The sequence below is a fragment of the Mustelus asterias genome, chromosome 2, assembly GCF_964213995.1.
Source record: "Mustelus asterias chromosome 2, sMusAst1.hap1.1, whole genome shotgun sequence".
Classification (NCBI taxonomy): Eukaryota; Metazoa; Chordata; class Chondrichthyes; order Carcharhiniformes; family Triakidae; genus Mustelus; species Mustelus asterias.
Genome location: NC_135802.1, coordinates 154444435 through 154516523, shown reverse-complemented (window position 1 = coordinate 154516523; position 72089 = coordinate 154444435). Strand labels below are relative to the sequence as shown.

General features: G+C 47.4%; 1 protein-coding gene across 1 annotated transcript; it reads left to right on the top strand.

The window, feature by feature from the left end:
* Positions 1–16794: 16794 nt before the first annotated feature.
* Positions 16795–68052, top strand: pxdc1b (PX domain containing 1b). The gene is made up of 5 exons (XM_078199008.1): positions 16795–17613; positions 39464–39555; positions 44752–44869; positions 51454–51565; positions 66944–68052. Exons 1-5 carry the CDS (start codon positions 17364–17366, stop codon positions 67056–67058), a joined length of 687 nt encoding a protein of 228 aa, XP_078055134.1. The 5' UTR covers positions 16795–17363; the 3' UTR covers positions 67059–68052.
* The last annotated feature ends 4037 nt before the right edge of the window (positions 68053–72089 follow it).

Genomic DNA, 72089 nt, shown 5'->3' with positions numbered 1-72089 from the left:
TTCCGGAGATTGGAGAGAGTCATCGTTTTATTGGGGGACATCAAGATTTTCTGAATATCATAGTTTCCAGATCTCTCACAGACATTCACTGACACCACATTCACAGTCATCAATATTACAAACTTCCTACTTGATGCCATTTCAATTCATTTTAAATGATGATGCTGAAAGGTCGCAGTTGGAATCAGTGAAGGGCAATTTTATAAAGCATTTGCTGGTGTTTTGTGTGCCAGGAATGTAGAATTGGTCCAGTGATTGGATTGAACCAATTTCGTGGAATGTGTTGAAAAGAGACTACTAGCTATGAATTATTGAAGTTTGTTCAATCCTCTCTCTTCCCTGGTTTCGATGGACTGGGGTAACCACACGCTACTCTCTATGTTCCTCTAATCAGCAAATGGTCCCACAGATCTCACCTGACATCAGGAATATCTAAACAAAATTCCAATGGACTGACATTGCCGGTGTCATTTCTGATTCAGCATGCTCCCTGTTTCTTTATCATTCCCAACAGAATTGCTGAACAGGTGGAATTATGACGTACCCAACCCTGCCACTGAAACCAACAAAATAGGGTGACTGAGACTGAATGTTCACTCTGACATGGTTAGTCCACTGCACTCAGATTTGTACACACACACACGCACACACACGCATACTCACACACACATGCACAGACACACACACACACACAAACACACATGAACACACACACACACACACACACACATGGAATCACACACACACACACATGGGCACACACATACACACACACATACAGACACATACATGCATGCACACACACACGCACACACACACAGACGCACATAGACATGGACACACCCAGACACAGACACACACAGACAGACAGACATGGACACACACACACACAAACACACACAGACATGGACACACACACATACACAGACAAGGACACACACACACAAACACACACACAGGCATGGACACAAACCCCCCCCCCCCCCCCCCCCACACACACACACACACACACACATTGACACACACACACGGACACATGGACACACACACATACACAGACACGTACACGCATACACACATGGACACACACACACATACACACACACACATACACGCACGCACACACACACACATACACATGGACACACACACACACAGACACACATACAGACATACACACACACAGATGGACACACACACACAGATGGACACACACATACATACACACATGGGCACACGCACACACACACATACATGCATGGACATATACGTACATACACACACGCACACACACACGGACGCACATAGACATGGACACACCCACACATAGACACAGACACACATACACAGACAGACATGGACACACACACACACCCACAGACATGGACACACACACATACACACACACACGGACACACACACACATTTTTGCACACGCACACACACACACACACACGGATGCACACACACACACACACACACACATAGACAGACAGACACACACACAAATGGACACACACACATACACGCACACACACACAGACACACACACGGACACACATGCACGTGGACACACACACAGACATGGACACACACACACACAAACACACACACAGACATGGACACAGACTCCACACACACACACATACATATGTGCACAGACATGGACACACAGGCACACATAGACATGCACAGACATTAACACACAGGCACACATACATGGACACACATATACACGGACACATGGACACAAAGCACACACACAGACATCGATACAAACACACACATGCACACACAGACATGGACAGACATTAACACACAGACACACATACACAGACACACATATACACGCGCACACACATATACTCCAGCACACATACATAGACACACAAAGATACACACAGAGACACACACATACAAATGCAGACACATACACATATACATATACATACACAGACGGACTCACACACAGGCAGAAACTTACACATACACACACCATACACAGTCATATATAGACACACACATGTGCACACACACAAACATGCATACACATATACACACAAACACATTTAAACGCACACAATGACAACTCCCATAGACGGACAAGACAGACCCACACCCATAAACACAAACATTATGACTGAACTTGATCCTGATTTTTCCTTCTGGATGGTTCTGAGGTTGATTATGGATCAACTGTTGGTTTTGGATAAGATTAGGGAACTCACTACAGACGCAGCATTAAACAACAGCAACAACTTACTGTCTATTTATATCTTTGACCTGGGGAGACATGCCAAGGCTTTGCACAAGAATGTAATTAACAAAAATTGACACTGAGCCAATAGGATGGGTGGTTTAATTGGGGAGATTTGAACATGTGGATGAGAAATATGGATGTTAGTGGATGGCGAACCAGGTCTCACCGTCAGTAGGGTAGGGAACACAGGGACTGACGGATGATCAGTTTGGTGACGGTTAGGATTTGGTCAGCAGTGGTTTGGATGAGCTCGGATTTATGGAAAGTGGGAGCTGGGTTGAGAGAAAACATGGATGAGAGTTTCAGCGTCTGATCAGTGGTTACAGTGATGGCTGTGAGCAATGTTTATGGATATAGGGTCAAAAGTATAATTCAAACTCAAACGGTAAAGTTAAAGTAAACTTTATTTATTAGTGTCACAAGTAGGCTTACATTAACACTGCAATGACGTTACTGTGAAAATCACCTAGTTGCCACACTCCGGCACCTGTTCGGGTACACCTGAGGGAGAATTTAGCACGGCCAATGCACCTAACCCGCACGTCTTTCAGACTGTGGGAGGAAACCGGAGCACCCGGGGGAAACCCACGCAGATACGGGGAGAATGTGCAGACTCTGCACAGACAGTCACCCAAGCTGGGAATCGAACCCGGGTCCCTGACGCTGTGAGGCAGCAGCGCTAACCACTGTGCCACCGGGAATCGAACCCGGGTCCCTGACGCTGTGAGGCAGCAGCGCTAACTACTGTGCCACCGTGCTGCCAAGGTTTCAGAAAAGGCTGGTTCATCCTGAAACAGAAACAGGGTTTGTGGCTGACGCCTGGGACAATGGTGTTGGTCTTCTCACACTGATTACCTTCCTGGCTCACTCCCATATCGGAGTGCATTACCAACTACTCTGTTTGGAAGGAAGGTCGGCTCTTTCTATATTTTTCTCAATTAAGTAATCATAGGGCCCGATTTTACCATTAAGTTGCGTCCATTTTCGGGCGCAAAAACGAGGTAAAGTCGGGCGTGAAGCGAGCAGCGTGATCGGTGCCCGCCTCCGCGCCTGTTCCCCCTTTACCAAGGGCCGAAAATGGCCACCATCGGGACCGCGCCCAAAACAGATGCCACAGCCATTTAAATGCATTTGCATGCATTTAAATTGACTTAATGGGCTGGACGCCCAAACTTATCCTTTACCATGCATTCGCCCATCCAGATTCAATGCGAAACAGGCATGGTCCGCAAAGGTCTGATTCAGGCGCTCCAGCTTCTCAGGAGGTAAGTTCAGAACTTCCGGCAGCTCTCTGACTCAGATCGGGGTGGCGGGGGGGGTGTCCGCTGTCACTCTTCATGCGATCAGTGGGGGGAGGGGGGAAGAGGGGCAGGGGGCTGCGATTGGTCTGGATGGTGGGGGGGATAGGGGGATAAGGGGGTCAGTTATGTTGTGGGGGTGGGGATAATGTCTGTGAGGGCCAGGGGGAGGCATTATCCGGCCCGGGAGTGATGTAGCAGGGAAGCAGCATTCTATTGTTTCTCTGTACATGCGCAGTTGGAGGTGCCAATCGGAGCTGCAGGATTCCGGGCGCGATAAGCCCCGCCCACAGGCTTCTGCAGCGTGATTCGGAATCGCTGATATTTGTTCAGGCAGAGTGCGTATGGGGGCGTCTGAGAATGGGTCTAAAAGTCGGATCTGAAACACTCCCAATTTCAAGTCCGTCCAGCACTTAGAATCAAAATGGTAAAATAGGGCCCATAGAGTTGAGTATCCAAGTGTAATGTGGCCTGTGCAGATGTGTTCCTAACTGCCACATTAACAGGAGGAGAACTCCCATAGGAATTTGTTTATTGTAAGAAATATAAGGGCAAATGTAAGTGATACCCTACGTCCCCTCCTGCATGGTCCCTGGTTGCCGCATATCTCTCTCACATTAACCCCCTCTCCCACTCCCTGATGCTGCTAATACTTTGTTTATGCACAGCCGAGCTCACACTCTCCTCGTTCGACGTGCTTCCAAAGATGCTTCAGTGAGACACCAGAAGTACCAAATGAGAGAGGTTCAGCTTGCTGAAACTCTGCAGTGCAGAATAATAGGATTTTAATTGGATTTGAGTTGAGTACTGAACCACATCTACTTTGTTCCCTGTTCCGAGCCCGGGGTCGATTTCTATTCCCACTGACCTAAAGAGCAAATGGCACAACTCACAATACCTTACAAGCACTCTACAGAACGTTCAGCATTCTCTCAGGTTGTATCACAGCTTGGTATGGCTCCTGCTCTGCCCAAGACTGCAAGAAATAACAAAAGGCCATGAATGTAGCCCAATCCATCACGCAAACCAGCCTCCCATCCATTGACTCTGTCTACACTTCCTGTTGCCTCGGCAGCATGCACCCTGGACATTCTCTCTTCCACCTTCTTCCGTCAGGAAAAAGATACAAAAGTCTGGGGACACACACTGACTCAAGAACAGCTTCTTCCCTGCTGCTGTCAGACCTTTGAATGGACCTACCTCACACTAATTTGATCTTTCTCTACACCCTAGCTATGACTGTAACACTACATTCTGCACTCTCTGCTTTCCTTCTCTATGGACAATATGCTTTGTCTGTATAGCGCACAAGAAACAATACTTTTCACTGTATACTAATACATGTGACAATAATGAATCAAATCAAATCAAATCAGATTCACAGAGCAAAAATGATATGAGGAAAATATTGCAGACGCTGGACATCTGAAATAAAAACAGAAAGTGCTGGAAATACTCAGTGCAGAGTTTGCACGTTCTCTCTGTGTCTGCGTGGCTTTCCTCCGGGTGCTCCGGTTTCCTTCCACAGTCCGAAGGATGTGTTGGTTAGGTGCATTGACCATGCTAAATTCTCCCTCAGTGTACCCAAACAGGCGCCAGAGTGTGGCAACTAGGGGATTTTCACAGTAACTTCACTGCAGTGTTAATGTAAGCCTACTTGTGACATTAATAAATAAACTAAACTAGGTCTGGCAGCATCTGTGGAGAGAGAAACAAAATTAATGGGGAAAAATTATCTGGCCTCATCTGGGGCTGAGATTCTCCAGTCCCGCTGCAGATTTGGCTGAGTGCCAAATTCTCCATTCTCGCTGGCAGTGAGGACGGGATGTGAATGGCCGGAGAATTCCAGCCAACGTTTCGAATCGTATATGGCTCTTCTTCGTAAGTGGCAAATAGGAGCTGAACAAGTGAGAGTGGGGAATCATTCGCTTCGAATTTAATCAGGATTTTGTTTCACGATTGAAAGATCGGGAGTTGTGGAGGAGCGAAGAGATTTGTGTCCATGTACACAAGTCATCAAAAGCCTGATCGACACGGGTCTTCGAAATATAAAAGTGAGAAAGTAATGCATCAGTTACACGGGGACCGTCTGAAATCCTGCATTCTGTTTCTGGAACTATGACCGGGATCCTCCGGTCTCGCACGCCCTGCCACCGCCGCTAGCGAGAACGGAAAATTTGACACTCAGCCGAATCTCCATTTGCTGCAGCGGGACTGGAAAATCCCAGCCGCAGGACGACGTCGGAGAATTCCAGCCTATGTCCCAGGGGGAAAAAAAATTGGCTTTGGAGAGAGTAAAACCAAAAATGACCAGAATTGGGCGGGGGAGGATGGAATAATGGGGGCAAGTTGGCTTGTGCTTCCTGAAACTTGGAAGGGTGTTGTGGGGGTGTAGTTGATGCCAAAACATTGAATGTATTCAAGAAGCGACTGGATATAGCACTTGGGGTGAATGGGATCAAAGGTTATGGGGAAAAAGCAGAATTAAGCTATTGAGTTGGACGATCAGCCATGATCGTGATGAATGGCGGAGCAGGCTTGAAGGGCCGAATGGCCTCTATCTGCTCCTACCTTTTATGTTTCTACGTAGGGGATAGTGATGGGAGTGGGTGGGGGGTCGAGTGATTTAATCACAGTGTTTAAAATGGAAAGTTCCCAGAGGGGAAATAGAGAGAAATGATTTCCTCTAGTATAAGTCAGTATCATTTTAAAACTGGAACTCAGGTCATTTAAGACTGAAATCAGGAAGTGCTTTTTCACACAAAACGTCAGCGAAATCTGGAAGGTGGAAACATGCAGCTGGGGAAAGGGTGAGCCATAATCCGTTGCAACAGGTCCACAGCAGACACCATCTCCCTGGCCCTGCACTCAACCCTGGAACACCTAGATAACAAGGACACCCATGTCAGACTCCTGTTTATTGACTGCAGCTCAGCCTTCAACACCATTATTTCTATGAAACTCATCTCCAAACTCCGTGGCCTGGGCCTCGGCACCTCCCTCTGCGACTGGATCCTGAACTTCCTAACCCACAGACCACAATCAGTAAGGACAGGCAACAACACCTCCTTCGCGATCATCCTCAACACCAGTGCCCCACAAGGCTGTGTTCTCAGCCCCCTACTATACTCCTTATACACCTATGACTGTGTGGCCAAATTCCCCTCCAACTCGATTTTCAAGTTTGCTGACGACACCACCGTAGTGGGCCGGATCTCAAACACTGACGAGACAGAGTACAGGAATGAGATAGAGAATCTGGTGAACTGGTGCGGCAACAATAATCTCTCCCTCAATGTCAAAAAAAAAGGAGATTGTCATTGACTTCAGGAAGCGTAGTGGAGGATATGTCCCTGTCTACATCAATGGGGATGAAGTAGAAATAGTTGAAAGCTTCAAGTTTTTAGGTGTCCAGATCACCAACAACCTGTCCTGTTCCCCCCATGCCGACACTATAGTTAAGAAAGCCCACCAACGCCTCTACTTTCTCAGAAGGCTAAGGAAATTTGGCATGTCAGCTACGACTCTCACCAACTTTTACAGATGCACCATAGAAAGCATCCTTTCTGGTTGTATCACAGCTTGGTATGGCTCCTGCTCTGCCCAAGACCGCAAGGAACTACAAAATGTCATGAATGTAGCCGAATCCATCACACAAACCAGCTTCCCATCCATTGACTCTGTCTACACTTCCCACTGCCTCAGCAAAGCAGCCAGCATAATCAAGGACCCCAAGCACCCCGGACATTCTCTCTTCCACCTTCTTCTGTCGGGAAAAAGATATAAAAGTCTGAGGTCACGTACCAACCGACTCAAGAACAGCTTCTTCCTGTCATCCTGCCATCAGACTTTTGAATGGACTTAGCTCGTATTAAGTTGATCTTCCTCTACACCCTAGCTATGACTGTAACACTACATTCTGCACTCTCTCCTTCCCTTCTCTATGAACGGTATGCTTTGTCTGTACAGCGCGCGAGAAACAATACTTTTCACTGCATACTAATAAATGTGACAATAATAAATCAAATCAAATCAAATCAAAAATCAAATATTCCAATAAAATGGATCTCAACCTTAAGATCCAGAGGGAATTTATTTGAAGATAAATAGTTTGCTAACCTATGCCCATGATGTAAATGCACAGAAGACTAAAGTGTTCCATTCAACTCGACCCGCTGAATGGCTGAAATCTGGTTCTACCCACTTCCCTGATAATTGTCCAAAATGACACACATGAAAGATTGGGTAAAAGCTCTTTATGTCAAAGCATGTGCACACATACCCCATGTTATTCAAGTGGAGTGTGTGTGTTTGAGTCTTGCGAGTCGTACTGTAAAATCTAATGAGGAAAGTGTTTTCCTTTATGGTTCGAAACTCATTCCTGAGGCAGTGAATTGGTTTAAGCCGGTGTTCAAATAAAAATCTCCCAGATTGTTAGCTGAGTCAAACAAGGTGATCGTGAATAATCGCCCCAATCTTTTCAAAGTTCTGACCTCACTCAAATGCAATCTTTTTGAGGATGGAGATTTTGCATATCTGTCCCTTCGATCTAAATGATCAGAAGACTGAAGTGTTTCATCTTCAGATGAATATTTAGTCTGTGTGGTTCGTGTTGAAGATGCACATTTCTTCATCCAGCTAGCTTCTAATCAGGCTCAGAGACTGGTGTTATTCAATGTTGTTTTCAAAAATGCACGCGTCACTGTGCCAACTTCACAAAGTTAGAGGATAAACACAGATGAAGATGGCCATTCGGTCCATCTTAATTCACTTGTTCAAATGGCTCACTTCAGCCTGTATGGGTCAAATTAAATTTCCTGCACCAAATTCAACCCATAACCCCCTCATCTTGTCATCAAGGCTTATGTTAAAGTAATAGAATGGGTGGCACGGTGGCACTGCTGCCTCACAGCGCCAGGGACCTGGGTTCAACTCCCGGCTTGGGCCACTGTCTGTGTGGAGTTTGCACGTTCTCTGTGTGGGTTTCCTCCGGGTTCCCCGGTTTCCTCCCACAGTCCAAAAGCTGTGCTGGTTATAGCATTGGCCATGCTAAATTCTCCGTCAATGTACCTGAACAGGTGCCAGAGTGTGGCAACTAGAGGATTTTCACAGTAACTTCATTGCAGTGTTAATGTAAACCTACTTGTGACAAATAAATTAATTTTACGTGTATACTTTTATCAAAACGAATTACAAGTTTGAAATTTTTTAAGTTTATTTATTAGTGTCACAAGTAAGCTTACATTAACACTGCAATGAAGTTACTGTGAAAATCCCCTGGTCGCCACACTCCGGGTGCCTGTTCGGGTACACTGAGGGAGAATTTAGCATGGCCAATGCACCTAACCAGCACGTCTTTCGGACTGTGGGAGGAAACCGGAGCACCCGAAGGAAACCCATGTAGACATGGGGAGACTCACGTTCAGACAGTGACCCAAGCCGGGAATCGAACCCGGATTCCTGGTGCTGTGAGGCAGCGGTGCTAACCACTGTGCCAATATCTCTAAATTGAAAAGAAAAAGCTGTCTTAATTTTTCCTTCCAGGGTCAACCTTGTGTCCATTTTCTTTGGAAAAGCAGTCAGTAGATTCATGATGCATTCATTTTGAAGGGTTCTAGATCTTGAAAACGTTGTTCTCGCCAAGGGAAGGTCTTTATGAATCTTTCTTCCTCAGGAATTTGCTGTGACTGGTGATAAACTCAGCCCTTCCAATGGCCCTTCCTCCTCCCAAGTATCTGCAGTGTACTTGGTTCTTGCAAGAATGGTGGGGGAGAAAAAAAACAAGTGAACCCAAAGTGAGCATGAGCGATCTATTAAATGGTGAGAAATGTAACAGTTAAACGCTTTTCTTTCCATTCATTCGTGAGATGTGAGTGTTGTTGACAATGGCCGATTCCTAGCAGTCTTTGAGAAGGTGTTGGTGAGCCACCTTCCATTGTTGTACATTATTGGTGTTCAGGAGGGAGTTCCAGGATTTTGAACCAGTGACAGTGAAGGAATGACGATACAGTTCCCGGACAGGATGGTGGGAGGCTTGGAGGGGAACTTGCAGGTGTCCCGTGGAAACGAAGAAAATAGGAGTGGGAGACAGGCCATTCAGTCCTTCAAGACTGCTCCGCCATTCAATATGATCATGGCTGATCCTCTATCTCAATACAATACTCCAGCACTCTCCCCACAACTCTTGACACCTTTAAAGTCTAGAAATCTATTTCCTTCTTAAATATAATGTGGAGATGCCGGCGTTGGACTGGGGTGGACACAGTAAGAATCACACACCAGGTTAAAGTGCAACCATTTCCAAATAAACCTGTTGGACTTTAACCTGGTGTTGCAAGACTTCTTTAAATATATTCAGTGACTTGGCCACCACAGGCTTCTGTGATGGAGAATTCCACAGGTTCACCAACTTCTGAGTGAAGAAATTTCTCCTCATCTCAGTCCTAAATGGCCAACCTCGTATCCTGAGACTGTGACCCCTTGTTCTAGAACCGCCCCCCACCCTCCAGCCAGAAACAACATCCCCACATTCTGCCTGTCCAGCCCAGTCAGAATCTTATACACTTCATTCTCCTGAATTCCAGCGAATACAGGCTCAGTCGACCTAATCTCTCCATATCCGACAATCCTTTTAGGAGGAGGACCTTCTGGCGAGGTTGCTTCTGGACCTGGCCAAGTTGGCCATTAACAGGTTCAGGCAGTGGGCGGTCGCGGGGGTCAAATGACCGGTCTGTCTGTCCCTCTACTGCGGCAATAGTAATAGCCGCATGGTCTTGGAGAGAGAGCACACAGTGTCCACCAGGACATTTCAGGCCTTCAGTGACCAGTGGGCACTGTGGGAGCCGGGGTGCATCATCACCCCCGGGAATGATACTTTGGTTTAGTTAATTAAGTTTCCTTTTGACATCTTGTTTTCGTTACAGTGCCTCACCAGGGGCTCTCATCCAATCTCATTTTTGATTTTTATTTAAATTATTGATTTTTAAAATTCAATTGTCTGTGTGGAGTTTGCACGTTCTCCCCGTGTCTGTATGGGTTTCCTCCGGGTGCTCTAGTTTCCTCCCACACTCCAAAGATGTGCGAGTTAGGTCGATTGGCCATGCTAAATTGCCTCTTAATGTCAGGGGGATTAGCAGGGTAAATAAGTGGGGTTACGGGGATAGGGCCTGGGTGGGATTGTGGTCGGTACAGACTCGATGGACTGAATGGCCTCTTTCTGCACTATAGGGATTCTATGATTCTATGAACCAGAAGAGAATGAAGAGAGACTTCCAGGACAATGTGCGTCTCTTAGGGAGGTGGTCGACATAAGTAACTTTGTATTCTGTAAGTAAATCTTGCATTATGTAAAGCGATTGGTATCTGATGTCCTACCTCGTTATCTGACTTGTGAATGAGTTAACACAGGAAGTAATTTAAATGTCAAAGTATTGCATTATGTGATGTCACAGGCCCAGACAGAAACAGAGCCTGACATGTTTTTGATTTGATTTGATTTATTATTGCCACATGTATTAGTATACAATAAAAAGTGTTGTTTCTTGCGTGCTATACAGACAAAGCATACCGTTCACAGAGAAGGAAAGGAGGGGTGCAGAGTGTAATGTTATAGTCACAAGTACAGTCACAAGTACAGTTGCACAGTGGTTAGCATTGCTGCCTCACATCCCAGGGACCCGGGTTCGATTCCCGGCTTGGGTCACTGTAAGGAGTCTGCATGTTCTCCCCGTGTCTGCGTGGGTTTCCTCTGGGGGCTCCAGTTTCCTCCTACACTCCAAAGATGTGCGGGTTAGGTGGATTTGCCATGCTAAATTGCCCCGTAGTGTCGGGGGATTAGCGGGGTAAATACGTGGGGTTGTGGGGATAGGGCCTGGGTGGGATTGCTGTCAGTGCAGACTTGATGGACCGAATGGCCTCCTTCTTTATCATAGAGATTCTATGATTCTAAGTAGGGTGTCGAGAAAGATTAACTTAATGCGAGATAGATCCATTCAAAAGTCTGATAGCACCCGGGAAGAAACTGTTCTTGAGTGGGTCGGTACGTGACCTCAGACTTTTGTATCTTTTTCCCGACGGAAGAAGGTGGAAGAGAGAATGTGCGGGATGCATGGGGTCCTTGATTATGCTGGCTGCTTTCCCGAGGCAGCGGGAAGTGTAGATGGAGTCAATGCATGTGTTTTGTACATAAACTACACAAGCATCCCATCACAGGAAATCACCCATTCCTTCATTCCTGAAGGACTATCTCACTGCTGATCGTAGCTTCAGCACATACCTCTCTCCTGTGGCTGAAAGAGGGAATTTCTGGTCTTGTAACAAGTCAGGAACTTCCGCCCACTCCACACAATCTTAGCCCAGAGTGAAGCAAGATTGCTGGGGTCGGAGGTGGAACTGGCAGAGAGATCAGAGAGGAAGTGTATGCAGCTACAGGAGAAGGAGGGCGGGGAAGGAGACCTGTGTCATCTGGATGTGCAAGAGGTCGTAAAGTGCCCCTGTGAATCTGAAACAAAAACAGAAAATGCTGCAAAATCTCAGCAAGTCTGATAGCATCTGTGGAAAGAGAATAGAACCAACATTCGAGTCTGGATGACCCTTTGAAACACTGGCTCTGTTCTCTCTCCACAGGCTATGAGAGATGACTGATTTGATTTGATTTATTATTGCCACATGTATTGGGATACAGTGAAAAGTATTGTTTCTTGCACATCATGCAGACAAAACATACCGTTCATAGAGTCCATAGGGGAGAAGGAAAGGAAAGGGTGCAGAATGTAGTGTTACAGTTACAGATAGGGTGAAGAGGAAGATCAGCTCAGTATAAGGTAGGTCCATTCAAAAGTCTGATGACAGCAGGGAAGAAACTGTTCTTGAGTTGGTTGGTGCGTGATCTCAGACTTTTGTATCTTTATCCCAATGGAAGAAGGTGGAAGAGAGTATATCTGGGGTGGAAGATTTTATTATTTTATTTATTATTAGTGTCACAAGCAGGCTTACATTAACACTGCAATGAAGTTACTGTGAAAATCCTCCAGTTGCCACACTCCGGCGCCTGTTCAGGTACACTGAGGGAGAATTTAGCATGGTCAATGCACCCTAACCAGCACAGCTTTCAGACTGTGGGAGGAAACCGGAGCACCCGAAGGAAAGCCACAGCGACACGGGGAGAATGTGTGGACTCTGCACAGACAGGGACCCAGGCTGAGAATTGAACCCGGTCCCTAGCGCTGTGAGACAGCAGTACTAACCACTGTGCCACCCTGAGTTTGTCTGGGGTGCGTGGGGTCCTTGATTATGGAGTGGGGAGAGCGTGAAGTGTAAATCAAGGGCTTGGATGGGGTAAGCGCCTCTGAGAAAGCTATGTGGGGTAGGGGGTGATGGTAGGTGGTTGGAGGGTTGGTGAGCCTCCGTAAACAGGACAGTAGCTGTTCAAGTAGCTTTTTGGGAAGTCAGTGATATTTCTCGTTAATTGAGTAATAGATCCAAAAGTCAGTTCCTTTTTCTATCACCTTTAATTTTAAAATCTGTCCATTGTGCCGATATGAAGTAATAAAACGAATTCAAATCCACCAATTTTACAGTAAATAAACTTAATTTTATGGAGTCCATGTCTCTGAATCCCTGTCCATCCCAGAACTTCATGTAGCAGCGAGTGGGGAGGAAGGGTTTAGAAGGAAGGCGCATGGTTCCATATTTGTGATTTATGACATTGTGAGTGCAATTTCAAACCAATCTCTCTTTGATCCCATTGGACACTGCAATCAGCAATCATAAGAAATACAATTAGTCCGGCTGCACGGTGGCACAGTGGTTAGCGCTGCTGTCTCACAGCACCAGGGATCCGGGTTCGATTCCCGGCTTGGGTCACTGTCTGTGTGGAGTCTTCACGTTCTCCCTGTGTCTGCGTGGGTTTCCTCGGGTGCTCCGGTTTCCTCCCACAGTCTGAAAGATGTGCTGGTTAGGTGCATTGCCCATGCTAAATTCTCCCTCAGTGTACCCGAACAGGCGTTGAGTGCGTGGCGATTAGGAGATTTTCACAGTGACTTCATTGCAGTGTTAATGTAAGCCTACTTGTGACTAATAAATAAACTTTAACTTTAAAGTTTAATGGGAGAGGTTGTCCACTGAAATGGCTGGGAAGGGAGGTTAAAGGAAAGCAGCTTAATAATGAACACTCCTTCCACAATGTTCCAGCTGCTGTAGTCCTTACTGGCAAATAAGATTTGCAAGCTCTGTCTTACCTGGCAGATTGTTATCTGCGCTGTTCTGGTCATTTGATGGGACGCTGTTTAAGTTTAGCTTGGATTCTGAAGATAATTAGCTTGTTTACAATGTTTTAGGTGCTCATATTTTTAATTAGTGGAGGCTGTGAATATCACATCTATCTAGGCTCCCCCCGTGGCCTGTTTCATCTTTTTTTATAGAATAGAAACCCTACAGTACAGAAAGAGGCCATTCGGCCCATCGAGTCTGCACCGACCACAATCCCACCCAGGCCCTACCCCCATATCCCTACATATTTTACCCGCTAATCCCTCTAATCTACTCATCCCAGGACACTAAGGGGCAATTTTAGCATGGCCAATCAACCTAACCCGCACATCTTTGGACTATGGGAGGAAACCGGAGCACCCGGAGGAAACCCACGCAGACACGAGGAGAATGTGCAAACTCCACACAGACAGTGACCCAAGCCGGGAATCGAACCCAGGTCCATGGAGCTGTGAAGCAGCAGTGCTAACCACTGTGCTACCGTGCCGCCTATTTGAAACAGAGGTTATAATGCCCTCACTGATAACTACACACTCCATCATAGCCTGATTGATATTGGGCAACTGGAAATACACTCACGCAGACTGACCAGAGTTCAATATTCATGTACGTATACAGTTAACTATCTGTACTCGTGTACAAACACACATTGCTCTGCCCAAGACCACAAGAAACTACAAAAGGTCGTGAATGTATCCCAATCTATCATGCAAACCAGCCTCCCATCCATTGACTCTGTCGACAGTTCTCACTGCCTCGGAAAAGCAGCCAGCATAATTAAGGACCCCACGCACCCCGGAAATTCTCTCTTCCACCTTCTTCCATCGGGAAAAAGATTAAAAATTTGAGGTCACGTACCAACCAACTCAAGAACAGCTTCTTCCCTGCTGCTGTCAGACTTTTGAATGGACTTACCTCTCATTAAGTTGATCTTTCTCTACACCCTAGCTATGACTGTAATACTACATTCTGCACTCTCTCCTTTCCTTCTCTATGAACGGTATGTTTTGTCTGTATAGCGCGCAAGAAACAATAATTTTCACTTTATGTTAATACATGTGACAATAATAAATCAAATCAAACATAATTAGTGTTCTGTACCCGTGTAAAAACACACATAGTGTTCTGTACCTGTGTAAAAACATACCCGGGGGGTGCGGTTCACCTCACTGGACCACTGTGGGAATCCGCATGCTTGGGTTTGCTTACAGAACTCTCCCCCCACTCTTCAATTCACCCCAGAGTTCTGACTTCATATTTTACAACTATTGAAAATCAATTTCCTTCTCTCCGTGTCACAGTGGAAGATGACCCCACAACTCACTAAAGTTTGCTGAAACTAGCGCTAACCTTGCCCACGGCGGCAGACGTTGATACAAAACGCCATTGTCATGACAAATTATGGTGTATTGTAACTAAACCAGAAAATGTTGCAAAGTTTCAACATGTCTGACAGCATCTGTGGAGAGAGAAACAGATTGCTAATGTTACGATTTTATTGATTTGATTTGATTTATTATTCTCACATGTATTGGGTTACAGTGAAAAGTATTGTTTCTTGCGCTATACAGACAAAGCATACCGTTCATAGAGTACATAGGGGACAAAGAAAGGAAAGAGTGCAGCACGTAGTGTTACAGTCATTGCTAGGGTGTAGAGAAAGATCAGTTTAATATGAGATAGGTCTTTTCAAAAGTCTGATGGCAGCAGGGAAGAAGCTGTTCTTTAGTCGGTTGGTACGTGACCTCAGACTTTTGTATCTTTTTCCTGACAGAAGAAGGTGGAAGAGAGAATGTCCAGGGTGCTGTGGGGCCCTTGATTATGCTGGCTGCTTTTCTGAGGCAGCGGGAAGTGTAGACAGAGTCAGTGGATGAGAGGCTGGTTTGCGTGATGGACTGGGCTTTGTAGTTTCTTGGGGTCTTGTTCAGAGCAGGTGCCATCCCAAGCACACCTGGAAAGGATGCTTTGTCTGGGTGGCCATTGGTCAGAGCTGAAGACAGTGTAATGGCACGACATTGTCTTTCAGAGTTTGATTCCAGTGATCTCCAGTGTGTAATGCGAATTCCTCTAAACTGGAATTCTGTCATTTATACCAACGGCATTCAACTAAACACCTGTGTCCAGGTGTGCGTTTTAAATGGGTTCCTTGCAAAGCTGTGTTGGTCCTTGAAAATACAATTCATCAATGACTTCTATTTGGGACGGGGTTGGGGCACAATACGGATTTTGGATGTCAGTGCTATTTTTATATTATTTAGTGTCACAGGTAGGCTTACATTAACACAACAATGAAGTTACTGTGAAAATTCCCAAGTATGTTTACAGTGGTCCACGTGCACTTTCTGGAAATAGGATTCCGGTTTGACAGATAATTCTCTGGGGATCATAGAAATCATAGAAACCCTACAGTGCAGAAGGAGGCCATTCGGCCCATCGAGTCTGCACCGACCACAATCCCACCCAGGCCCTACCCCCACATATTTACCCGACTCTAAGGGGCAATTTTTAACCTGGCCAATCAACCTAACCCACACATCTTTGGACTGTGGGAGGAAACCGGAGCACCCGGAGGAAACCCACGCAGACACGAGGAGAATGTGCAAACTCCACACAGACAGTGACCCGAGCCGGGAATCGAACCCGGGACCCTGGAGCTGTGAAGCAGCAGTGCTAACCACTGTGCTACCGTGCCGCCCTGGATGTATTACGTAGGGTTAGAGAGTGTGTGTTACCCTGGTAACTTGTTATAAACAACTGACAATTCATTGATTTTTGGGATTTCCCCCTCTTCCCCAGTTGAAATGAATGTTGGGACAATTAACAGAATGAACATTTGGGTGTGTTTTTATGCCCACCCCCTCCCTGGGGGAGCTAACAGCAGCCTGGATTCATTGGCAGGGGTGTATTTATGGTGGGGTTAGTGTGTTTTATGCATTGGTTCCAGTTCAGCAGCTGAACAGGCGCATCATTCAGAGAGGGAGAGAGAGAGAGTGCTGGCTGGCTGGCTGGTTGGGTGGGAGGGAGACATTCCAGGGAATGATGTCAAGGATCCTGCGGAAGGGAATCTACTTCCCTGCAAGGACGTGTCCGAGGAAAAGTTGAGGCACTTGGGTTGTGGCCGGGAGTGAGATCAGAGAGAAAGAAGTGGGGGGTGGGGTAGGGGGTGGGAGCTGGACATGATTTCCAAATGACAGCAGCACCTTGTGACAGTGGGGCAGTGCTGAGAGAACAGGGCTAAGGTGCAGAGAGGCGCTCGGAGCAGGAGTCCCAGATTCACATAACTAACACTGAAGTGAAGGACTGTGAGAGAGACAGAGAGAGGAAGAGAGAGAGCACAGCCTGAGAGCAGCAGTCTGGAGTACTGAGCAAGATCCAGTTGTGGTGTTACAACCTTTCCACTGAAGTCAGCCTGGGCTGGAGGACAGGAGCTGTGTTTTATTCTGCTACCACCCCTCTGACCACCCCCACCTCTCCCCTCTCTCTCTTCAAGAGAAGTTGCCCCCTCTCTTTACCCAAACATGCTGGGTTGATGCAGGATGGCATCCGCTGTGTTTGAAGGGACCTCCCTGGTCAACATGTTCGTGAAGGACTGCTGGGTGAACGGAGTGAGAAAACTCATCGTCAACCGGAGGGAAGAGGAATTTTTCGAGATCCGGACGGAGTGGTCAGACAGGAACGTGCTGTACTTACACCGGAGTTACAGCGACCTCGCCAGAGTGCTGAGGAGTTTAATCCACGCTTTCCCGGAAGATAAGGCGGAACTCTCTCGCTCCCCACTAGTCGAAGGTTTGATAACTTCACCCCAGTTCATGTTGCCAAAAGTTGTTAAAGTTAAACTCATCTAATAATACCAAGCAAGATAGTGGGCGTGGGTGATATAAAAGTTTTGAAATAATAATTAAAACTGACCAGCTATTTATTAGAATAAATTGATTCCAATGAATCTTGAACAAGTCCCAAATCATTTACTAAATAGGAAGAAAATATAGACGGAGCGTTTATTAATTGATTTAAAAGACAATAAATGATTTATTTCGATGTAAAGAGGGGTGGTGACTGTAGCAGATCAGTGTATATAGATTCAAGTTGTCACTTGCGTGAGTGAGGCTATTATCTTTATTTAATCTGTTCTGCTTTAAAACAGCCCCACACTCTTTGTTTAGATCAGGAGCAGCTGAGTATCTGTTGCAAGGTTGTGACTTTTGTTGAGAAAGTGTGTATCATTTTTTTGGTATTGGAACAAATTAGCCCAATTTTTCAAGCTGGAGCAGAAAACACTTCGAGGCTTCATCTTTTCAAAAAAAAATTGGAAAAAAGCGAATTGATTTTGAAATGATTTAATTTTACCCCCCAGAGAGAGAATATAAAGAGTGGCGGGTGGCACTTTACAGAAACCTGCCTGGGGGTTGTGCTTTGCCTTGGAGTCACTGTTAATTCAGAAATGGGCCGATGATTAATAATAATTCTTTTCTAATTAGCTGGGGTATTTTTTTTGTTCTTCCTCCTGCAGAGGAAATACGAAATCCTCTACGCATGTGAGAGCTGCGTGGCAGAATGGCTTTTTCCGGTATAAAGTTACCGATTAAGCCAGCTTTCTATTATTGATAGGCTTAGATGGGAGGAAGGCAATCCTACAATTCTCTCTCCCTTCCCCACTCCCAATCATTCACTCATTGCATTTTAATCAGTGCCCCATCGCCAGTCACCTCTGTGAGTGTTGAGCGTTTGGAAGCGCTGTACACACACACACAAGCTGATCCACGCCTTGCTTGTTTTTCCCATCTCCTGATTTGGAAGTTGCCTTGGTCAGATTTTTGCCCCATTCTTGGAGATGTTAACTGAGACTTACCGCCCCTGTCAGGCCTCTGGGGGTATTACACTACCAAAAAAAAACTTTTAAATGTCTTCAAATGTCACTTTGCACTGCACAGCGGAACTTTTCATAGAACCCCTACAGTGCAGAAGGAGGCCACTCCACCCATCGAGTCTGCACTGACAACAATCCCACCCAAGCCCTACCCTTGTAACCCCACGTAATCCCCCTGACACTGAGGTGAAATCGCACCCAGACCTGTTCCCCGTAACCCCAAGTATTTACCCCGCTAATCCCCCTACCTTACACATTTTGGGACACTAAGGGGCAATTTAGCCTGGCCAATCCACCTAACCTGCACGTCTTTGGAATGTGGGAGGAAACTGGAGCACCCAGAGGAAACCGACGCAGACACGGGGAGAAAGTACAAACTCCACACAGTCACCAGAGGCTGGAATTGAACCCTGGTCCCTAGCACTATAAGGCAGCAGTGCTAACCACTGTGCCCCAATCTCCTCCCGCCCATTCAAAAATAGCTTTCCATAAAATGTGTGTATGTGTGTGTGTGTGTTGGGGTGGGGAGCAGGGAGATGTGGGTTATTCCTGATTAGTTTACAGACATGAAAAGAGCACTGTCTGGATGGAAAAGTACTTAACAAACTTTATATAGTTTGGACACAGAGAGAGACGCAATTGCCATGAGTCATTTTTATCAGGATAACACAGAGATTAGAAACATACATAAAATTTGGAGGGGAACTTGACAGCAGAGATGCTGGGAGAATGTTTGCTGTCCCGTGGAAAGGCGGGGAGTCTAATACTGGGGGTTCTAGAATGGGGGTCTAGAACTGGGAGTTCTGGAAAGTGGGGGGGTCTAGACTGGGGGGTCTAGTACTGGGGGGTCTAGTACTGGGGGTCTAGAACTTGGCGACACGGTTTATAGACAAACGGTCTCCTGTTTAAGGTGCAGATGAGGAAGATGTTGTTCTCTCAGACGGTCATTAGTCTGGAATTCTCTGCCCCAGAGAGCAGTGGATGGTGAGTCGCTGAATGTATTCGAGGCTGAGACGGATCTTTTTGATTGACAAGGGAATCGAGGGTTATGGGGGGATGGGCAGGAAAGTGGAGTCAAGGCCACAATCTGATCAGCCATGGTGTAGCAGGCTCGATGGGCCGAATAGCCTACCATTCTTTAGATCCTGTGATTTATGACAGTGTGTGGAACGTTTGACGAAAGTGTCAGGGAAATGCTTCTTCATAACGCAGGTTGGCTCCTCACTACAACAGTAGGATAACATTCAGACAGCAATACTGCTCCCCCACACCCTGTCTCTCATTCAGTGCTCACTGTTATCTTTGGGCTTTGACTCCTGCAGCCCTATTGCTCAGCCTGGAGAGGGCCAAGTTTCTTTGATTTGATTTGATTTATTATTGTCACATGTATTAGTGTACGGTGAAAAGTATTGTTTCTTGCGCGCTATACAGACAAAGCATACCGTTCATAGAGAAGGAAACGAGAGAGTGCAGAATGTAGTGTTACAGTCATAGCTAGGGTGCAGAGAAAAATCAACTTAATGCAAGGTAAGTCCTTTCAAAAGTCTGACAGCAGCAGGGAAGAAGCTGTTCTGGAATCGGTTGGTACGTGACCTCAGACATTTGTATCTTTTTCCCGACGGAAGAAGGTGGAAGATGTCCGGGGTGCGTGGGGTCCTTAATTATGCTGGCTGAATTCCCGAGGCAGCGGGAAGTGTAGACAGAGTCAATGGATTTGACTGGTTTGCGTGATGGACTGGGCTACATACAGAACCTTTGGTAATTTCTTGCGTCTTGGGCAGCGCAGGAGCCATACCAAGCTGTGATACAACCAGAAGGAATGCTTCCTAAGGTGCATCTGTGAGAGTCGTGGCTGACATGCCAAATTTCCTTAGTCTTCTGAGAAAGTAGAGGCGTTGGTGGGCTTTCTTAACTATAGTGTCGGCATGGGGGGGACCAGGACAGGCTGTTGGTGATCTGGACACCTAAAAATTGGGCGGGGGGGGGGGGATGGTCTAGAATGGGGGATCTAGAACTGGGGACATGGTTTATAGACACATATTTACCCTGTTAATCCCCCTGACACTAAGGGGCAATTTATCATGGCCAATCCATCTAACCCGCACATCTTTGGAGGGTTAGGTGGATTAGCCATTTTGATTTTGACTAATTTTAATTTGGAAATGATGCTGAAATTTGTGAGTCAGAGTATTGGAAGATTCTGGAGGCTCTCTCTGGGCAGCAGACACAAAGTGAGGACAGAGCAGTTTCCAGACATTGATCAATGTAATTGGTGCAAGGTTCAGTCAGTGGATTTTAATTTGAGCTCTAACTCACAAGACAAGGCGAATTGAAAAAAACACACAGAAGGAAATGAATAGATAGCTGACAAGACACAGCTCATTGGAAAAAAAAATCATGACTTTGTTTCCTGCAATGTAACAAAACAGCTCAATGTATTGTATATCTGTTCCTTCCCCTCTCCCCTTTATGAAGATACTGATTGTTTATTAGGGAATACATTCGCAGGCACTAAGTGTCCTCAGGAATTCAAGTTGAAGCTTTGTCAGTCAATGCTGGGCGGCAGACAGTTGGAATAAATCTGAATTTCTCATAGAAACACCTACAGTGCAGAAGGAGACCATTCGGCCCATCGAGCCTGCACCAACAATCCCACCCTAGCCCTATCCTCATTACCCCACACGTTTACCCCTGTTAATCCCCCTGACGTCCCCCTAACACTAAGGAGCAATTTAGCAAGGCCAATTAATCTAACCCGCACATTTTTGGACTATGGGAGGAAAACAGAGCACCCAGAGGAAACCCACGCAGAGAAAGTGCAGACTCTGCATAGACAGTGACCCAAGCCAGGAATCGAACCCGGGTCCCTGGCGCTGTGAGGAAGCAGTGCTAACCACTGTGCCACCGTGTCACATCTCGGTGCTTCAAAGCTCTTCTCACATCTGGTGGTATGGCCATCCACGGCCCTGGAGCCAATCTCCGGGACTCCACACTCTTGTCACTCCATCTCTTTCTCTCTCGCTCTCCTCTTTCTTATCCTCTTTGAAAAGTCTCTCAAACCTGTCTTTTCAGCCAGCCCACACCCTATCTGTAACTGCAACACTACATTCTGCACCCTCTCTTTTCCTTCTCCCCTATATACTCTATGTATGATATGCTTTGCCTGTATAGTGCGCAAGAAACAATGCTCACTGTATCCCAATACACGTGACAATAATAAATCAAATCAAATATATACCCTCAAAGCTGTGCTGATTATCAGCACTGGGAGGTCTGTTGGCAACTTGCAACCTTTCAAGCTAATGACAGGACAGTTAGTGAGATTCTGTTAGTGAGACAGGACTAACTGTCCTGGCTGGAGACAATACACATCTCTTTAACCTGTGCTTCACGCTCTCTCCACTCACATTGTCTGTACCTTTAAGACTTGATTACCTGTAAAGACTCGCATTCCAATCATTATTTTGTAAATTGAGTTTGTGTCTGGGAGTTCTGTTCACAGTAAGCAGTCTAACAACACCAGGTTAAAGTCCAACAGGTTTATTTGGTAGCAAAAGCCACGAGCTTTCGGAACAGGCTGTCCCTTTGTCAGGTGGGTAGGAGTTCTGATTACAAACAAGGCACAAAGACACAAACTCAATTTACATGAATAATGATTGGAATGTGAGCCTTTACAGCTAATCAAGTCTTAAAGGTACAGACAATGTGAGTGGAGGGAGCATTAAGCACAGGTTAAAGAGATGTGTATTGTCTTCAGACAGGACAGCTAGTGAGATTTTGCACATCCAGGCAGGTTGTGGGGGTTACAGATAGTGTGACATGAACCCAATATCCCGGTTGAGGCCGTCCTCATGTGTGCGGAACCTGGCTATCAGTCTCTGCTCAGCGACTCTGCGCTGTCGTGTGTCGTGAAGGCCGCCTTGGAGAACGCTTACCCAAAGATCAGAGGCTGAATGCCCGTGACTGCTGAAGTGTTCCCCAACAGGAAGAGAACACTCTTGCCTGATGATTGTCGAGCAGTGTTCATTCATCCATTGTCGTAGCGTCTGCATGGTTTCCCCAATGTATCATGCCTCAGGACATCCTTTCCTGCAGCGTAACAGGTAGACAACGTTGGCCGAGTTGCAAGAGTATGTACCGTGTACCTGGTGGATGGTGTTCTCACGTGAGATGATGGCATCCGTGTCAATGATCCGGCACGTCTTGCAGAGGTTGCTGTGGCAGGGTTGTGTGGTGTCGTGGTCACTGTTCTCCTATTCACAAACAGGGCATATAAAGACTCACCTGATGAAGGAGCAGCGCTCTGAAAGCTTGCGGCTTGTGCTACCAAATAAACCTGTTGGACTTTAACCTGGTGTTGTGCGGCTTCTTACTGTGATTACCCCAGTCCAACGCCGGCTTCTCCACATCATGGCCGCCATTACAATGCCAGTGATCTTTTGCTGCAGCATCACTTCACAGTCTTTAATACTTGGAATACAATAATGAAGATGTCGATATCAACTACAGCAGAAAAGTAGAGGACAGAATAAATCACCAGCTCTCATTCCCCTGGTCAAGAGGCGTGAAGATTGATTTGATTTGATTTATTATTGTCACAAGTATTGGGATACAATGAAAAGTATTGTTTCTTGCACACTATACAGACAAAATATACCATTCATAGAGTACATAGGGGAGAAGGAAAGGAGAGGTTGCAAAAGGTAGAGTTACAGTCATAGCTAGGGTGTAGAGAAAGACCAACTTAATGCAAGGTAGGTCCATTCAAAAGTCTGATGGCAGCAGGGAAGAAGTTGGTCTTGAGTCAGTTGGTACATGTTCTCAGACTTTTGTATCTTTTTCCCGACGGAAGAGGTGGAAGTGTGAGAGAGACAGAGAGAGAGGGAGAGAGCACAGCCTGAGAACAGCAGTCTGCAGATCACTGGAGTACTGAGCATGTTGTGGTGTTACTGCCTTTCCACTGAAATCAGCCTGGGCTGGAGGACAGGAGTTGTGTTTTCTTCTGCTCCCACCCCTCTAAGAGGAACAGTAGGTGGCGCACCCCAGACTGGTTGTTGTTTTACCAGACACTATTGAGGAAAGGGACTATGAGTGCGCAGGTGGCACGGTGGTTAGCACTGCTGCCTCACAGCGCTAGGAACCTGGATTAGATTCCCAGCTTGGGTCACCGTCTGTGCGGAGTCTGCACGTTCTCCCCACGAGTGCGTAAGTTTCCTCTGGGTGCTCCTGTTTCCTCCCACAGTCCAAAAGACCTGTTGGTTAGGTTCATTGGTCACGCTAAATTCTCCCTCAGTGTACCCAAACAGGCGCCGGAGTGTGGCGACTAGGGGATTTTCACAGTAACTTAATTGCAGTGTTAATGTAAGCCTACTTGTGACACTAATGAATAAACTTTACTTTAAAAAGGCCATCTAAAACTCTGCTGCCCATTCCCCAACTTGCACCAAGCCCTATTTACCCATCACCTTTATTCTTGTTGACCAACCTGGACCTTGGTTAAACAACACTTCACTTTGAAAATTCTGTTTTCAAGTCCCTCCCTGGTCTCCCTGTAATCCTCTCTACAGCCACAGATATTGGTGCTCCTCCTGTTCTAGCCCCTTGAGCACCCCGATTTTAATCACTCAACCATTGACAGCCTTGCCTTCAGCTGCCAAAGACCTGGAATTCCCTCCCTAAACATCTCCCTGCCTTTCTTCCCTTCTTTAAGAGACTCCTTTAACCCTACCTCTTTGGCGAGCATCTAGTTGTCCCAATATCTGACGTAGTGTGGTGTGACATTTTGGATGGATGCCACTCCTGTGAAGCACCCTGGGATGTATTATTATGTTCTCGGCTCTACACACCGACAAGTTATTATTGTTGCTGTTGTTGCCATTTCCTGATTGATCTTTTCCCAAAGGTGGGGGAGTCTAAAACTAGAGGGCATAGGTTTAAGGTGAGAGGGGAGAGATAGAAAAGGGTCCAGAGGGACAATTTTTTTCACACAGAGGGTGGTGAGAGTCTGGAACGAGCTGCCAGAGGTAGTAGTGGAGGTAGGTACAATTTTGTCTTTTAAAAAGCATTTAGACAGTTACATGGGTAAGATGGATATAGAGGGATATGGGCCAAATGCGGGTAATGGCGACTAGCTTCAGGCGGTATGGACAAGTTGGGCCGAAGGGCTTGTTTCCATGCTGTAAACCTCTATGACTCTATGAGTGTCACTCATTTTGCCTGCAGGTGGATGTAAGGAAGCAGCAATGGTGGCCCAATCTCCCATTTTCCCTTCTTATTCCCTGAGGAGGGACTCCTAGCCCCTGCTCAATGGTTTCCAAACTCTGCCATCACGATCCTTGGACAAACATTGCAGGGTCAGTGCCCAGTGACGGTCAGGCGAAAGGAGGGAATGTGCAAGGGGCGATAGTGAATGGATGAAGAATCTGAAGAAAGAGAGGATTTGGGACAGGAAAGAGATTGGAACACGAGGATGAGATATTTCAAGTGGAATTAGCGTGGGACAGGGATCAACAGGGCGGCATGGTGGCACGGTGGTTAGCGCTGCTGCCTCACAGCGCCAGGGACCTGGGTTCAATTCCGGCCTCCGGTGACTGTCTGTGTGGAGTTTGCACATTCTCCCTGTGTCTGCGTGGGTTTCCTCCGGGTGCTCCGGTTTCCTCCCACACTCCAAAGATGTGCGGGTTAGGTTGATTGGCCATGCTAAATTGCCACTTAGTGTCAGTGGGACTAGGAGGGTAAATATGTGGGGTTACGGGGATAGAACGTGGATGGGATTGTTGGCAGTGCAGCCTCGATGGGCCAAACGGCCTCCTTTTGCACTGCAGATTCCACAATTCCCAGTTCAAACGGTCACTTCTCTGCGTTCCTAATTTGAAAGGAAAAGATTTCTGATTAGAGCCACTATCCTTCTTATTCAACAATGTTTGTTACATTTCCTGTGCTAGAATTTAAAAGTACTATCGGAGTGTTAGCAGTTCTAACACATGCCAAATCCTGATGCGAGTCTCTGAGGGTTTTTGCACATAAACACATTCTTTAAATTCCTTCTTTTGCAAAATATTATTTTCTCTCTCCTCTGCGTTCTCCTCACCAATGTCAGCACAGACTACGAGGAGATGACGCCTCCCAGACTGGTTGTTGTTTTACAGGACACCATTGAGGAAAGGGACTATTAGTTTGGAGTAGCTCTCCTTCTGGTTTGCCTCCCTCTTCTGCAGAGAAGCACCCAACTTCTAATTAGTAACAGCCAATGATGACTCTGTTGAGAGCAGTGGTTTGCGTGGGGAGATTTTGGACTCTCTGACATTTATTAGTGTACTGGATGTCTAGACTAACACATCATCGTTCTTTAATTCTCACTCACCAATCTTTAAAGTTTTAAGTTTATTTATTAGTGTCACATTAACGCAGTATTGAAGTTACTGTGAATGACCCCAGTCGCCACACTCCGGCGCCTGTTCGGGTACACTGAGGGAGAATTTAGCACTGCCAACGCACCTAACTAGCACGTCGTTTGGACTCTGAGAGGAAACTGGAGCACTCAAAGGAAACCCACGCAGACACAGGGAGAATGTGCAAACTTCACACTGACAGTGACCCAAGCTGGGAATCGAACCTGGGTCCCTGGCACTGTGAGGTAGCAGCGCTAACCACTGTGCCACCGTGCCGCCGATATTTCAATAATCTTCTGTGAGGATGGGAGCATCATTGGGTTGCTGAGGTTAAGCCCGTGGTCAGAACGATGGCAGATGACGTTCAGTGTGGGGAAATGCCAGTTCATCCAACCAGGGGGGAAAGCAAAATGGGAATATTTTCTTAGCGCAGAGGGGCCAGGAACTGTGAGGAAGTAAAAGGATTTAAGTGTCTTCGTACACAAATCATTCAATGTTAGTGCAGAAATAATCAAAAAGGCTATTGGAAAGTTAGTCTTTAGCTTAAATTGTTAGAGGGTTAGAGTGAGGACGCGGTACTTCAATAACCCAGAATCCTGCTCAGGCCTATTTTTAAAAATCATTTACTGGACATGAGTGTTGCTAGTTGGCCCAGCAATTACTGTCCATCCCGAACTGCTCTCGATTTCAGAGAGCATTTGAGAGTCAACCACATTCCTGAGGGTCTGGAATTGCATGTATCATAGAATCCCTACAGTGCAGAAGGAGGCCATCTGGCCCACCACGTCTGCACCAACAACAATCCCACCCAGGCCCTATCTTTGTACATATAGAACATAGAACATAGAAAGCCACAGCACAAACAGGCCCTTCGGCCCACAAGTTGCGCCGATCACATCCCCACCTCTAGGCCTATCTATAGCCCTCAATCCCATTAAATCCCATGTACTCATCCAGAAGTCTCTTAAAAGACCCCAACGAGTTTGCCTCCACCACCACCGACGTCAGCCGATTCCACTCACCCACCACCCTCTGAGTGAAAAACTTACCCCTGACATCTCCTCTGTACCTACCCCCCAGCGCCTTAAACCTGTGTCCTCTCGTAGCAACCATTTCAGCCCTTGGAAATAGCCTCTGAGAGTCTACCCTATCCAGACCTCTCAACATCTTGTAAACCTCTATCAGGTCACCTCTCATCCTTCGTCTCTCCAGGGAGAAGAGACCAAGCTCCCTCAACCTATCCTCATAAGGCATGCCCCCCAATCCAGGCAACATCCTTGTAAATCTCCTCTGCATTCTTTCAATGGCTTCAACATCTTTCCTGTAATGAGGTGACCAGAACTGCACGCAGTACTCCAAGTGGGGTCTAACCAGGGTCCTATAAAGCTGCAGCATTATCTCCCGACTCCTAAACTCAATCCCTCAATTAATGAAGGCCAGTACGCCGTACGCCTTCTTGACCGCATCCTCCACCTGCGAGGCCGATTTAAGAGTCCTATGGACCCGGACCCCAAGGTCCTTTTGATCCTCTACACTGCTAAGAATGGTACCCTTCATATTATACTGCTGCTTCATCCCATTGGATCTGCCAAAATGGATCACCACACACTTATCCGGGTTGAAGTCCATCTGCCACTTCTCCGCCCAGTCTTGCATTCTATCTATGTCTCGCTGCAACTCCTGACATCCCTCCAAACTATCCACAACACCACCTACCTTGGTGTCGTCAGCAAACTTACCAACCCATCCCTCCACTTCCTCATCCAGGTCATTTATGAAAATGACAAACAGCAAGGGTCCCAGAACAGATCCCTGGGGCACTCCACTGGTCACTGACCTCCATGCAGAGAAAGGCCCCTCCACAGCCACTCTCTGCCTTCTGCAGGCAAGCCAGTTCTGGATCCACAAGGCAACAGCCCCTTGGATCCCATGCCCTCTCACTTTCTCAAGAAGTCTTGCATGGGGGACCTTATCGAACGCCTTGCTGAAGTCCATATAGACCACATCCACCGCTCTTCCTTCGTCAATGTGTTTGGTCACATTTTCAAAGAACTCAACCAGGCTCGTAAGGCACGACCTGCCCTTGACAAAGCCGTGCTGACTACTTTTGATCATACTAAACTTCTCTAGATGATCATAAATCCTGTCTCTCAGGATCCTCTCCATCAACTTACCAACCACTGAGGTTAGACTCACCGGTCGGTAATTTCCCGGGCTGTCCCTGTTCCCTTTCTTGAATATAGGGACCACATCTGCAATCCTCCAATCCTCCGGAACCTCTCCCGTCTCCATCGACGATGCAAAGATCATCGCCAAAGGCTCCGCAATCTCCTCCCTCGCCTCCCACAGTAACCTGGGGTACATCCCATCCGGTCCCGGCGACTTACCAACCTTGATGCCATTCAATAGTTCCAACACATCCTCTTTCTTTATGTCCACATGCTCGATCCTTTCTGTCCACCGCAAACCAGCAGTACAACCACCCAGATCCCTTTCCACCGTGAATACCGAGGTAAAGTATTCATTAAGCAGCTCCGCCATTTCTAACGGTTCCGCACAAACTTTTCCCCCTTCACCTTTTAAGGGTCCTATGCCTTCACATCTCATCCTTTTACTCTTGACATATTTGTAGAAAGCCTTGGGATTCTCCTTAATCTTACCCGCCAAGGCCTTCTCATGACCCCTTCTCGCTCTCCTAATTTCCTTCTTAAGCTCCTTCCTACATCCCGTATACTCCTCTAAATCCTTAACACCTCCTAGCTCTCTGAACCTTCTGTACGCCTCTCTTTTCTTATTCACCAGGTTCATCACAACCTTCGTGCACCACGGTTCCCGTACCCTACCAACACCCCCCTGTCTCATCGGAACGTTGTCATGCAGAGCTCCAGACAAACATTCCTTGAAAATCCTCCACTTTCCTTCGGTACTTTTCCCCAAGAATGCCTCCTTCCAATTTACCCGTCTAATTTCCTCCCTGATGACACTGTATTTCCCTTTACTCCAGAGAAACACTTTCCTAGCCTTCCTGATCCTATCTCTTTCCAATGATATCGTGAAGGAGATAGAATTATGATCGCTATCCCCAAGATGCTCACCCACCGAGAGATCCTCCACCTGTCCAGGTTCATTAGCCAGCCCCACATAATCCCCCGACTCTAAGGGGCAATCCTACCCAGACCTGTTTCCCGTAACCCCAAGTTTTTACCCCACTAATCCCCCTGACCTACACATCTTGGGACACTAAGGGGCAATTTATCATGGCCAATCCACCTAACCCACACATTTTTGAACTGTGGGAGGAAAGCAGAGCGCCCAGAGGAAAGCCATGCAGGCACGGGGAGAACGTGCAAACTCTACATAGACAGTCACCCGGGGCCGGAATTGAACCCGGATCCCTGGGGCTGTGAGGCAGCAGTGCTAACCATTGAGCCACCCGCATGTAGGCCAGACCAGGTAAGGATGGCAGATTTCCTTCCCTAAAGGACATGTGTGAACCAGATGCGTTTTTTAACAACAATCGATAATGGTTTCATAGTCATCATTAGATTTTTCATGCCAGATTTTGGAATACTGTGTTCAGTTTTGGGCACCTAAGCTTGGGAAAGATGGGGGAAGTGCAATGCTGTTTCACCGGGATGGGTTAAATTATAGAGGCAGGTTGTACAAGGATGAGTTGTATTCTCTACTGTTTAGAAGGTTGGAAGATGATCCAACTGATAAAATGATAAGGGAATACAATAGGACAGATACTGAGAGACTGTTTCCTCAGAATCCAGATCAAGGGGCAGAATTTGAAAATTAGAGCGAGGTTATACAGGAATGAAATAAGGGAGCATCTATTGCCAAAAAGGGGTAGAGGGACGTCGTAACACTCTCCCGCAACAGATTTGTTAAAGATGATTAGGATCTGGAATGCGCTGCCTGAGAGTGTGCTGGAGGCAGGTTCGATCGAGGCTTTCAAGAGGGAATTGGATTACCTGAAAAGGAAGAATGTGCAGGGTTACAGCAAGCAGGCGGGGGAATGGCACTAGGTGCATTACTCACTCTGAGAGCTGGCACCAACACGACGGCCTGAATGTCCTCCTTCTGAGCTGTAATAATTCTATGATTCTGGGAAAAAGTTGTACTTTCTGGGTCAGTTGAAATTGTCAATACTGACATGGGGAGATGGTAGCGTAGTGGCATTATCGCTGGACTAGTAATCCAAAGACTCAAGGTAATGCTCTTGGGACCCAAGTTCAAATCCCACCACGACAGATGGTGAAATTTGAATTCAATAAAAATCTGGAATTAAAATTCTAATGATCATAAAACCAGTGTCGTAATAAACCATCAGATTCACTAATGTCCTTTAGAGAAGGAAATCTGCCATCCTTACCTGTTCCGGCCTACATGTGGTTGACTCTGAAATGGCTGAGCAAGCCACTCAGTTCAAGGGCAAGTAGGAATGGGCAATAAATGGTGGCCCAATCAATGATACCCATGTTCCATGAATTGAGTTTTAAAAAATGATCAATATTTGTTAGCTAATGATATCAAGGGATAGGAACAAAGTTGGATAAATGGAGACAAGGTACAGACCAGCCAAGGTCTAACAATAAAGGAGCTGTTCTTATATTCCCATGTACTGAACCAAAGATTAGATAATTCTATGAAAGACAGCTCCACTAAGCTGGACAAAATGGAAAATTATCCCCCATGATTGGGCATTTGTGAGTTTTGATGTAGATTCATTTGCACAGAGTCTTTATGGAGGAGGTACAATTACAATTTGTTATAATCTGGGAAGGGATTCCCCCCAAAAATTGTAAGTGCCGAATTCACATAAAACTGGGAAACTCCCGCTGGAATCTTTTAGCAGGATTTTCAAAATGAATTTCCCATACTCCGTGCACTGCAGAGTACCCCAGCGAGATTCACACTGAAAATCAGGGTGCGGGGCCTATTCCTGCTGGAGAGGCCGGCAGCATAGCGCTGAGTGAACCACTACTCATGCGCTGAGATCGGCACAAATGCATTAGCCCCACACTGCCGGTCTCCCGATCACTGGCCAACCCGATCACTGCCCCTCCAATCGCCGAATTGCTGGCCTCCCGGGTGTCTCCGGGCCAACCCCGATGTCCTTCCCCGCCACCCCCCCCACCAGCCTTGATCTCCCCAACCACCCCACCCCCACCCCAACTCCACTGCCCTCCTCTGCTTTGAACGAGTAACTCTGATCATTCACATCCACCTGAGAGGTTTAACATCTCATCCAAAAGATAGCACTTCCAACAGTGTAGCACTCCCTCAGTCCTGCACTGGAGCATCAACCTCATTTGCTGTGGTTTAAGTTCTGGGTGACTGTGTTGCAGCTGACACTAAGTGATACAGGGTTAGTGGTCACAGGTTCAGCCTGTGTTCTGTGCTTTAGTCAACTGGTCACAGGCAGGACAGCAGTCGGGTGGCGAGAATGGCTTTCAGTTTCTCTGGGTTCAGTGAGGGAAATGTTCCCATCCCCGAGCACTATTCTATGATACAAATATTGGAAGAAAATGACAAAAAAACCAACCTTTTTTATCTTCCCGATGATCTTTCTCCAGGGCCGCACACAGCGGTGTATACGAGATAGCATAGTGGTTAGCACTATGGCCTCCCGGGTGTCTCCGGGCCAACCCCGATGTCCTTCCCCGGCACGGTAGCACAGTGGTTAGCACTGCTGCTTCACAGCTCCAGGGTCCCGGGTTCGATTCCCGGCTCGGGTCACTGTCTGTGTGGAGTTTGCACATTCTCCTCGTGTCTGCGTGGGTTTCCTCCGGGTGCTCCGGTTTCCTCCCACAGTCCAAAGATGTGCGGGTTAGGTGATTGGCCAGGTTAAAAATTGCCCCTTAGAGTCCTGGGATGCGTAGGTTAGAGGGATTAGTGGGTAAATAGGTGGGGGTAGGGCCTGGGTGGGATTGTGGTCGGTGCAGACTCGATGGGCCGAATGGCCTCCTTCTGCACTGTAGGGTTTCTATGATTTCTATGATAAAAGCTATGGATAAAGTAGACGTGGAGCGGAGGCTTCCTCTTGTGGACATTCTAGGACGAAATGTCATAGTCTTAGGATAAGGGGCAGCAAATTTAAAACAGAGTTGAGGAGAAACTACTTCTCCCAAAGGGTTGTGAATCTGTGGAATTCGCTACCCCAAAGTACAGTGGATGCTGGGACAGTGAGTAAATTTAAGGAGGAGTTCGGCAGATTTCTAATTAGGAATGGGTTGAAGGGCTATGGAGAGAAGGCAGGGAAATGGGGATAAGGAGCATATCAGCTGCGATCGAATGGCAGAGTCGAATCAGTGGGCCGAATGGCCTAATTCTGCTCCTATATCTTATGAGCAGTGTTCTGGAGATCGGTCTTCAATTCCTGCCAATCCTGGAGGGGTTGGCAACCCTAGTGGAGCGGAGAGAGAGAAAGAGAGAGTGTGCGAAGAGGGGGAGGAGGAAATAGAAGCTAAATTTTCTCTGTGGACAACGGCTTAAATCGTGTTATGAACTTCCAAAATTGTTTACGATGTTAATCTAGCACTTAGCAACAAATTGATTGGAGCAACAGTTCAATAACTTGTAAAGCTCCCTGAAGGAGATAAGAATTGAACGATGCCAAATTAAAAAACAAACCGACCAGTAAATGCTTCCCCAAGCGTGGATACAACATTGTGTTGTCGGAGTGAGCCACACTCATCATTCAGAGATGACCATTCTGCAAAGTCCTGCTGAGTAACACCAGAATGTTCACCACACCTGGAAGGAATGAATACTTTGGACAATTGTCACCCAATTTCTGGGAGAAAATTAGGAGGAGCAACAATGATGAACAATAAAGCTTATTTATTAGTGTAGGCTTACATTAACACTGCAGTGAAGTTACTGTGAAATTCCCCTTGTTGCCACACTCCAGCGCCTGTTCGGGTACACTGAGAGAGAATTTAGCATGGCCAATGCACCTAACCAGCACGTCTATCGGACTGTGGGAGGAAACCAGAGCACCCGGAGGAAACCCACACAGACATGGGGAGAACATCACCTTAGAATCATAGAATCCCCACAGTGCAGAAGGAAGTCATTCAGCCCATCGAAACTGCACCGATTCTCTGACCAAACATCCTGCCCAGGCTCTATCCCCGTAACCTCACATATTTACCCCACTAAACCCCCTTCCCTGCACATCTTGGGGGATGCACTAACACTGCAGTGAAGTTACTGTGAAACTCCCCTAGTCGCTACACTCTGGCGCCTGTTCAGGTACACTGAAGGAGAATTTAGCATGACCAATGCACCTAACCAGCACGTCTTTCGGACTGTGGGAGGAAACTGGAGCACTCAGAGGAAACCTACACAGGAGAACGTGCAGACTCCGCACAGACAGTGACCCAAGCCGGGAATTGAACCCGGGTCCCTGGCGCTGTGAGGCAGCAGTGCTAACCACTGTGCCACTGTGCCGATTTGGAAACTCTCAGGAAGACTACACAGTACTCATTAATTGGCTTGGGAAGTGATTTTTAAAAACATTCTTTCATGGCAAGACCATCACACGCTGAACCCGTGACTGCTAACCCTGTATAGCTCAGTGTCAGCTGTAGCACAGACCCGGTGACAGTGAAGGAGCGGCGATATCATTCTATTCAGGACAGTGAGTGTGGTGACTTGGGGGAGAACTTGCAGTGAGTGGTGTTCTCATGCATCCGCTGCTCTTGTCCTTCCAGGCCAGTGGTGGGTAACCTGCAACCCGGGGGTTCCATGCGGCTCATCTGGGTTGTTGACCTTTGCCCATGTGGAGGGTTGCCACATTCCACTGCTTTCCATCTATGTAGTTTTTTTCCTATCGGTCGGACTGAAGTGATACGCACGTAAAACAAGGGCAAGTTTGATTTGATTTGATTTGATTTATTATTGTCACATGTATTAACATACAGTGAAAAGTATTGTTTATTGCGCGTTATATGGACAAAGCATACCATTCATAGAGAAGGAAAGGAGAGAGTGCAGAATGTAGTGTTACAGTCATAGCTAGGGTGTAGAGAAAGATCAACGTAATTCGAGGTACGTCTGATGGCAGCAGGGAAGAAGCTGTTCTTGAGTCGGTTCTTGAGTCGGTGAGTGAAGTGAGGGACGTGCTGATTGCTCACATTGACTGTGAGAGCCGAGCGCTCCCTCTGTGCCCAAAGTGTTAATATTTATTTTATGTTTTTACCATTTGACATTGATGACATATGAATGATTAAGCATTTTCTATAACTTGGTGTGAAATATTGGGCGTGTGTTAAATGTATTCAATCTTATTCATGGGGTCACGGTTACTGAACAAGCCCGATTTTAACCTTGCGGCCCACTGAGATGCAGGAGGGCCACTCCCGTGACCCACTCAGCAGTCTAGGTTGCCCATCACTGCCCTGGGTGGTACCTCACCGGAAAAACCTCTTTACCCAGAGAGTGGTTAGAATATGGAACCTGCGGTCAAGGACAGTAGTGGGAACTTGTGTATGGAGTCAGTAGAGATAGGCGAGGTGATGAATGAATACTTTTCTTCAGTGTTCACCAAGGAGAGGGGCCATGTTTTTGAGGAAGAGAAGGTGTTACAGGCTAATAGGCTGGAGGAAATAGATGTTCGGAGGGAGGATGTACTGGCAGTTTTGAATAAACTGAAGGTCGATAAGTCCCCTGGGCTTGATGAAATGTATCCTAGGATTCTTTGGGAGGCAAGGGATGAGATTGCAGAGCCTTTGGCTTTGATCTTTGGGTCCTCACTGTCCACGGGGATGGTGCCAGAGGACCGGAGAGTGGCGAATGTTGTTCCTCTGTTTAAGAAAGGGAATAGAAATGACCCTGGTAATTATAGACCGGTTAGTCTTACTTCGGTGGTTGGTAAATTGATGGAAAAGGTCCTTAGGGATGGGATTTACGACCATTTAGAAAGATGCGGATTAATCCGGGATAGTCAGCACGGATTCGTGAAGGGCAAGTCGTGCCTCACAAATTTGATTGAATTTTTTGAGGAGGTAACTAAGTGTGTTGATGAAGGTAGGGCAGTTGATGTCATATACATGGATTTTAGTAAGGCGTTTGATAAGGTCCCCCATGGTCGGCTTATGATGAAAGTAAGGAGGTGTGGGATAGAGGGAAAGTTGGCCGATTGGATAGGTAACTGGCTATCTGATCGAAGTCATGATGTGGAGATGCCAGCGTTGGACTGGGGTGAACACAGTAAGAAGTCTCACAACACCAGGTTAAAGTCCAACAGGTTTATTTGGTAGCAAATACCATAAGCTTTCGGAGCACTGCTCCTTCGTCAGATGGAGTGGAAATGTGCTCTCAAACAGTACAAACAGACAGAATCAAGTTGCAGAATACTGATTAGAATGCGAATCCTACAGCCAGCCAGGTCTTAAAGGTGCAGACAATGTGGGTGGAGGGAACATTAAACACAGGTTAAAGAAATGTGTATTGTCTCCAATCACATGGGATTTGGAATGGGCTAGGTAGATGGACACAGAACTAGCTTGGTTATAGAAGACAGAGAGTAGCGGTGGAAGGGTGTTTTTCAGAATGGAGATCTGTAGCTCGTCCGCAGGGATTAGTGCTGGGACCTCTGTTGTTTGTAGTATATATAAATGATCTGGGGGAAATGTAGGGAACCTGGTTAGTAAATTTGCAAATGACACGAAGATTGGTGGAGTTGCTGATAGTGCCAGGGATTGTCAGAGGATACAATAGGACATCGATAGACTGGAGACTTGGGCACAGAAATGGCAGAGGAAGTTTAATCCGGACAAATGCAAGGTAATGCATTTTGGAGGATCAAATTTAGATGTGAATTATACTGTAAATGGCAGCACCCTTAGAAATATTAACATACAAAGGGATCTGGGCGTGCAGGTCCACAGTTCCCTAAAAGTAGCAACGTAGTTGGCCAAGGTGATTAGGAAGGCGGATGGAATGCTTGCCTTCATCGGCCAGGGCATTGAGTACAAGAGTTGGGAAATCATGTTACAGCTCTATGAAACCTTGGTTAGGCCGCATTAGAGTATTGCGTGCAGTTCTGGTCGCCACACTGCCAGAAGGACGTGGAAGCTTTGGAGAGAGTGCAAAGAAGGTTCACCAGGATGTTGCTGGTCTTGAGGGTGTTGACCTATGAGGAGAGGTTGAATAAACTAGGATTGTTTTCACCAGAAAGACAGAGGCTGAGGGGCGACCTGATAGATTATGAGAGGCACAGACAGGGTGGATAGTCAGAGGCTTTTTCCCAGGGTGGAAGTGTCAATGAGAAAGGGGCACAGGTTCAAGGTGGGAGGGGGAAAGTTTAAGGGAGATGTGTGGTGGAAATGTTTCACGCAGAGAGTGATAGGTGCCTGGAACGCGCTGCCAGAGGAGGTGGTGGAAGCAGACACATTAGCAACATTTAAGAGGCATCTGCATGGGTACATGAATAGGGAGGGAATAGAAGGATACGGACCGAGTAAAGGCTAAAGGTTTTTTTTAGTATAGTTAGGGCATCATGGTCGGTACAGGCTTGGAGAGCCGAAGGGCCTGTTCCTGTGCTGTGCTTTTCTTTGGTTCTTTGTATATCACTGATATTGCGAGATTCCCGAAAACTCAGTGGGGCTCAAATCAGGTTCACAGACCCCTGCGCCTGAATCCCCATCGCAGCCCATCACCGAGCTCTCTGACTGGCAGTAACAACCCTTTACAAGGACTGTCGTTAATGTGGCGGTTTTTAAGCGATGGTTGCACGCGAAATACTTTGGTTACATCACAGCGAACACTTTGGACTCAAGGTTCCACATCATCTGCGCTCGCAGCTAGATCAGCAAGTTTGTTTACGCAGTGGAATGTGCAGGAATTCCAGCAGCCAGTTAGGTGTTGAACAATGTGAAGATTGCAGCAAATGGTTATCCTTTACGATCATGACAGCAGGAGTGTTTATGAGTCACTTCTGAAGAATCTTTGTCAGATCTCCTCATTTGCAGAATCAATTCCAAAGCTTACTTGGCACCTTGGGCTGGATTGTAATCCTCCTTCCTCCTTCCCTTCCCCCCCTCTGCTGTATTTGAAAGTTGGGGGGCAGGGGGGGCTTGTAAACTAAAGCGAGTGGCCTTCCCACCATCTTCCTGCCCACTGCCTGATCTGTCCCCCATATTACGGTGGGTATGGAAGGCACCAGGCATCTGGCTATCTGCCCTCATGCTCATTGAGTTCCTCAATGGCCACTCAGGCCTCATTCTGTCTCTGCTACTATCTTACGCACAACAGGGGAAGATGGAGGCAAAATGGGTAGCCTGGCAGCTAACACCACAGTAGTGGGGTAGCGGGGGGATTCCCTCCTTTTGTGTGAGGGAGTGGCTTCCCTGTGCCCATTGGAGGCACCCTTCCCACCAATCATACCCTCCTCCCAGCTTTAATCCACCCCTCCCCCCCTCCAGACTTATCTTTAAGTCTGGGCTCCTTCAGACTTGTTCCTTGGGGACTGGCCAATGCTCACTTTTCCCAGATGGGGTCGGAGATCCCACTCCGAAGCGATGATGGTTGTTCCCAGAATCATATCGCAGCGGGGCAGCCAGGGGTTTGTTCGTGGGGTCATTAATACAGCACCTCTGCAATACCCAGCCCAGTGAGTTTGACAGGCAGCGTAAGATTATCTTCTGACATATTTCAGCCCTGAGTCAGAGAATGGTTATCAGAATAGAAGGAGGCCGTTCTGTCCCTCGTGTTCATGCTGGCTCTCTGGAAGAGCAAGTCACTCAGTGCCACTCCCCCACCGTTTCCCCATAGTCCTCCAGATAATTATCCAATTCCGTATGGAGGTCTGTGTTAAACCTGCCCGCACCTCACTCTCAGGGCAATGAATTCAATTCATGTTTTATTAACCACTTTCTCAATCTGCCACGCCACCTTCAATGATTTGTGCATGTATACCACTGGTCCCTCTGTTCCTGCACTCCCTTTAGAATTCTACCCTTTATTTTACATTGCCTCTCCTCGATGTTCCCACCAAAATGAATCATTTCACATTTCTCTGCAGTAATGTGTACCTGCCCCTGTTCCCCCCGCCCCCCAAATTTTGAAATTCTGCCCTGGATAGTTTTAATATCTATCAATAGCATTAGCATCGCTGAATCCCCCCACTCTCAATATCTTCAGGGGTTACCAGTGATCAGAAACTGAACTGGACCCAGCCATATAAATACTGTGCCTACACAAGCAGGTCAGAGGCTAGGAATCCTGCGGTGAGTAACTCACCTCCTGACTCCCCAAAGCCTATCCACCATCTACAAGGCACAAGTCAGGAGTGTGATGGAATATTCTCCACTTGCCCGAATGAGTGCAGCTCCAACAACATTCAAGAAGCTGTTTTTGGGGTACCTGTGGAACCGGAGGTTGGGGCGTCAGGCAGATGGGAAGCAGGAGACGGGCAAAGGAGCGACCCGTCTGGGACTTCATCCATAGGAGGAGAAAGAGAAGCCATTGCAGGCGATCTCCTGACTAAACGACCAGATGAATCATAGAATCCCCACAGTACAGAAGGTGGCTATTCGGCCCATCGAGTCTGTACCGACCACAATCCCACCCAGGCCCTATTCCCGTAACCCCATGCATTTACCCTACTAATCCCCCTGACACTAGGCTCAATTTATCATGGCCAGTCCACCTAACCTGCACATCTTTGGACTGTGGGAGCAAACCGGAGCACCCGGAGGAAACGCACACAGACACGGGGAGAACATGCAACAGACAGTGACCCGAGGCCTGAATCGAACCCGGGTCCCTGGTGCTGTGAGGCAGCAATGCTAACCACTGTGCCATCGTGCTGCCCTTAATTGGCCTCTTAATTGAGTGGATAGAAACAAAACCTGATGAATGGGCAAAGTGAGTAAGAAGCTCCCAATCTGAGTTCAACGCGGCAGCTGTGTAAAATTACAGCAGGAGTTCCTGTTGCTATTTCAGCCGAGAGTTCAGGAAGTTGTGGAACAAGTCAGCAGGAAGGGAGTTTATGAATGAGTTTAAGAGTTGGTGTGTCTCTGCAGAGAGAAGTGATCAGAGGGCATGATGGGAAAACCTGTTTGAGCAAAATGGGCTTCCCCCAATCCTAAAATTCCTACATTTGCTCGTTTGTTACCAGTTGAATTCAGAATTAAAATTCATGCAGGTACAGAATTTGGGTAACAATCTATTCTGTTATTCTTATAAGACGTGCTGGTTAAGTGCATGGCCATGCTAAATTCTTCCTCAGTGTACCCGAACAGGCACCAGAGTGTGGCAACTAGGGGATTTTCACAGTAACTTCATTACAGTGTTAATGTAAGCTGACTTGTGACATTGATAAATAAACTTTTAAAAATAATCTTTTTTCTTTTTTGTCCAGGATTAGTAACAGTTAAAGAAGCCCGTGACATAGAAGCGAGACTGAATGAAATCGAGAAAGTTTTAAAGATAATAATCTCTCTGCCCTGTAAAGTAAGTATCCCTATACGTTCCTGACTATCACTAACTGCTCCTTCCCCTCAGAGTACTATTATCGCTTCCCAGACAATCTCATAGCTTTCAACTGTGAGATCGGGCGACATGGTGGCACAGTGGGTTAGCACTGCCTGCCTCACAGCGCCAGGGACTCAGGGTTCGATTCCGACCTCGGGTCACTGTCTCTGAGGAGTTTGCACGTTCTCCCTGTGTCTGCGTGGGTTTCCTCCGGGTGCTCCCCGGGTGCTACTAGAACCAGAGGGCATAACCTCAGGCTAAAGGGACAATCCTGTAAAACAGAGATGAGGAGGAATTTCTTCAGCCAGAGAGTGGTGAATCTGTGGAACTCTTTGCCGCAGAAGGCTGTGGAGGCCGGGTCATTGAGTGTCTTTAAGACAGAGATAGATAGGTTCTTGATTAATAAGGAGAAGAAGCAGGAGAATGGGGATGAGAAATAAATCAGCCATGATTGAATGGCGGAGCAGAACTCGATGGGCCGAGTGGCCTAATTCTGCTCCTGTGTCTTATGGTCAATCCTCCGGTTTCCTCCCACACTCCAAAGATGTATGGGCGAGGTTGATTGGCCATGCTAAATTGCCCCTTAGTGTTAGGGGGACCAGGAGGGTAAATATGTGGGGTTATGGGGATAGGGCCTGGGTGGGATTGTTGTCGGTGCAGGCTCAATGGGCCGAATGGCCTCCTTCTGCACTGTAGATTCTATCTTGAAAAAATAATTTGCCAACTTCTGTTTATTTCAGAATTCTGCCACTGATCATTGTAAACATCATAAAGCTCATTGATAATAAGAGCAGGAGTAGACTCACTGACATCTCCCCAGCCTGTTCCGCTGTACAATAAGATCACGGCTGAACTTATACATTATTTTCTCCCTGTCCCTATTTCCTTAGATTCCCTTCATTCCCAAGTATTTATTGATCACAGTGTTAAAGATACTCAACGACTGCGCAACTACAGCCCTCTTTCTTTATTCATTTATGGAATGTGCATGTCGCTATCTAGGCCAACATTTATTGCACATCCCTAATCGCCCTTGAGAAGGTGGTGGTGAGCTGCCTTCTTGAATCGCTGCAGTCCATGTGTTAGGGACAGTGCTGTTAGGGAGGGAGTTTCAGGATTTTGATCCAGCGACAGTGAAGGAACGGCGATATATTTCCAATTCAGGGTGGTGAGTCACTTGGAGAGGAACCTCCAGGTCGTGGTGTCTGCTGCAGTTGTCCTTCTAGATGATAGTGGTCTTGTAATTAGAAGGTGCTGCCTAAGAAGCATAGTGAGTTCCTGCAGTGCATCATGTAGATGGCCACTATTTATCGGTGGAGGGAGTGAATGTTTGTGGATGGGGCAGCAATCAAACAGGCAGCTTTGTCCTGGATGGTGTTGAGCTGCTTGAGTGTTGTTGGAGCTGCAACCATCCAGGCAAGTGGAGAGTATTCCATCACACTCCTGACTTGTGCCCTGAAGATGGTGGACAGGCTTTGGGGAGTCAGGAGTGGAGTTACTCGCCGCAGGATTCCTAGCCTCTGACCTGCTCTTGCAACCACAGTATTTATATGGTGAGTCCAGTTCAGTTTCTGGTCAATGGTAACCCCCAGGATGTTGATAGTGGAGGATTCAGCAATGGTAATGCAATTGATTCGCAAAGGGAGATGGTTAGATTCTCTCTTGTTGGAGATGGTCACTGCCTGGCACTTGTGTGGCATGAATGTTACTTACCATTTGTCAGCCCAAGCCTAGATATTGCATTTGGACCTAGACTGCTTCAGTGTCTGAGGAGCCGTGTAGGTGCTGAACACTGGCGAACATCCCCACTTCTGACCTTATGATGGAAGGAAGGTCATTGATAAAACAGTTGAAGGTGGTTGGGCCTCGGACACTAACCCTGAGGAACTCCTGCAGTGATGTCCTAGAGCTGAGATGATTAACCCTCAACCACCACAACTATCTTCCTTTGTGCCTGGTTTGACTCCAATCAGTGGAGAGTTTTTCCCCCTGATTCCCATTGACTCCAGTTTTGATGGGGCTCCCTGGTGCCACGCCCGGTCAAAGGCAGTCACTCTCACCTCACCTCTGGCATTCAGCTATTTTCTCCATGTTTGAACCAAGACTGTAATGAGGTCAGGAACTGGCGGAATCCAAACTGAGCATCTGCGAGCAGGTTATTGCTGAGTAAGTGTCGCTTGATAGCGCTGTTGATGGCCCTTGTTGATGGGACAGAGAATTCCAAAGATTCACAAACCTCTGAGTGACAAAATGGGCGACTCCCTACCCTGAGACTGTGACCCCTGAGTTCTCAGTATTACAGAATTGTTACAGCACAGAAAGGAGGCTATTCGGCCCATCATGTCTGCACTAGCTCTCTGAATGAGCTTTTTACCTAATGCCAGTCTCCCTATGACTCTGTACTTTCTTTTCAAATAACAGACTAAATCTGTTTTGAATGCCTCGATTGAATGTACGTCCACCATAGAACCTACAGTGCAGAAGGAGGCCATTTGGCCCATCGAGCCTGCACTGACAACAATCCCATCCAGGTCCTGTCCTATCCCCGTAACCCCACTTATTTACTCTCCTGATCACCCTGGCATTAAGGGACAATTTAGCATGGCCAATCAATCTAACCCACACATCTTTGGATTGTGGGAGGAAACCGGAGCACCCGGAGGAAACCCACACAGACACGGTAAGAACGTGAAAACTCCACAGTGACCCAAGCTGGGAATCGAACCCGGGTCCTTGTCACTGTGAGGCAGCAGTGCTAATCACTGTGCCACCGTGTCACCAGACTCCAAGGCAGCACATTCCAGACATTAACCACTCGCTGTGTGAAAAAGCTTTGCCACGCTCTACCCAGCTGGGCAAAAACAGCCGCTCAGCATCCATCTTGTCAAGTCCTTAGAATTTTAAATATTTCAATGAAATCTCATCTAATTCCCGAAAAGATAGGCCCACTCTCTCTGTAGGACAGCTCTCTCATTCCAGTGAACCTTTGTTACGTCCCTCCTAAGGCTAGTATATTCCCCCTTAGGTAAGGAGAGAAAAACTGCACAATTCTACAGGTATGGTCTCACCAGAAACCTACATAATTGGCTTCCTCATTCTTATCTGACCTGCAACTGCCTTGCAATAAGGGCCTATGCACCATTTGCCTTCCTAATTGCTTGTTCTATCTGCACACTAACTTGCTGTGATTCATGTGCAAGGACCCGAACATACCTTTGATTACGAACATGTAATTGTGTCATCTTTTCAGTGGCTTAGTTTGTAGCACTCTCGCCTAGAAGCCAGAAGGTCCCAGGTTCAAATCCGACTCGAGGACTTGAACACAGAAATCAAGGCTGACACTCAAGTGCAGGACTGAGGGAGTGCTGCACTGTCGGAAGTGCAGGGAGTGCTGCACTGCTGGGGGTGCTGGGAGTGCTGTACTGCCAGGGGTGCTGGGAGCGCTGCACTGCAGGGGGTGCTGGGAGTGCTGTACTGCCGGAGGTGCTGTCTTTCAGATGAGATATTAACCCGTGAGCCCGTTTGCCCTCTGATGCACCATCAATCGAGCAAAGACTAGTTTGTATGCAAGAACAAATAGGCTTTTATTAGCAAAAGACTTGGAGCACACCCATGCCGATGAACTGGTCCAGACTGAGGCAGAGAGGTGGGGAGCAGTCGCCTTTATACCTGGACCAGGGCAGGGGAGGAGTCTCAGGTAGGGCGGCAGGGATGTGTCCAGGCATGTCACATATACAGGTAATAAGCTAACAGTGGTTTACCACACCCTCTAGGGTGGATGTAAACGCTCTCATGGCAGTAAAAAGAGGAGGGGAGTTTAGCCCTGTGTCCTGGCCAATACTCAGGGAGGACACTTGGGTAATTGGAATGGGAAATGAGAAAAGCGTGGCACTGGAGCACTTGTGGAAGTTCTTCAGAGGTTGGTGCGGCAGAATAATGAGAACTTCACTCTACAGCTGGCCGCGTTTCCCCCTGAGCTAGGACTATCTGAAATAGGAAACATCCCAATCACAGCACTCAGCTTGATGCATGCAAAAACACCATCAGATAACAGGGCAGGATAAATGGACAGCAGACCAACCCGTTGGTGGATGAAAGAATAATACAGAGTAACCACAGTGAAGTACATCGAGAGGCGTCTAAATGCCTGCGCTGCTTCAATTAAAAACCACACATTCAGGATGCTCCATCCCTAACAGCACTGTGGGTATACCTACACCTCAGGGACTGCAGCGGTTAAAGAAGGCGGCTCACCACCACCTTCTCAAGGGTGTTTGGGGATGGGCAATAAATGCTGACCTAGCCAACGATGTCCACTTCCCATAAGTGAATAATAAAAAAAATACGTTCACAGATGAACAGTGAATTTTTCTGTCTGAACTAACATTGGTTGGTCAACAATATTCACCAGAGAAAAACACGACAGCCATCAGCCTGTTGTGGGTGGAAATCTGCTGATATACCATGGACCTTATAGTTATGGACGCATTGCGCCGAAGAGCTTGTTTCTATGACTATATGACTCTATGACCAACAAAAACAACTGTAGTCCCTGACTTATTCCTAATGCCACTGGGTGGGATTTTCCCCATGTCGTTCCGTGTGCCGCGGGTACCCCGATGGTGGGGCGGTGACCATCGGTGGAACTGGAGAAGCATGCTGGCCGGAAAACCTCGGCCACTGTGCCAATCCATCCGAACAATGCCAAGTTAACACGTGTGACAGGATTGTATAAATCTAATACGTGTAAGGGTGGCACAGTGGTTAGTGTTGCTGCCTCACAGCGCCAGGGACCCGGGTTCAATTCTGGCCTTGGGTGACTCTCTATGTGGAGTCTGCATGTTCTCCCCGTGTCTGCGTGGGTTTCCTCCGGGTGCTCGGGTTTCCTCCTACAGTCCAAAGATGTGCGGGTAAGGTTGATTGGCCACGGTAAATTGTCCCTTAGTGTCCCAGGATGTGTAGGTTAGGGAGGATTTGCCATGGTAAATGTGCAGGGTTACAGGGATAGGGCAGAGGGGAGAGCCTGGGTGTGATGCGCTTTTGTAGAGATGGTGCAGAGTCGATGGGCCGAATGGCCTCTTTCTGCACTGTAGGGATTTTACGGTTCTGGATACTTTGCGTACAACAGTTGAGTTTAACAAACCTCACGCCCTCATTTCCTGTCCCTTCGTTCAGTATTCCAGGTCAGAGGTCGTTCTCACCTTTTTCGAAAGATCCTCGATAGACCAAGTGTTAAAAAATGACACCATCCAAAAAGTGCAGATGAGTTTCCAAAGCCCCGTCAAAATATCAGGTGAGTGAGTCATTTCACAATTCTCCCGGCTTCACTGACCCGTCCCAGAATGGACCAGGTACAACTTACAAAAAGGACCCATTAATTGTGGGAGTGAAGCCAAATGGAACAGATTGTCCTTTAATTGTATTGACTCTGAATCTCGGCTCGGAAAGATCGATTGTCGGCTTTTGTGCAGTTGAGGATTGAAAAATAAACTCTACAGAAGCCATGCCTGGAATATTTTAGCCATTACAAAGCATTTCCGATGCAGGGATTATTAAAACAAGTTATTTTCCCGTTACACCGGTGGTGGTATTAATTGAATCGTAGATTGAATCAGCTAAGGCCCATCTGCCGTCAGGGGGTCCCTGCCAGGAACATTCTAGTTAGCAAGATTCATTCTGAGCTGCCAGATATAGCCCTCACTTACATCAGTGAGGGAGACCCGTTCAAAACCTCGACTGTCATTGAGGTTGAAGTACTATCTGTGGGGGGCTCAGTAGTTTGTAACTACTAGAGTCTTTGTTGCATTGGAGCCAAGAGTCAAGTCACAGAGGAGGAACAATCATAGTGTCCAGTTACACCTCAAGAATTGCTATTCGATTAGTTAATGTTTGTATTTGATTATTGATCGTTGGTTTAAGTTAAGTGCCTTCTGCACTCAACAGAGCTGATCAAATAAAGGTCCCATCTTAGTGCTGTTAGATTGCATTAGCAAACCAGGTTATTTTAACCATGTACAAGCCCATCAATGAAAGAACCTTTGCAAAGCTGTGGCACAGTTGGTAGCTCACTCACTTCCAACTTGCACGGTTCAGCGTCAAGTCCCACTCCAGGATTTGAGAACAAAGATTAGGGCTTCGGTGCAGTACTGAGTGCTGTCTTTCAGCCAGCACGGCGGCACAGTGGTTAGCACTGCTGCCTCACAGTGCTAGGGAGCCGGGTTCGATTCCTGCCTCGGGTGACTGTGTGGAGTTTGCATGTTCTCCCCGTGTCTGCGTGGGTTTCCTCCGGGTGCTCCAGTTTCCTCCCACAATCCGAAGATGTGCAGGTTAGGTGCATTGACCATGGTAAATGTGTGGGGGTTACGGGGATAGGGTGGGGGAGAGGGCCTGGGTAAGATTCTCTGGCAGAGAGTTGGTGCAGACTTGTTGAGCCAAATGGCGTCTTCTGCACTGTGGGGATTCTATGAATCTTTCAGATAAGACGTTAAACTGTGGCTCCGCCTCGCTGCTCAGGTGGATGTGAAAGATCGCATGGCCACCAGTTTGGAGAAGAGTAGGGCTGTTCTCCTTGTCCCTCGATCAACATTGCAAAACCTGATCATCACTTGGGAGCTTGCTTTGTGTCAATTGGCTGTCATCTTTTCCACACTACAGTAGTGACTACGCTTCAAAAAATGTCCCCCATTGGCTGTAAAGGGCTTTGAGATGTTTGGTGATCATGAAAGCCCTTTAAAAATGCAAGTCTTTATTTCCGGAAAAGTAGACAAAACCTCTGGAAAGAAGCAGTGATGGGGCTGGAATAGCTTTTCTTATCCTTTACTTTGTTTTGAAAGGTTATATATAACACACACTGTTGTGTTACTGACCTATCCTGTTGTACACTGTTCCCCATTCCCCACCACCGCCCGCTAACCTGCACCCATCCTTGCAGCAGAATCAAACAAAATGTCCTCCATTTCCAGGCAGAGAGGTCGAGGCTACGGCGGGCTGGTTGTGCGCGCATTCGGTCACGGGCGTCTCCAGTGTTGGGCGTCCCATTTTCAGCCCCTCCCCCATTTAAAAGACTGCCTCGTGTCAGCTGTGCCTCACTGGGTAGAACTCTCGCCTCTCTCCCGAGGCTGTGGGTTCCAGACCCGCTCTAGAGACTTGAGGCTTGACCTTGCACTGAGGGAGTGCTGCACTGTCAGAGGTGCCGTCTTTCAGATTTGCTGGGGTCCCGGTTACTCTCTCGAATAGACCCCGCGACACTGTTTAGAAGAAGAGTGAGAGACATCCGCAGTGTTCTGGCCAGTACTTGTACCTCAGCCAACATCGCAAAAGCAGATTAATCTGGCCGTCGTGCTGTTTGTGGGAGCTTGCTGTGCACAAAATGGCTGCCGTGTTTCGCTCATTACTGTGGCGACTACAAGCTTCAGAAGCGCGTCACTGGCTGGGAAGTGCTTTGGATTGCCATGAAAGGTGCTATTTAAATGCAGACCTTTCAGCAGAAGCAGCAGTGGTGAAGTTACCAAGGTGTGGGAGCCCGAGCAGGTGCGATTACAGAGTTACAATCAGAGTTCGGGGAGGCAGTGGGGTAGTGGTATTGTCTCTGGACCAGTAATCCAGAGTCCTAGGGTGATGCTCTGGGGACCCGGGTTTGATTCTCACCAAGGCAGACAGGAAATATGAATTTATTAAAAAGTCTGGAATTAGAAGTCTCAGTTGGAGAAACCCATCTGGTTCACTTATGTCCTTTAGAGAAGGAAATCTGCTGTCCTTACCCGATCTGGCCTACATGTGACTCCAGACCCACAGCAATGCCCTCAGAGATGGGCAATAAATGCTGGCTCAGCCAGCGGCGCCCACATTCCATGAATGAATAAAAAAATGGAATGAATTGAAAGTAAAAGGAAGGTTTTGCTGGTGTTTGAGTGTAAATTAGTGCCATGTCTGATCTCACTGGGCCTAGTCCAGCCTGTTATTTATTTATTTATGATTCCCTGCCAATCCACCTCCCCTGTCTGGCCAGTGGCTTCTTGCGCTCTCAAATCTTTTCAACTTAATGACAGCATCTACCAACTTCAAATTAAACATCGCTAACGCACACTGGGTGTCCAGAGGAAAGTAAAAAGCTGTCTCGTTTCTTATGGACACGGTGGCACAGTGGTCAGCACTGCTGCCTCACAGCGCCAGGGACCCGGGTTCGATTCCGGCCTCGGGTCACTGTCTGTGTGGAGTTTGCACCTTCTCCCCGTGTCTGCGTGGGTTTCCTCCGGGTGCTCCGGTTTCCTTCCACACTCCAAAAATGTGCGGGTTTGGTGGATTGGTCATGCTAAATTGGTGTCAGGGGGACTAGTTAGGGTAAATATATGCAGCGATGGGGATTGGGCCTGGGTGGGATTGTGGTGCTGCAGACTCAATGGGCTGAATGGCCTCCTTCTGCACTGTAGGGTTTCTATAAGACATTTTACCGTTTCCCCACATCAAATGTTCACGTGCGTTTGTAAGCATTCACCCCCATCAGCTGGGAAACTCACTTTGTAAAGCACCCAAACTGTTCAGGGTGTCCTGCCCTTGGGATACGGAGCAGGGACCCCTCATGAAACAGCCCCGTCTCAGCCACATTCTGCTGTGCACCAATAAGAGGGATCTCCCCCAGCCTGTAGCAGTTCACAAACAGGGGGTGGGAGGGGGAGAAAAGGAAAGGACAGGATAGAAGTCATAGAAACCCTACAGTGCAGAAAGAGGCCATTCGGCCCATCAAGTCTGCACCGACCTCAATCCCACCCAGGCCCTACCCCCATATCCCTACATATTTTACCCACTAATCCCTCTAATCTACGCATCTCAGGACACTAAGGGGCAATTTTAGCATGGCCAATCAACCTAACCCGCACATCTTTGGACTGTGGGAGGAAACCGGAGCACCCGGAGGAAACCCACGCAGACACGAGGAGAATGTGCAAACTCCACACAGACAGTGACCCAAGCCAGGAATCGAACCCAGGTCCCTGGAGCTGTGAAGCAGCAGTGCTAACCACTGTGCTATCGTGCCACCCAATCACGCTCACCGCTAAGTCAAGCAGAGTATCTGCGTATGAAGATAGAGGGGAGGCGATGGTCTAGTGGTGTTATTGCTAGACTTTTAATCCAGAAACTCAGCTAGTGTTCTGGGGACCTGGGTTCGAATCCCGCCACGGCAGATGGTGGAATTTGAAATCAATAAAAAATATCTGGAATTAAGAATCTACTGATGGCCATGAAATCATTGTCAATTGTCAGAAAAACTCAACTGGTTCACTAATGTCCTTTAAAGAAGGAAATCTGCCATCTTTACCCAGTCTGGCCTTCAGGTGACTCCAGAGCCACAGCAATGTGGTTGACTCTCAACTGCCCTCAGGCAACTAGGGATGGGCAATAAATGCTGGCCAGCCAGTGACACGCATGTCCCATGAAAGAGGAAATGGGACCTGAAAAATGATCCAGGTGTTGTGTTCTTAACCCTGGATTGAAATCCCGGTGGCCTGGTGGTTAGCACTGCTGCCTCACAGCGCCAGGGACCCGGGTTCGATTCCCGGCTTGGGTCACTGTCTGTGTGGAGTTTGCACATTCTCCTCGTGTCTGCGTGGGTTTCCTCCGGGTGCTCCGGTCTCCTCCCACAGTCCGAAAGACGTATTGTTCGGTGCATTGGCCATGCTAAATTCTCCCTCAGTGTACCCGAACAGGCATCGGAGTGTGGCAACTGGGGGATTTTCACAGTAACTTCTTTGCAATGTTAATATAAGCCTACTAAGCCACTAATAAATAAACTTTAAATCAAACCCTCTATTTCTGAAAATAATACTGTTGCTGTGGAGCCTACATTGTTGACAGAAGTATTTCAGATTCTCACACTATCATGCACCTATCAATGTGAAATGGATGCTCCTGGCAGCGCGATTAAATGAGGCACTCTCTCCCTGAAAATATCATCACCCTGACCTTAGTTTGACAGTTTGTGCGTTCCACAAAACAAGAATTACATCCGGGTTAGTTGGGACTCTGCTTTCTGGAGGCTTCATTGTGGGTCCTTTACTGCCACCTCCTGGCTGAACATGAGCAGTGAGAGCAGTTCAGAATAAGGAGGGTATTGTAGGCAATGGATTTTAGCAAATAAATAGCACTCTGTGTGAAATGGGGACAAGACCATTCACCTCAAACTGCCAATTCTGCTGCATCACTGTTCAGCTGATGGAGTGGTTCCGGTTTCTTTGGTGGCTCAAGGGTTATCCCCAATGTGGGGATAAACCACTAAGGATTAAGACGATAGTTTGGAATCTGAGCTGAGTTAACTTAATCACAGGCAGGAGAGTGAGTCGGTGCGACTTTACATGGGCGGCACGGTGGCACGGTGGTTAGCACTGCTGCCTCACAGCGCCAAAGTCCCAGGTTCAACTCCCGGCTTGGGTCACTGTCTGTGTGGAGCTTGCATGTTCTCCTCGTGTCTGCATGGGTTTCCTCTGGGTGCTCTGGTTTCCTCCCACAGTCCAAAGATGTGCGGGTTAGGTGGATTGGCCATGCTCAATTGCCCCTTACTGTCAGGGGGATTAGCAGGGGAAAGGTGTGGGGTTACGGGAATAGGGCCTGGGTGGGATTGTGATTGCTACAGACTTGATGGGCCGAAGGGCCTCCTTCTGGACTGTAGGGATTCTATGATTCTACACATCGGGGCTGGATGGAGAACATCAGCTCCTGATCGCCACCTAGTGGTTGCTGCTGAATGCTGCAGGGCTGTGTCAAGGCCTTGGTAGACCAGGTGTCTCCACCTGCTGGCTACGTTCACTTATGAGATAAAGGAAGACAGACTTGCATTTATATAGCACCTTTTACCACTTTATAATGTTCCAAAGACTGTTGCAGCCAATGAAGTAATATAGGACACACAGCAACCGATCCATGCCCAGACAGTAGGGTCATTATGAATTAATGTTATCAGCCAAGTTGGCAAAAGGATAAATACTGGCTAGTGCACCAGAGAGAACTCTTTGTAATGGTGCCGCGGATCTTTAATGTCCCCCTGAGAAGGTAGATAGGGCCTTGTTTGGTCTTTATGAAGAGACAGCAGGCAGGGTTTTCCCACCGTCGATGGGCATTGCCGCAGGTAGGATGGGAAAATATCGAGAGCCACCACAAGTCAATTAACTTTTAGCCACTCTCCAAATTTTCCCATGCTTCCTGCAACAATGCCTGCCACTGAGAGGGGAGACTGGAAAATCCCAGCCAGTATCTGTGACGATGCAGCACTGCACTGGAGGGGAGGGGGGAGGGGGTTGGCGATTGGGGGGGTGTGGCAATCGGGGGTGGGGGCAATGTCTGCGGGGGGGGGGGTGTAAGGTGAGGAGGAGTGATAGATCCAAAAGATCTCACAGTCCAAAGATGTACGGGTTAGGTGGATTGGCCATGTTAAATTGGCCCTTAGTGTTCGGGGGACTAACTAGGGTAAATGCATGGGGTTATGGGAAAACAGCCTGCGTGGGATTGTGGTCGGTGCAGACTCAATGGGCCGAATGGCCTCCTTCTGCACTGTAGTGATTCTATGATTCTATCCCACGGCGCACTGCACTGGAAGATCAGGACGCCTGCGCAATGGCACCTCTAGAGCTTGGCAGCCAGCTTCCTGCTGTGAAGGAGCTCCACCCACTCCCCCTACTGGCGCGAATCACATTTGCGCTCTTTTTTATCTAAGTGCCGCAAGATGCTCTGCCATTTTCACACTCACTCAACACTTAGATTTTTTTGGTAAGATCGCCCCCTGCGTGTTTAGAGCTCACCATGAAATGTCATCTAGACATGCGTCGACGCCAGTCATACACTCCCCACTCACCTGAGACAAACAGTTAATGCTTTCTCTCCCCATAGAAATTATGCGTTCAAATGGATTCTGCTTAGCGAACACGGAAACTATCGTCTTTGATCACAATATTCCCAATGGCAAAGAACAGCACCTAGCAGCTGATTCCACGGAAAACCTGTGAGTATATCTTTGCATGACTTTAGTGTTTCTTATAATGTGGTTTTATCATGGATAATTGATGTTGGTTTAATATGGGATACCAGATAGCAAGCTGCTGCATTCGGGGCGGTAATTGAGTTGAGACGGCGAGACCAAATCTAAGAGAATTTATGGACATCCGCAGAACCCACGAGATTAGATTACAGCCCTCAACTCGCCACCAGCCATTTATTACTTTCTATATATATGTGTGTAGCTACACTTCTCCAAACTAAAGGGAATCTATTTGTCAGTGTGTGGGATGTGAGTTAAACAAGTTGATTTAACAGAAGGAGTGGGAGAAAAGGTTAGGATGATGATTGGGAACCTTAGCCTGAAGGGTTGCCCTGGTTTGGTGAGTTGCTTTCCTGTTAACAAAGCAATCAGGATTCTGTGTCACATCATTGACGGATATAAAAGAAACCGTGGTGAACATTTAATTTTCAGCGGAACTAGAAAACCAGGAGGCAGCTGCGGATAAATTGAAGCCTATTTCTTCTTCTTAGGTGAATAAACCGTGTAACTTTACCCAAAATGAAGGCAAAAGGGGGTGAGAGCGATACTTACAAGGCCTGTGTTAGGAAGGTACCATGTCTGACAGACACCATGATTGGGATTTTCCCATCCCGCTCGCCACGGGAATTGGAGTGGGCGAGGGGCAGACCATGGAAAGGTCCGTTGACCCTGGGTGGGGTTTTAACGGATTCGGGATGAGCAAGGCCCCATGTCCTGTTTATTCGGAACAACGGAGGCAATGGGCGGGATTTCGCAGCCCCACTCGGGCGAGATTGTAAAACCCCACCCGAGGCCAATGGAGATTTCCGTCCTGGGAAACTCGCCCTTCCCCATATTGGCCCTGGGGTTTTCACTCTGGGTTTTCGCCTCTCCCTGGAGATCACATGGTCTGGAATGGGGGGGTGGGGGTGAGTTAATAGGTTGTGATGAACAAAGCATCGTAGCTGTGAGGGACAGCTCGGTGGATAGGATATTAGGATGTAGATAGGCTGGAAAATTGGGCGGGGATCCTGGATTCAGGATTCAATCCTGGACCGGGGAGCGGCGCGGGCTTGGAGGGCCGAAGGGCCTGTTCCTGTGCTGTATTGTTCTTTGTTCTTGTTCTTTGTTCTTCCTGATTCCGGGGCGGGTGAGGTGGTAAGGTTTCGGCCAATGGGCGGAATTTTCCCGTCCCGCCCACCACGGGAATCGTAGCAGGCGGGAAAGGACTATGCGTTGACCTCGGGTGGGATTTTCCAGTCTTGGGGCGGCCGGAAAATCCCACCCAATTCCCTCCAGCCTCCCCAGCCTTCTCTGGTTCCCTCCTGAGAGTGGCGGGTCTGGCTGGGCCCCGCCTTGCCCAAGCGGCTGCTCACCATGTTTGGGAGCTGCTTGGTGATTGGCAGGTGCAAGCTGTTTCACCATGGAAGCCGTCGCAACTGAATTCCGTCCGGGTCCCCACTCGGAATCTCCAAAGGTACACTTTGAACCGGAGGTCATTGAGAATTGATCAGGAGCAGGAACTGTGGCTGGACATCCCTGTCCATAGGCCCAGATTCTGGATCTCTTAAATCGGACCGTGTCAGCTGGGACAAGCCCTCGGTGGTCGATGGGGCTCAGTGTGAGCAACAGGGTGTAATTTAAGGGATTGTTCTGTGTCCTTTTAATCTCCTACAGCCTGAGGGACACTGAAGCTGGCAGTAGTCTCCTTTGGCCTTTTCTCTCTTTGGGTGAGCTTGCACAGTATGGCTGGTGGCCACCAGGGGGAGGTATGGTCACCAGAACCCCACCTCCTCACCAACCTCCATGTTTAAAGTTTATTTATTAGTCACAAATAAGGCTTCCATTAACACTGCAATGGAGTTACTGTGAAATTCCCCATGTCACCATACTCTGGCACCTGTCCGGGCCAATGTACCTAACCAGCACGTCTTTCAGAATGTGGAAGGAAACAGGAGCACCCAAAGGAAACCCACGCAGACATGGGGAGAACGTGCAGACTCCACACAGACAGTGACCCAAGCCGGAAATCGAACCCGGGTCCCTGGCGCTGTGAAGCAGCAGTGCTAACCACTCTGCTACTGTGCCACCCCCAATAGTTGCTAGCATCCTCCCCGTACCCCCGGTTCCCCAGTCCCACGGTCAAAGTGTCCCTTATTGTGTTTCTTAGGAGTTGCTCACCCAGATGGGGCTGCAAGAGGATAAAATAAGGGTTAATTCCACCCACCGTGCCCCCTTCCAGAGGGTGAGTGGCTGTGTGTGTGTGCTACACCAACTCCAGAAAGAATTGAGATCAGTTATGAAGCCACTAACTTCAACACAGTTCCCAACACACAGTGTGTATGAATTTAGATGGAGATGGAGCTGTTAGCTCCCAGCTATCTGTGCTCCTCTAACTCTGGCCTTTTTGTGCATCCCCAATTTTAATCACTCCACCATCGGGGAAGCGCAGAATGGGACATTGCCAAGGAAGCAGAGCGGGTTTGGCAGCTGACACTGCCTCAGTTCTGAAACATCATTAGCCTAGAGCCAGCGGGCCTGCCATCCTCACGGTTAAGAATGGTGCATGGATTACGTGAACAAGAGTTCAGCCCAAGTTTGACTGCTGAGCTGTAGGCGCTGGTCATGCTTTCTGCTGCACCCCTTTCTCCAAGACAGCACTGTGAACAAAATACCAGCTCCCAGGTCACAGAATCAGAGAATTGCTATAGCACTGAAAAAGGCCATTCGGCCCACTGTGTCCATGCCAGCTCTCCCAATGAACTATTCACCTAGTGCTAATCCCCCAATTTCTCCCTGTAAGCCTGCACATTCTTCCTTTTCGGATAGAAATCCGATTCACTCTTGAATGCCTTGATTGAATCTGTCTCCACCACACTCTCAGGCAGCGCTTTCCAGATTCTCACCACTCGCTGTGTGAATCTGTCTCCACCACACTCTCAGGCAGCGCTTTCCAGATTCTAACCACTCGCTGTGTAGAAAATGCCTCCATTGCTCCTTTTGTCAATTACCTTAAATCTCTGCCCTCCTTCCACCAATGGGAACAGTTTCTCTCTCTCTACTCTATCCAGACCCATCATTACTCTGGACACCTCGATCAAATATCCCCAACCTTCTCTTCTCCAAGGAAAACTGTCCCGACTTCTCCAACCTATCCTAGGATCCGATCTCCTGATTCCTTCCTGCTCTCTCTCTAATGCTGTCACATCCTTCCTATAGTGTGACCCCCCCAGAACTAGGCGCGGAACTCCAGCTGAGGCAAACCAGTACTTTGCACAAGTCTAATATAACCTCCTTGTTCTTGTACTCTATGTCCTGATTAATAATACTGTCTGCTTCATCAATCCATCTTTGTTAATCGCTCATCTGAAACTGTTCTATTCTCAGTTGTTTGAGGTTTTTGAGCCGGATTTACTCCATTGGTTAATAACAGGAAAAGGAAGCTGCTCATCAGCAAATCAGCCTCTCTCTTCTGAAGTGTGAAATGTCAATAATTACGCCTGTCCCTCACTGACTGGCATTTCAAACCCTCTCTTTATTCCTCTCTGTTCGAAGTCAGCGTGCTCCCATTTCACAGCTAAGCTTTGTGTATTAGGGGGAGAGCGTGGCGTTAGTGGGAATGTCACTGAACTAGTAATCCAGTGGCCCAGGCTAACGCTCTGGGGGCATGGGTTCAAATCGGGCGGCAGGTGGCTCAGTGGTTAGCACTGCTGCCTCACAGCGCCAGGGACCCAGGTTCAATTCCGGCCTCGGGTCACTGTCTGTGTGGAGTTTGCACATTCTCCCCGTGTCTGCGTGTGTTTACTCCGGGTGCTCCAGTTTCCACCCACAGTCCAAAGATGAGCGGGTTAGGTGGATTGGCTGTGCTAATTTGCCCCTTAGTGTCCAGTGATGTGTAGGTTAGGATTTGATTTATTCTTGTCACATGTATTGGAATACAGTGAATATAGTTCTGGGGGGTCACACTATAGGAAGGATGTGACAGCATTAGAGAGAGAGCAGGAAGGATTCAGGAGACCGGATCCTAGGATAAACAGGTTGGAGAAGTTGGGACAGTTTTCCTTGGAGAAGAGAAGGTTGGGGATATTTGATTGAAATGTCCAGAGTAATGATGGGTCTGGATAGAGTAGAGAGAGAGAAACTGTTCCCATTGGTGGAAGGAGGGCAGAGATTTAAGGTAATTGACAAAAGGAGCAATGGAGGCATTTTCTACACAGCGAGTGGTTAGAATAGAATCTGGAAAGAAGGAAAGAAGGAAAGCAGAATATCGTGTCAGTGTCATAGCTAGGGTGTAGAGAAAGATCAACTTAATATAAGGTGGGTCCATTCAAAAGTCTGATGGCAGCAGGGAAGAAGTTGTCCTTGAATTGGTTGGTACGTGACCGCAGACTTTTGTATCTTTTTTTGGATGGAAGAAAGTATGCCCGGGGTCCTTGCTTACGCCGGCTGCTTTTGCGACGCCACGGGATGTGTAGACAGTGTCAATGAATGGGAGGCTGGTTTACGTGATGGACTGGACTTCGTTCACAACCCAATGCTATAAGGTGTGGAATTTTGGTGGATTGGCCATGGTAAATGCACAGGGTTATGGGGATGGAGGGGAGGGTCTGGGTGGAATTCTCTTTCGGAGAGTTGGTGCAGTTGTGATGGACCGAATGGCCTCTTTCCGTGCTATATTTATCCAAGACTCTAAATTGAGATCTCAAAACAGATCACTGGCTCATTACTAGGGGATTTTCACAGTAACTTCATTGCAGTGTTGATGTAAACCTACTTGTGATACTAACAAATAAACTTTAAACTTATTATATTGCTGTCTCTTTGTACGACCAGGCAGACCAGCCAATGCAGGGATCAAACCTATGACCTTGGCATTATTAGCAACTCGCTCTATCAGAGCTAACCAGTCACTGCTGCTGTTGGTGTATATGTGCTCAAGGGAAAACCCCAGTTAATGGACACCACCTGCCCACAATTAATATATAATTAATGTTTTACACCTAACTACCTCACCCAGCAGGTTTAATAGACAAGTGTCAGCTATCACTGCAAACAACCAAACAGGATATAAAAAGGCAGCATAGTCAGCCCACTTCTAACTGTTTGACTTTGATAAATAAAAACCATTAGTTTGGATCGCAGTTTATTTTTTCAGACTGGTATTTGCTATAATCAAACTCAGCATCCTGGCACTGGACGCTGAAACATTAGCATTCCAGCGTTCCTGTACAAATTCATCGGACTTGCCACGGATATTGGGGCTTGAATTCCATAAGACCATAAGACATAGGAGCAGAATTAGGCCACTCGGCCCATCGAGTCTGCTCCACCATTCAATCATGGCTGATTTTATTTTCCTCATCCCCATTCTCCTGCCTTTTCCCCATAACCCCTGATCTCCTTATTAATCAAAAACCTACCTATCTCTGTCTTAAAGACACTCAATGACCTGGCCTCCACAGCCTTCTGCGGCAAAGAGTTCCACAGATTCACCACTCTCAAGAATCATGGAATCCCTACAGTGCAGAAGAGGCCATTCAGCCCATTGAGTCTGCAGCGACTCTGTGACAGAGTATCTTACCCAAGCCCTCTCCCCCGCCCTATCCCCATAACCCCACACATTACCCATGGCTAATCCATCTAACCTACACATATTGGGACATTAAGGGGCAATTTAGCACAGCCAATCCACCTAACCTGCACATCGTTTGGACTGTGGGAAGAAGCCGGAGCACCCGGAGGAAACCCACGCAGACACGGAGGGAACGTGCAAAGTCCACAGACAGTAACCCAAGACTGGAATCGAACCCAAGTCCCTGGCGCTGTGAGGCAGCAATTGTGCCGCCGTGCCAAAGGCGACTGGAGAGCTACAGGCGGAATCTTTCTTCGGAAGGAACTCTTAAAATGCAGACGATAAAAATATAACAAAACTTACTCCAACTTATAAATCAAAGAAAGGGTTTTAGTAAAGAAACTTCATTACTCCAAACTTGGGGCCTTGCCCTGGGCCAATCCAAGTTGCCCACAATTCCCAACAGGTTCTTATTTATAGTGAGTCAGCTGACCATCATATCATTCTGTAATTGGCTACATGGTTTACTGGGTCAGCTGACCCTTACAGCTTGTTACCATTGGCCACATTACATCCAATACAAAGTTGTCATCAGTTGCATTCTAACACGTAAGAGGGGCGCAGGATGGCACGAGCCTGCAGCTGCTCGAGGAAAGGAATGTGGAAAAACAACAAGGAATTACTTGCAAGTGGTTAGGCATCTGTCAATGCTCCTCCAAAGCCTTGCCAACACGGCCACTTGTCATGAGTGAATCTTAACAGTGAGTGTCAGTAGGCTATCAGATTCGACTGGATATTACAGTTGAACTCATTCCAGTTATTAACTGACATGAATGATCGAGTGAGGTCTTTCACTTTAAAAACAAAATCAAATTCCTAGTTATTACCTGAATGAACTATGCCACAGGATTTTACATTTTAAACAAAGAGCTTTTACTGTACAAGAATTAAACAAAGCAAGTACGACTAACTTAACACTACATGTCATAAATTCTTATCATTCAAGCCTGAAAATCTCAATGGGTCACTCCCTGGTCTATTTTTATTTCTACCCAAGAGTTTCCCTGTATCTTTCAGGGTCTTGAGTGTTCCTCCGATTCTCTGGAGATCTAACAAAGGTCTGCCACAGCTCTCAGGAATTCATTTTGATTTTCGTCAGTTTCCCAGTCTGGCACTTGGGCTTCCAGACCTCTCTCTCTCCCTGTGAGAATTCCACTGCCACTCTTTTCCACTTCCTTTACCAAGAGAATCTGACAATTTTAATTCCTCGTGAATTTGGACTTTTCAGTCCGAGCATGGGCCCCACTCACAATTTCTGCTTAGTGAATCCAACTCAGGAACATGGCCTCTATGCACCTTGTTCTGGCTGCCGGCAGACACGGAACTGCCTTCTCACCGTCTTCCAAGCTGACAAACCATTTCTGTTGAGAAAACATATGCCCAAGGCAAAAGACTGCCTCCCTGCGATCTATCCCCACTGCAACATGGCAAACCTAGGATGTCCCAGCTAGAGATTTGAATTAATTAACCTAGGTTCCCAAATTTATATTTTGATCTGAGAAGTATGTGGATACTTTTAGACCCGTTGCTTTTCAGATCTATAATCTGCAGAATTAATGAATGATTTGCCACTCCAATGAAGACAGGGCAATTCTCCTCAGATTTACTCTCTTTAGTTCCCCAGCTAAATGGGCCAGGATGCTTTTTTATGGTTCCCAGCCTTCTAATTCTGACCTTGTAAGTACGCACAGAAGGACCTTTGACGTGTAAGTACCTTGGTTGCTCTGGCAACTTCTGAATTCCAGAATTTCAATTACTTCACATTTACAAACGTAGTTTTCCCCAAACTAATGGTTCATAGCTCCCTGAAAGTGGAGTCACAGCTGGACAGGGTGGTGAAGAAGGCATTCGGCAAGATTGGTTTCATTGGTCAGAACATTGAATGCAGGAGTTGGGACGTCTTGTTGAAGTTGTACAAGACATTGGTAAAGCTACGCTTGGAATATTGTGTACAGTTCTGGTCACCCTATTATAGAAAGGATATTATTAAACTAGAAAGAGTGCAGGAAAGGTTTACTAGGATTCTACCGGGACTTGATGGTTTGAGTTATAAGGAGAGGCTGGATAGACTGGCACTTTTTTCCCTGGAGTGTAGGAGACTTAGGGGTGATCTTATAGAGGTCTATAAAATAATGAGGGACATAGTAGTCAACATTTTTTCCCGAAGGTAAGGGAGATTAAAACTAGAGGTCCAAAGGGGCAATTTTTTTCACTCAGAGGGTGGTGAGTGTCTGGAACAAGCCGCTAGAGGCAGTAGTAGAGGCGGGTATGATTTTGTCTTTTAAAAAGTATTTAGACAGTTACAGGGTAAGATGGGTATAGAGGGATATGGGCCAAACGCAGGCAACTGGAACTAGCTTAGTGGTAAAAATTGGGCAGCATGGACAAGTTGGGCCGAAGGGCCTGTTTCCATGTTGTAAACCTCTATGACTCTATTCCAAAACATAGGCATCATGGCAATAAGGCACATGCACTTCCCCAACAGAGAAGCACTGAGGCAAATTCCTGCTGCCATTCTAACTGAGAGTATCATTTGCAGCATAAATCGAACCTAGCATCTCCCGGGGATGTGACTGAGCCATCATTGGCTAGCTGACGTGCAGGGAGGGAAGGGGTAATGAATACGTGTCCAGTATGTGCTGAAATATAACACGGCTGAGGTTAACAAGTGGAAGAGGAAGTCGGTAATGAAGCATATTCCACAAACAGATGGGCTGCCAGCTCACCCAACTTATCAATCCTTCAAATATGTCACACAAACACAAGTGACAATAAGCGAGTCTGTTCAAGGCATCTGCTCACCTCCTGATGACAAGCTGAGTGCTAGAATGAACCGAACAGTGGAGACACAAGCCCGAACTTTCCTCTTCCTTCTGTTCAGTTTGCGATTCCAGCAGATACGAGTGGGACGAGGGAGAATGACATTGCAATGTCACGCTGCCTCATTAAAAACAATTGATGATTACGCCGGTCTGGTTATTGGTTGCCACTTGCAGTTAATGCTGGAAATATTTAAGAGAGGCGATGGTGTCAGTATTGACGGACTTGGCAGTGTTTGGGTGAGGCATTATACCAGGGCCCTGACTGCTTGTTCTGGTGGCTCAGCTAGATGTTCAACATCCCACAGCACTGTGCTGAAGAGAAGGAGCTCTTCCACGTTTGGCCAATATTGTTCCTCAACCAGATAACCAGCTTCTTAATGATTTGGGATCTTGCTAATGACTGCCGTGCGAGCTCATGTAACAATAGTGATTTCACTTGCCAGTATGTGAAGCACTTTGGAATGGTGAGGCGCTATACAAATGCAAATTCTGAATCTTCTCATTAAAGCGGGGAGATGCCCTTGCCGGTGACTTTTGTTGCATTTGGGATACTTCCTGGCCTCCTTATCTAAGGAAAGATAAACTTGACTAAGAGAGACTGCAATGTAGGTTTAATAAACCTTCTCCTGTGATGAGAAACCTGCCTAATGAATAGACTAGGCTGATATTCTCTGGGGTTCAGAGGAATGAGAGCTGGTCTCGTCAAAACTTAAGGATTGTCTACATGCTGGGAGAATTTGGGAAATCTAGAACTTCGCAGTCACCGGGTGGGATTTTCCGGCCATGCTCGCCCCAAGGCTGGAAAATCCCACCCAAGGTCAACGGGCCTTTGTATGGTCAGTGTCCCATCCACAATTCCCATGGCGGGCGGGACGGAGAAATTCTAACCACTATCTCAGGATAAGGGGTCAGCCATTGAGAATCATAGAATCACTACAGTGCTGAAGGAGGCCATTCCACCCATCTAGCCTGCACTGACAACAATCCCACCCAGCCCAATCCCTGTAACCCCACATATTTATCCCACTAAAACTAAGGGGTGATTTAGCATGGCCAATCCATCTAGCCAGCACATCTTTGGACTGTGGGAGGAAACCCACGCAGACATGGGGAGAACGTGCAAACTCCACACAGACAGTGACCCAAGGCTGGAATTGAACCCGGATCCCTGGCACTGTGAGGCAGCAGTGCTAACCACTGCGCCACCGTGCCTGAGATGAGGAGAAATGTCTTCACTCAAAGGGTTGTAACTCTTTGGAATTCTCTACCCTAGAGAGTGGTGGATGTTCTCTCATCGACCAGGTTCCAGACTGAGAATGATAGAATTTTGGGGACAATATGGGACTTAGGGGATTTGGGGGTAGGGCAGAAAAGTGGAGTTGAGGCAAAAGATCAGCCATGATCTTATTGAATGGTGGAGTGCGCTTAAGGAGTCAAATAACCAACTCTTGCTCCTATGTTGCCTCATATTGTGGTTCAACACTGCCTTCGGTGTGCCAGTGCAGTCTTTGTTAGCCCGGTGCAGAGAGTGAGCACCGAGCTCATGACCTACAGAGCAGTTACATAGAAACATAGAAGATAGGAGCAGGAGGAAGCCATTTGGCCCTTCGAGCCTGCTCCGCCATTCATTACGATCATGGCTGATTGTCCAACTCAATAGCCTAATCCTGCTTTCTCCCCATAACCTTTGATCCCATTCGCTCCAAGTGCTCTATCCAGCCGCCTCTTGAATACATTCAATGTTTTGGCATCAACTACTTCCTGTGGTAATGAATTCCACAGGCTCACCACTCTTTGGGTGAAGAAATGTCTCCTCACCTCCGCCCTAAATGGTCTACCCTGAATCCTCAGACTGTGACCTCTGGTTCTGGACTCCCCCACCATCGGGAACATCCTTCCTGCATCTACCCTGTCTAGTCCTGTTAGAATTTTATAAGTCTCTATGAAATCCCCCCTCATTCGTCTGAACTCCAGCGAAAATAATCCTAACCTTTTTTTAAAAGGGTAACCAAGAAGGTAGATGAGGGCAGTGCAGTTGATGTTGTCTACATGGACTTTAGCAAGGTCTTTGACAAGGTACCGCATGATAGGTTGTTGCATAAGGTTAAATCTCACGGGATCCAGGGTGAGGTAGCTAAATGGATACAAAATTGGCTTGATGACAGAAGCCAGAGAGTGGTTGTAGAGGGTTGTTTTTCAAACTGGAGACCTGTGACCAGCGGTGTGCCTCAGGGAAAGTGTTATTTGTCATTTATATTAATGATTTGGATGAGAATATAGGAGGTAGGTTTGCAGATGACACCAGGATTGGTGGCATAGTGGACAGTGAAGAAGGTTATGTCGGATTGCAACGGGATCTTGATCAATTGGACCAGTGGGCTGATGAATGGCAGAAGGAGTTTAATTTAGATAAATTCGAGGTGATGCATTTTGGTAGATTGAACCAGGGCAGGACTTACTCAGTTAATGGCAGGGAGTTTAGGGGTGTTACAGAACAAAGAAATCTAGGGGTACGGGTTCATTGCTCCTTGAAAGTGGAGTCACAGGTGGACAGAGTGGTGAGGAAGGCATTCAGCATGCTTGGTTTCATTGGTCAGAACATTGAATACAGGAGTTGGGACGTCTTGTTGAAGTTGTGCAAGACATTGGTACGGCCACATTTGGAACACTGTGTACAGTTCTGGTCACCCTATTATAGAAAGGATATTATTAAACGAGAAAGAGTGCAGAAAAGATTTACTAGGATGCTACCGGGACTTGATGGTTTGAGTTATAAGGAGAGGCTGGATAGACTGGGACCTTTTCCTCCGGAGCGTAGAAGGATGAGGCCTATAAAATAGGTCTATAGAATAATGAGGGGCATAGATGAGGTAGATAGTCAATATCTTTTCCCAAAGGTAGGGGAGTCTAAAACTAGAGTGTATAGGTTTAAAGTGAGAGGGGAGAGATACAAAAGGGTCCAGAGGGGCAATTTTTTCACGCAGAGGGTGGTGAGTGTCTGGAACAAGCTGCCAGAGGTAGTAGTAGAGGTGGGTACAATTTTGTCTTTTAAAAAGCATTTTGACAGTTACATGGGTAAGATGGGGGTAGAGGGATATGGGCCAAATACGGGCAATTGGGACTAGCTTAGGGGTTTAAAAAAAAGGGGCGGCATGGACAAGTTGGGCTGAAGGGCCTGTTTCCATGCTGTAAATCTCTATGACTCTATCAGTCCCTCCATCCCCGGAATCAGGCTGGTAAACCTTCGCTGCATTCCCTCAAGAGCAAGAACATCCTTCCAGAAGCCACTGGAACCTCGCCTTGACAAGAATCAGTGTGCTCAGGAGTGGAGAAAAGAAATTAAGATATAACAAGATATTCCAAAGCGGCCAATTTATATACTAATGTTGGAGAATGCTGCACTTTCCACAAGAGGGCAGTTTGTTGCTTGTATTGCTATTAATTTTGTTCAAAGCTTTGCAGTGTTTGGCCAATAAATATTACCCAGAATGAGGTAGGAATTTGGAGTGACAACTCATACTGCTTTTCTTGGGGAAAGGTAAACCGGGGTGATATTTCTAAGCTAGCAGTAGCCAGTGTGGATCATTGTGTGTGGCTGGCGTGCGATTCAACAATTCAGATACATCCTTCCATGATTATCTGACTATGCTGGAAGGAAAACTGAGCAAGTTACAGATAGAGCAACGAATAAAAGTAGGGTCCATTTAGCCTGTTGAGGAACAGGCCAAATGAGGGCGACACGGTGGCACAGTGATTAGCACTGCTGTCTCACAGCGCCAGGGAGCCGGGTTCAATTCCAGCCTCGGATCACTGTCTGTGTGGAGTTTGCACGTTCTCCCCGTGTCTGCGTGGATTTCCTCCGGGTGCTCCGGTTTCCTTCCACAGTCCAAAGATGTGCGGATTAGGTGCATTGGACATGCTAAATTGCCCCTTAGTGTCAGGGGGGGGGGTTTGCAGGGTAAATATGAGAAGTTATGGGGATAGGGCCTGGGTGGGATTGCGGTCGGTGCAGACTCGATGGGCCGAATGGCTTCCTTCTGCACTGTAGGGATTCCATGATTCTATGAACTCCTGGGCGCCATTGTCACTGTGGTCAATGCGGACAGGTATTTCAGTCAGGTGAAACCTTGGGCTGGATTCTCCCTCTGGGCTTCTGAAACACTGTAGTGACTCTCAGGGTGGGGGAGGAGGGAGTGGACGCAGGGGAAATGGTCACATTGGGATAGGAAACAGACACTCAATATTCTTTTTTAAAATTCATCTGTGGAACATGGGTCTCGTTGGCTGGGCCAGCATCTGTTGTCCATCCCTAGGTGCCCTTGTACTGAATGGCTTGGTAGGCCATTTCAGAGGGCAGTTGAGAGTCGACCACATTGCTGCGTGTCTGGAGTCACATGTAGGCCAGACCAGGTAAGGATTTCCTTCCCTAAAGGACGATATGATTGTCCTCTCTGCGTCCAATTAATGGCCTCGGGATGGGCTCACTTCGACAGCCAATCAGAGGCCTTCTAGCTCACGAGGAGGAGCAGAAGGCTGCAATGGAGGGTAAGTGAGAGAGAGGGCACCTCAACATGGAGGGTAAGTGAGAGAGAGGGCACCTCAACATGGAGGGTAAGTGAGAGAGAGGGCGCCTCAACATGGACGACCCTCTCTCTCTCTCTCCAACTCTTTTCAAAAAGCATTTTGACAGTTACATGGGTAAGATGGGGGTAGAGGGATATGGGCCAAATGCTTAGGGGTTTAAAAAAAAGGGGCGGCATGGACAAGTTGGGCTGAAGGGCCTGTTTCCATGCTGTAAATCTCTATGACTCTATCAGTCCCTCCATCCCCGGAATCAGGCTGGTAAACCTTCGCTGCATTCCCTCAAGAGCAAGAACATCCTTCCAGAAGCCACTGGTTTCCCTTAGCAGTGGGGCCCCCATTGTGGGGGGAATGTGTGAGGAGAGAGAACCATTCACCAGGATCTCCAGCTGCTGCTGTTGCATCCAGGCCGGCAGACTGGGTCTCTAGAAGATCTGGAGTGAGGATCCCCTGGTCTGCTGCTAGGGGGGGGTCACCCCCTAGGCAGCCAAACTGGCCCCCGTCGCCGGGAGCCCGACTGAAAAATCCCAGGCAGCCTCCTGGAATTGGCATGAAGTGGCTGCCAATAAACAGAATTGACTATCCACCACATTAATTATTGAATTTGCTTCAGAGTTGTGATTAATGGGGTGGATTACACAGCAGGTTGGAGTTGTATTGCATTGCCCTTGAATGTCAAATCATGTCCCAGGCCGAGTAACCTTCAGCGTAAATCCAAAAACCAAACACATCCTAAAACTGCACTATTGACCTTATTGCAGGAAGTCGAGTTGTTTGTCTGCATTGTTCACCTCGTGGTGAGCATGTCAAAAAGAAACTTATTACAGGTACCCTGTATGTATTCAGTGATACATCTTACTTTTGGAGCCATTCTACTTACTTGAGACTGTCGCTAACTTGGGCTATCGTAATGTAAGTTTATACACGGCATTCATAGAATCCCTACAGTGCAGAAGGAGGTTATTCGGCCCATTGAATCTGCACTGACCACAATCCCCCCACCCAAGCCCTATTCCCGTAACCCCACACACTTACCTTGTAATCCCCCTGACACTAAGGGGCAATTTAGCATGGCCTTTCAACCCAACCCGCACATCTTTGGACTGTGGGAGGAAACTGGAGCACCCGGAGGAAACCCACGCAGACATGGGGAGAACGTGCAAACTCCACACAGACAGTGACCCAAGCCGGGAACTGAACCGGGTCTCTGGCGCTGAGAGGCAGCAGTGCTAACCGCTGTGCCACCGTGCCACCCCGAAATGATCAGAAATCCGAAATGGAATCGGCCCCCAGGGTTTTGCTCTGTAGTGAGTGAGGACAAAGCTACTTGGGGGTGGTGGGTGAGCGAGGGGATATTTGGAGGAAGGGCTCTTAATGAATTGCTGTTGTGCCTGTCACATAAATTGCAAGACTGAATCAGGGGGAATGGAGATCTGAAACCTGCAGGGAGAGGAGATAACTTTCAAAATACTTAAAAATAAAGAAAAGAACTTGCGTTTATTTACAGGGTGTCATCAGAGTTGTGTACGACTGGTTCACACGCAATAAATTACTGTACAGTTCAGTTGCTGTTGTTACGGGGGGAAATATAAAGCCTTCACCAGAAAAAGAAATTACTCCTTAATGTGAAGCAGTGCTTCTTTGTATGAAATTACTGTTACGGCTTGATTGCAACATGTCCCCCAACACACTGATTTTTGATTTGATTTGATTTGATTTAATGTTACATGTATAAACATACAGTAAAAAGTATTGTTTCTTGCGTGCTATGCAGACAAAGCATACTGTTCGTAGAGAAGGAAACGAGAGAGTGCAGAATATAGTGTTACAGTCATAGCTAGGGTGTAGAGAAAGATCAACTTAATGCAAGGTAAGTCTATTCAAAGGTCTGACAGCAGCAGGGAAGAAGCTGTTCTTGAGTCAGTTAGCACGTGACCTCAGACTTTTGTACCTTTTTCCCGACGGAAGAGAGAATGTCCGGGGTGCGTGGGGTCCTTAATTATGCTGGCTGCTTTTCCGAGGCTGCAGGAAGTGTAGACAGAGTCAATGGATGGGAGGCTGGTTTGCGTGATGGATTGGGCTACATTCACAGCCTTTTGTAGTTCCTTGCGGTCTTGGGCAGAGCAGGAGCCAGACCAAGCTGTGATACAACCAGAAAGAATGCTTTCTATGGTGCGTCTGAGAGTCGTAGCTGACATGCCAAATTTCCTCAGTCTTCTGAGAAAGTAGAGGCGTTGGTGGGGCTTCGTTCTGTAGCTGATACCGATGTGGTTTGTCACGGGCTTCCATACACTGACTCCAGTGGCTAAAACGTCATTTCTCTTGCAGATTTGAAAATGAAAGTGAGTTTCCCGAGGAGGTGGAGAACAATGACCCCAGCGCCTACGTTACAAACTTATCGTACTATCAGCTCGTCCCTTTTGAAACGGATATCTTGGAGTGATTCTGTCGTGGGCTGTATTTAAACACAGGTTCGCTTTTCCACCCCCCTCCCCCTCCGTGGCCCATTCTTTTTACCCCCTCGCTCCCCAACAGCCATCAATTGGAGCACGAACGCTCACCTTGGACACCTCTTTCAGCTGGCTGGTCCAATTGATGAAGGATACTTGAATACGTCAGCCATCTTATTTCAGCCTCACGTTACAAATGTTTACAGAACACGGAGGAAAGTGACACGTGAAAAGCTGCTTTGGATCCCCAGGGGTCTTCGGTGAAGGAGGCCAGGACTCCGCGCACAAACCAAGTTGAGGAAAAGCACGAGATATTTCCTTCAACTTAAAAACAAAATTGACAATTGCCATGGTAATCAAATAGTCTTAAAATAAACCATTGTGAAGTCCGACTCTCTATTCTCTCATTTTGAAGTAGACTTGCCCTGAGCCACATTGGCTTCCGCGGATGCGTTCTCCTGTTTGTATCCGGGAAGGATTCGAGGTCGGCAGTGAGGGCGGGGGGGCCGGACGATCTGAGAGATGAGTCTCCTTTCCTGCTGGAAGAGTTAATGAGGGGAAGTAATGATCTCAAACTCAAGAGTTGTTTCAGCTTCCGGACGGATCCCTCGTCTTGACTCCTGCCAGCCCCTCAGCACGCTCGATCAAAGCTTTTTTGCTGCAAAGCCAACACAAAAGTACCTATCAGTATTCATGCAGGCAGCATCAGCGACTAATGGAATCCAAGGCCTGTGGCTATCGATTGATTCAGGAAGGCACCCTGAGCTAAGATGCTGTGTTTGCACCATTGCTGCTCCTTTCTCTGTGGAGTGCACAGTCACAGGTTCTATTGTGCAAGCATCTTTTAAACAAATATGTACTAACTTACTATTTTTGGCTTATGTAAATAGTAAATTATTAAAGTCTAGATTGTTTTATACAGTGTATCTTCAAATGTATTTTATTGGAAGCAGTATTAATCAATTAAATGATATTTTAATCAGTGTACCAACCTACTGGCTGCCGGTTATTCCAGAATAACGGGTGAATATTATTGTCACGGTAATGGAGAAGGGCAATGGCGATTTTCCTTATTGTAGATGTGTGGTTAAAGGTGACTATCTCCAGGTTTCGGTTTGAGTTAGACTGTTCCACCATTAACTTTGTAAATGTAGCAGCTAGCGCCTTGGTTATTGTCTTCTTGGAACTTTCTATGTTTTATGGTGATTAGCAAAAGATCGTAGAACCCTACAGTGCAGAAAGAGGCCATTCGGCCCATTGAACCCGCACCGACCACAATCCCACCCAACCCCTATCCCCGTAACCCCACATATTTACTCTGCTAATCCCCCTGACACAACCTGTGGTTGTCCCCCTACAAAACAAGTATATTGTTTTGGATAGTGTGGGGGAGGATGACTCTCCAGGGGTAAGACACAGTGACCAGGTCACTGGCACACAGTCAGGCTCTGTGGCCCGGAAAGGAAAGGGAGGGGTTAGGAGAGCAATAGTGGTGGGGGATGCGTCGGTTAGAGGCACGGACAGGTGATTCTGTGGGTGCGAACGGGACTCCAGGATGGTAGTCTGCCTACCTGGTGCTGGGGTAATGGGTGTCTCCAAATGGATAGGAGGCATCTTAAAAGGGGAAGATAAAGAAACGGATGTCATTGTACACATTGGTGCAAATGACATAGATAGGAAGAGCAGGGGGATCCTACGAGAGCAATTCAGGGAGTTGGGAAATAGACTAAAAAGTAGGGCCTCCAGGGTGGCCATCTCTGGGCTGCTCCCAATGCCTTGTGCCAGTGAGGCTAAGAATAGGGAGTTAGTACAATTGAATGCTTGGCTAAAGGACTGGTCCAGGAGGGAGGGCTTCATTTTCCTAGATCAATGGGAAGTTTTCAGGAGAGGATGGCACCTGTACAAGAAGGACGGGTCACAACTAAGTTGGAAGGGCACGAATATCCTGGCTGGGAGTTTTGCTAGTGCAGTTCAGGGGGGTTTAAACTAGTATGGCAGGGGGGTGGGGATCAAAATATTAGGTCTACAAGTGTAGAGGCTGGGGACGAGCTTGGGGCTGGGACAAGGCTGGCAAAGAAGAAGAGCACTCTGGGGGAGGATGACCTCACTGGGCCTGGAGGTCTGGAGTGCTTATACTTCAATGCAAGGAGCGTAGGAGGTAAGACAGACGAACTTAGGGCCTTAATGCTCACGAGGAATTTGGATGTGGTTGCGGTGACAGAGACTTGGTTGAAAGAGGGACAGGACTGGCAGCTGAATATTCCGGGGTACAAGTGTTTTAGGCGAGACAGAGGAGGGGCCAAAAGAGATGGGGGAGTAGCAGTATTAGTTGGAAAGCATATTACAGCGGTGCAGAGGGAGGACAATTCAGAGGGGTCGTGTAACGAGTCACTCTGGGTGGAGCTTAGAAACAGGAAGGGCGCAGTCACTATGTTGGGGGTATACTACAGGCCCCCAACAGCCCAAGGGAAGTGGAAGAACGGATATGTCAGGAGATACTGGATAGGTGCAGGAAAAATAGGGTTGTTAACATAGAAAGCCACAGCACAAACAGGCCCTTCGGCCCACAAGTTGCGCCGATCACATCCCCACCTCTAGGCCTATCTATAGCCCTCAATCCCATTAAATCCCATGTACTCATCCAGAAGTCTCTTAAAAGACCCCAACGAGTTTGCCTCCACCACCACCGACGTCAGCCGATTCCACTCACCCACCACCCTCTGAGTGAAAAACTTACCCCTGACATCTCCTCTGTACCTACCCCCCAGCACCTTAAACCTGTGTCCTCTCGTAGCAACCATTTCAGCCCTTGGAAATAGCCTCTGAGAGTCTACCCTATCCAGACCTCTCAACATCTTGTAAACCTCTATCAGGTCACCTCTCATCCTTCGTCTCTCCAGGGAGAAGAGACCAAGCTCCCTCAACCTATCCTCATAAGGCATGCCCCCCAATCCAGGCAACATCCTTGTAAATCTCCTCTGCACCCTTTCAATGGCTTCAACATCTTTCCTGTAATGAGGTGACCAGAACTGCATGCAGTACTCCAAGTGGGGTCTAACCATTGAAGTAGTGGGAGACTTCAATTTCCCTGGCATAGACTGGAAATCGCTGAGAGCTGGGACTCTGATTGGGGAGGAATTTGTAAAATGCGTACAGGAGGGTTCTTTGGAACAATATGTAGATAGCCCGTCTAGAGAGGGGGCTATACTGGACCTAGTACTGGGGAATGAGCCCGGTCAGGTCTTCAAAGTTTCGGTAGGGGAACATGTAGCAAATAGTGACCACAATTCTGTTAGCTTTAGGATAGTGATGGAAAAGGATGAGTGGTGTCCCAAGGGTAAGGTGTTGGATTGGGGGAAGGCTAACTTTAGTGGGATTAGGCAGAAATTGGCAGCTCTTGATTGGGAGAGGCTGTTTGAGGGTAAATCCACATCTGGCATTTGGGAGTCTTTTAAGGAACAGTTGTTAGGGCTGCAGGACAGGCATGTGCCTGTAAAAAAGAAGGATAGGAAGGGTAGGATTCGAGAACCGTGGATAACCAGGGAAATTGAGGGACTGGTCAAAAGGAAAAGAGAGGCGTATGTTAGGTCCAAGCAGCTAAAAACGGAGGGAGCTCTGGAGGAGTACAAAGAAAGTAGGAAAGAACTCAAACGGGGAATTAGAAGGGCAAAAAGGGGTCACGAAATGTACTTGGCAGACAGGATTAAGGAGAATCCCAAGGCATTTTATTCATACGTTAGGAACAAAAGGGTTATCAGGGAAAAAATCGGACCTCTCAGGGACAAAAGTGGGGAATTATGCTTGGAGCCCAAAGAAGTAGGGGAGATCCTAAATGAATACTTTGCATTGGTATTCACAAAGGAGAGGGATGTGTTGACTGGGAGTGTCTCGGAGGGGAGTGTTGAACCGTTGGAGAAAATCTCCATTACAAGGGAGGAAGTGTTAGGTTTGTTAGAGAATATAAAGACTGACAAATCCCCAGGGCCTGATGGAATCTATCCAAGGCTGCTCAGGGAGACGAGAGATGAAATCGCTGGGCCTCTGACGCAAATCTTTGTCTCGTCACTGGACACAGGTGAGGTCCCAGAGGATTGGAGGATAGCTAATGTGGTCCCGTTATTTAAGAAGGGTAGGAAGGATAACCCGGGTAATTATAGGTCGGTGAGCTTGACGTCCGTGGTGGGGAAGTTGTTGGAGAAGATTCTTAGAGATAGGATGTATGCGCATTTAGAAAGGAATAAACTCATTAACGATAGTCAGCATGGTTTTGTGAGAGGGAGGTCATGCCTCACTAACCTGGTGGAGTTTTTTGAAGAAGTGACTAGAATGGTTGACGAGGGAAGGGCAGTGGATGTCGTCTATATGGACTTTAGTAAAGCGTTTGACAAAGTCCCTCATGGTAGGCTGGTGAAAAAGGTTGGATCTCATGGGATAAAGGGGGAGGTGGCTAGATGTGTGGAGAACTGGCTTGGTCACAGAAGACAGAGGGTGGTAGTGGAAGGGTCTTTTTCCGGCTGGAGGCCTGTGACTAGTGGTGTTCCACAGGGCTCTGTTTTGGGACCTCTGCTGTTTGTGATTTATATAAACGATCTGGAAGAAGGTGTAACTGGGGTGATCAGTAAGTTTGCGGACGACACAAAATTGGCAGGACTTGCAGATAGTGAGGAGCATTGTCAGAGACTACAGAAGGATATAGATAGGCTGAAAATTTGGGCAAAGAAATGGCAGATGGAGTTCAATCCTGATAAATGCGAAGTGATGCATTTTGGTAGAAATAATGTAGGGAGGAGCTATACGATAAATGGCAGAACCATAAAGGGTGTAGATACGCAGAGGGACCTGGGTGTGCAAGTCCACAGATCCTTGAAGGTGACGTCACAGGTGGAGAAGGTGGTGAAGAAGGCATATGGCATGCTTGCCTTTATAGGACGGGGCATAGAGTATAAAAGTTGGGGTCTGATGTTGCAGATGTATAGAACGTTGGTTCGGCCGCATTTGGAATACTGCGTCCAGTTCTGGTCGCC

Excerpts from the sequence above, each read along its gene's own strand:
- pxdc1b (XM_078199008.1), top strand. The coding sequence starts at position 17,364 with ATGGCATCCGCTGTGTTTGAAGGGACCTCCCTGGTCAACATGTTCGTG. Across the intron at positions 17,614-39,463 it reads TCGCTCCCCACTAGTCGAAG|GATTAGTAACAGTTAAAGAA; the intron begins GTTTGATAACTT and ends TTTTTTGTCCAG. Across the intron at positions 39,556-44,751 it reads TAATCTCTCTGCCCTGTAAA|TATTCCAGGTCAGAGGTCGT; the intron begins GTAAGTATCCCT and ends CCCTTCGTTCAG.